Source organism: Cydia amplana, chromosome 24 (genome assembly GCF_948474715.1).
Source record: "Cydia amplana chromosome 24, ilCydAmpl1.1, whole genome shotgun sequence".
NCBI lineage: Eukaryota > Metazoa > Arthropoda > Insecta > Lepidoptera > Tortricidae > Cydia > Cydia amplana.
Genome location: NC_086092.1, coordinates 8,449,084 through 8,506,855, shown reverse-complemented (window position 1 = coordinate 8,506,855; position 57,772 = coordinate 8,449,084). Strand labels below are relative to the sequence as shown.

Genomic DNA, 57,772 nt, shown 5'->3' with positions numbered 1-57,772 from the left:
ACAGACATGAGGGGTCATCCATTAATTACGTCACACGTTTAGGGGGAGGGAGGGGGTCAAGAAAATGTGACATATTGTGACATGGGGGAGGGGGGGAGACAAACTTTGTGACGTCACTTTAACTTCATCAGTAACCGAAAATTGATGTAAATTATTTAGTTCGCTGTATATTTAAATAACAAGTTTTTAAAACGAAAATAGTTTTTAATCGTTTAATTTTCTTTCCTAAGCAGTTTTGGGTTATAAAATTACTAATATTTATATCGTCAGAAATATTTTGATAAAATATACTTGTTAACTCACATTATAGACGGGTCTAACGCGAATTATATTCAATTACCTTTATTTACCGACGTTTCGACACAGGTTTCACTGGTCCTGTGTGTGGTGGACCTGTGTCGAAACGTCGGTAAATAAAGGTAATTGAATATAATTCGCGTTAGACCCGTCTATAATGTGAGTTAATATGTATTCAAAACGCGAAAGTTTAAAATATACTTGGTCAAGCAGATCTTGTCAGTAGAAAAAGGCGCGAAATTCAAATTTTCTATGGGACGATATCCCTTCGCGCCTACATTTTTCAAATTTGCCGCCTTTTTCTACTGACAAGATCTGCTTGACCAAGTTAGTATATTAAAATAATACTTAGGTACTTACTTAATTCTATTTGGCGATTTCGTAGAAAAAATGTGACGTCACACTAGGGGTGGAGGGGTTTGCCAAATGTGACCAAGTGTGACAAGGGGGGGGGGAGTCAAAAAACATAGAAATTGGTGTGACGTAATTAATGGATGACCCCTGACGAATCTATAAGGGTTCCGTTTTTTTGCCATTTGACTACGGAACCCTAAAAAACACAACCGAATTGATAACCTCCTCCTTTTGAGATTTGAAAGTCGGTTAAAAAAGGTACCTTTATCCGGTTGAATGCCTAATAGTCCAGATTGCAGACAAGCTTGGCTAGTACTGGTAGATGCAGCAGCTGATGAAGTTTGTGCTGGAACCCAAAAAAATACATACCTACATTAAATTATCTAAAGAAATTTCACACGTTAAAATAAGTTTCAAAAAGAAATTACAATCATAGGTAGGTAGGTACATAATACATTAGTTAGTACCATCACTTATTTTTATTTGTCAGTCCTAGTAGGCGGAGGCGGTAAACCAAGTGTAAATATGTAGGTATGTACATTACTTTGAACTTATTCTTATCTGTTTTAGGCCCCCCCCACATCTAGCGTCCTTCGAGCGTCGGCGTCTGTCGGCGTCTGGTCAGCGCTATGGAAAATGACGTCGCTGCGCAGTTGCGTCGACGCTGCGTCGACGTTGCATCGAGCAGCGGCCATAGAATTGTAGAAGCCGACGCTCGAAAGACGCCAGATGTGGGGGGGCCCTTATACCGATCTATTTGACCTACTTATAGCTGATACTAATAACCTGCTTGAAGACATGCATATCGGCGTCCGCGTGAGAGCAAATCTCACTTATCTAGTAGGAGTAGTAGGTACCTAGTAAAGAGTCCTCAAGTAAACTATTACAAAGCAGTCAGAGCATGCGAAGACCATCAACTATGAGTTTCTCCAGACACGTCCTGCCTCGCACAGACAAACTGTGGAATGAACTGTCGCGTGTGGTATTTTCGGACCGTTACAACCTTCAAACTTTCAATAAAAGAGGCCTGCAATGAAATTACAACCCCTATGGTGTTGCGGGTATCCATGGACAACGGTAATCTCTTACCATCACGGTGACTCGTGTGCTCGTTTGCCTCCTATGTCATATAAAAACACATGTTCCAAATTTTATTAAAATACCCATAATCTTATAGTTTTGGAGTAAAATGACTGTGACATACGGACGAACAGACGGCCATGACGAAACTATGAGGGTTTCTTTTTTGCCATTTTGGCTACGGAACCCTAAAAATGTTCACAAATCGGAATATAGGTTTCGAATAGCAACGTGATCTTGAGATCTGTGTGAAAATACTTTTAAAACAAAACTAGCATATAATTACCATTTTCACTGGTATTAACAAAGTACAAAAAAATTCACTTCCACTTAACTTGTAGAGGAGATGTTCCTAGTTGACTACGGAATCCTAAAAAGGGTACAATACAATACCAAGTAACTAAAAAACCGGGCAAGTGCGAGTCGGATTCGCGCACGAAGGGTTCCGTACCATAATGCAAAAAAACGGCAAAAAAAAACGGTCACCCATCCAAGTACTGACCCCGCCCGACGCTGCTTTACTTCGGTCAAAAATCACGTTTGTTGTATGGGAGCCCCACTTAAATCTTTATTTTATTCTGTTTTTAGTATTTGTTGTTATAGCGGCAACAGAAATACACCATCTGTGAAAATTTCAACTGTCTAGCTATCACGGTTCGTGAGATACAGCCCGGTGACAGACGGACGGACGGACGGACGGACGGACAGCGAAGTCTTAGTAATATAGGATCCCGTTTTACCCTTTGGGTACGGAACCCTAAAAAGCGGCCAAGTGCGAGCCGGACTCGCGCATGAAGGGTTCCGTAACAGCAAGTAACATAATAAAATAGCGGTTCACGATCTATGACGATTAAACAAAAAACTACTTACTAGATCTCGTTCAAACCAATTTTCGGTGGAAGTTTGCATGGTAATGTACATCATATATTTGTTTTAGTTTTATCATTCTCTTTATTTTAGAAGTTACAGGGGGGGACCACTTTGGAAGTGTCTCTCGCGCATTCGCATTACATTAGAAACCTCAATATCATTTTTGAAGACCTATCCATAGATACCCCACACGTATGGGTTTGATGAAAATAAGTATGGGGGACCTCCAAAATTTATCGTTTTTTTTCTATTTTTGTGTAAAAATCTTAATGCGGTTCACATAATACATCTACTTACCAAGTTTCAACAGTATAGTTCTTATAGTTTCGGGAAAAAGTAGCTGTCACATACACGGACAGACAGACGGACAGACAGACGAACAGACAGACGGACAGCCAGACGGACAGACATGACGAATCCATAAGGGTTCCGTTTTTTGCCATTTGGCTACGGAACCCTAAAAAGATCTCTCCAAAACTCCATCACACCTTTACTTAAAAATGCCCAGTCGAGGAAATCAGCTATGTACTCTATTTTAATCTACGTCACTCAGTTTTATAGTAAGAAAACTATGAAACTTTCCATGCTTACTATAAAACTTTGCGAACGTTTTAATGATGACAGAATCTTTGGTGCAACCAAACCTAAATATGACTACCTAATTTTCTTGCCAGTTCGCAGACAATTCGCATATGTACTCAATAGGAAATAATAAACAAATAATTCAACAAGTAAATGAGGATGTTACTTAATATATAATACGCTTACCTTTATCCGGTTGAATGCCTAATAATCCAGATTGCAGACAAGCTTGGCTAGTACTGGTAGATGCAGCATCTGATGAAGTTTGTGCTGGAACCCAAAAAAATACATAACTACATTATCTAAAGACATTTCACATGTTATAAAAATAAAATAAAATTTGTTTATTGCAGACTTCTTCATAACGGTCCATACATGTTAGTACTTAATACTTACTATCTTAATAAGGAACTAAAATAAATTATTGTTATTAGAAATTATTCAACAAGTAACATCCTCATAATAATATGCTTACCTTTATCCGGTTGAATGCCTAATAGTCCAGATTGCAGACAAGCTTGGCTAGTACTGGTAGATGCAGCAGCTGATGAAGTTTGTGCTGGAACCAAAAAAAAAATACATAAATACATTATCTAAAGGCATTTCACATGATATAAAAATAAAATAAAATTTGTTTATTTCAGACTTCTTCATAACGGTCCATACATACGGTACTTAATACCTACTATCTTAATAAGGAACTAAAATAAATTATTGTTATTAGAAATAATTCAACAAGTAACATCCTCATAATAATATGCTTACCTTTATCCGGTTGAATGCCTAATAGTCCATATTGCAGACAAGCTTGGCTAGTACTGGTAGATGCAGCAGCTGATGAAGTTTGTGCTGGAACCCAAAAAAAATACATAACTACATTATCTAAAGACATTTCTCATGTTATAAAAATAATATAAAATTTGTTTATTGCAGACTTCTTCATAACGGTCCATACATGTTAGTACTTAATACTTACTATCTTAATAAGGAACTAAAATAAATTATTGTTATTAGAAATTATTCAACAAGTAACATCCTCATAATAATACGCTTACCTTTATCCGGTTGAATATTTTTATAAGTTATTAATTTTAATTTACAATATTATAATATATCTATTTGGCTGGAGCCAGGCATATACACTACTAATAATAACTACATACACCATTGAGTGTACCCTGGTCCGGTGCACGAGAAGCTGACTATCAAGCCTGTCAGCTATAACTGCCGGGAGACTGTTGCGGCTGTCCCGCAGGCGCCGCAGCACGTATAATAAGTTTAAAAAAGATATTACAAACATACCTGGTAGTGGTAAGTGAAAGGTACATATTACATTACCATCACTTATCACTTTTATTTGTCAGTTGTAGTCGGCTGTTAACCAAGTAGAGTATGTACCTATACTACTTCCATACTATAGCTGTAAAACTGTGGCCTTTTTCCAGTGATAGAAACATTTCTGTCACGTATATGGGACTCTTTTTATCACTAATATATATAAGTAGTCGCATATATGTGATAGAAATGAAATTTATTTGTTGCTGTGCTGGACCTATCCACTGTTTTAAAGGATAATTAATAAATATGTTAACTAATAAAAAGTTACCTCGTCTACTTGCTACATGTTGAGGGAATCCTCTTAATTGATGGTCTGTCAGTGGAGGTGCGGCAAGATTTAATTTTGGATATGCTCTTTTTTTTAGCTTATTTCCTGTCTTCCCAAAGTCTCTCCGGTCAAAGTGGTCACCACAAACATGACGTAGCTCATGCAACTTCTCTATGGGGACATGAATCAGATCTTCTTTTCCAACCAGTCTAAGCCAAGTTTTACACCTGTAAACCAATAATTTAAGTACTTTAGAAAGGTAGCTAAATATGAAAATGAATTACATCAAAGCTTTTGTAGTAGGTAAGTAATTAAACTTCATATAGGAACAGACTACGGTCTATGATGTCACCCTAGAAAGTCTAAACCAAAGTTCTATGGGCGAGCAGTACGTGCTTGCTCCTCCTATTTGAATCCCTTGCGGCATTACGGAGTGAAGGATTCGAACCGGCTTCTCAGTCGGCCTTCAGCTTACGCGGCTAACAAATCAAAATGTTTAATAAAGTAATTTGATTTATTCCCTAGTTGTATTTAGGAACTTGTTGACTTACCGCAGTTCATCCTTGGGAAATTTGGCAAAGAAGCCTCCTCTGAAAATTTCTCTCACGCCGCATATCTCACAATATCGGCTTTTTCCGACCATTTTCACACACACAACAATCCAATGTAGGATTTCAAATTTTTGCAAAATGGTCGACTGACACTCGTATGTACGCATTAATGTCAAGTTCCGGTTCCGGTCCGGTATGTTGTCGCCTTGCGAACTTTATCGCCACATATTTTTTGTCAATAAGGGAGTTTCCAGAGACTGTTAGATAGCTTAACATGACATTTAAATAGACAGGAGAGCTGCCCTTTTTGACATTGATGTTTTTAGGGTTCCGTACCCAAAGGGTAAAAACGGGACCCTATTACTAAGACTCCGCTGTCCGTCTGTCTGTTTTTTTTCCTAAGGTCTGGAGCCTTAAACCTCCCGAGTTCTTTTTACAGCTGGCTTCAAAGAGCAAGGTCTTCAAGGTAAGTATTTTTTTCTTCAGCCTTCTATTATATATCTGTGATAGAGCAAGCACAGGAGGGAGGGACCAAGGTGGGACGCACTCGGACTGTTGGTACAGTCGCCATCAGATATATCGGAGCGGCCAAGGTGTTCACAAAATTTGAACACGCACTCTAACGCCTTGAGAATAGAGGCGTGTTCAGATATTTGTGAGCACCGCGGCCGCTCCGATATATCTGATGGCGACTGTACAATTTTCTTATGGTATTAACCGTAAATACGCTCTACAATTCTACATCTAGTGTTGAGTCGCTCACTCGTGAGGCACCTCATTTGTACCACTCATTTTGTTAATTTGTCGCAGTACTTCGTACCGCAAAAATGTCTTACTTCACTCCTCTATTCATTTTACTCATTTACTCGCGCGCATCACAAACACCCCTTGCCACACTTCAAATTTCAAAAAACTCTTATCCGTTCAAATTCACTCGCGAGTCTCGCGACCCTCAAAACTCATACACTCCTCACAACTCGCGACAGAGTCCCTGGATCGCGCGAGGCGCTAGGTGCTCGCCTGCTCGTCGACACTCAAAACTCAAATGTCTCAAATGAAGAAACGAGTAATGATCCACACTGTCAACTGCCGAACTACAAACCTTATTGCAACGACAAAAGGTCCACTCACCGCCTCTCTGTGACATGACTTAAAAATCCTTTCAAAATGAAACAATGAATTAGAAATACCCAAAGAGGGAGTGAGACCGACACGCGACGTACTTCAATATCGCTTCGCGTCACCATCGAAAATACGTTAACAATTAAACACGAAAGACAACAAGCGTAAGCGCTGCAAGCTTTCATACATCTTAAAAAAATTGTCGCTGTTGGAATTAATGGAATAGTTGACGCTGAAAATATGCTAGTACCTCACCTCATTTGAAGTAAGACATTGTAACACCTCATTTTAGAAAATGAGGTACTCATACAAACTCATTTTAAATGGATGTCCTACCCATCACTATCTACATCTACGAGATCGCCGCTCCGGGCTCGTTTTCAACGTGTGCTAATAACACCCTAGTTAGTATCCTAACAACAGTTTTTCGTTCCACGTAATATACCTAATAAGGACGGTAACGGCCGTTACCAATTTTAGACCCAAATTTTAGACAAGTAGATAGTCCAAAAAAAATTGCTTTACCTACTGTTTACTATTAGGCATATGTTATCTATACCGTAACGGTTTTAAACAATTTAAACTAATACAAAACTCAAGCCTAATTAACCAATAAGGGTATGAAATCGACCCTCCCCACATGTTAATAGTTCCCAAAAACAAACATAACTTTACCGTTTCTGTATCCTTAAAATATATGAAAAGACTAGGAATTTTAAATTTTACCAACCGCATTTACAAAACAATTTTACAAATATAGTAGCAGTGGCGCTAGTGGTAATATAAAAAGTGACAGTTACTATGAAATTATGTTAGTTCCAAACCCGCCGTCCGCATTATAAAGTTGGTGAAACCATAAATTATAGAAGGTAGCGCCATGGCGCATACCGAAGCAATTTGGAAGCGCTAAAGTTGAAAGGTCGCATGCCACGGATTAAAATATGCGGAAATGCATACGGGAACTGTCAAGTAGAGTTTGTTAGGGGTCCATAGTCGTCTTAAAAAAACCTCTTCTTTGCTCTTAAGTGGAGTCCAGACGAGACAATTTTTCGCCAATCTGATGAAATTGTCCGATCGAATCAGGCCGTTCGGACGTAAACGCCAATTGGATTCCCCGATCAAATCAGCAGGTGCGGACACAAAAATGCCTATTTTCGTAGTTAGTATCTATGGAATGCAAATTGTTGATTAAATTTGTGTACGTGTGGACGCTAGATGAGATTGGCGCCAATAATTTTCCTGATCAAATCGGTTGATTTGCCCAGCTCGTCTGGACTCTACTTTAGGTATAATAATTTATACTGGGTCAACCAAATCTTGTCAGTAAATAGGAACAAAAAAAACTATACTCATCCTTTTCTTTTGGGTGCTAGTACTAGTGTTAGACAAAGATAGTATGATTCTCTCTGTTTATGTTTGAAATCAAACAGACCTTTGACACACATTAATAATAAAAAATCAAATCAAGCCTTCGTTGCTATAAAACATCAAATTGTGTCAAAATAATTATTTTCAAGAATGTTAATATCCAGTATCTAATACATTTAAACGAGCAATTCTTGTTTATTTATTTATTTGTTTATATATATATATATATATTTTTTTTTTTTTTTTCGGGGATCTCGAAAACGGCTCTAACGATTTCGATGAAATTTGCTATACGGGGGTTTTTGGGGGCGAAAAATCGATCTAGCTAAAGCTATGAAAATGGGTACCTTATTTTAGAACATCTGCTACGGAACCCTGATTTCAAACAACACGGAAACACTGGCAGCACTTTTTTTCACTGGCTGAATGGGCATCAATCAGGGACTAAAAAAACATAAGCGCCGTGCCATAGAGCAGTAATTATAACAAACTATTCCGGTTATTTGAAAAGGCGCGAAGTTTTTGCAATTTATATGCTTGCGTTCAAATTCCTTTAACTAATAAAAATAACTAATATTATTTGGCGTATACTCTTACACTTATTTTCCACCAGCTGACTGAACCGTTAACACAGTTAGCTAACCATTCGAGAATCATAACACAGCACAATAAGGTCTATAACGACTGTGTTATTCTTACAAATTCAAAACAAATAAAACAGGCGCCGCCAACTCATAATTGTGACAAAATATTTCGGTTATTCAAAAGGGCGCAGACATTTTTTGTGAAGATATTTATTGTTGACATCTAGTAGGACATTTGTTTAAGTTCGTTTTTTTGCTGGTAATTATAGGAATGATGAAATTGGGCCTGGGTTTGAGCTAGTTTTCAAATCTTCTGTGGTATTTAAATTTATTAGGTAAGTAGGTACGTATGCGTTTTCAAAATTTGGTCCTGTCCACAAACATCGAAACCTTAGTGGTATCCAGACGGGACTGATCAAATCAGTTGATTGCATTTATGTGTCCGCACCTGCTGATTCGATCGGAGAATTTCATCAGATTGGCGAAAAATTGTCTCATCTGGATACCACTTAAGTTACTTACTTAGGTAGAGTCGCACCAAGAAAAGTCTGCAGCAGATTTGATAGCCCACGCAGTGTAAGTGTTATTTATACGTCATAATTTCATAGAAGTTTGACGTTTAAAATGACACTTGCACTGCGTGGGCTATCAAAATCGCTGCAGACTTTTCACGGTCTGACTCTACCTATAGTGCGACATAAAATGAAACTAAAAAAATCCATACTAAATTGTTGCCATGTTTAGCATGTGTTTAGCATTTTACGTCAAAAATGCTTCAAAAATGTGACAGTTACGGAAGGGGCGCTCTCAATAATTTTCTACAAGTTCTTGTCAGACTATACCTCGCCTATCGCTCGAATATGCAAGCGACACCTATAGAGAGGCAGATAACGAAATTTCGATTTGCGTAAAGTATCATTTTGTATAATTTAAAAAACGGACACATACTCTGCCTCTCTCTGTACAACCGTTCCACGCGTGGCTCACTCCGCAATTTCGTCGCGTCGCTACAACTACCTACAAAGTACATGCGGTCGACGGGTCGACACCAATTTTGGCGTCTAGCCATAGCATAGATAAATATAAGTAAAGAAAAAGTGGTAACTCCATACATCAGTTTTCTTACAAAAACGCGAGTTATTGCGTAGTCGACATCTAACGTCAAGTAGCGGACATTATCAGTTCTGCTAGTTTAACAATAGATGGAGCGGCAAACGCTTGCGCCACTTAGGAGTCTGTCGTAGACGCGTTTTGTAGAGTGAATCTTCTGTACCTATTACCTAGTTCTATTATTTATAATGTGGTCATAGAGAAAAAATACATACCTAGATTGCTCACTCCATACATCAGTTTTAGTACGAAAGACTATTAGCATCTAGCATCGAGTAGCGGAACTATCAGTACTGCTACATCTATTGTCAAGTAGCAGTACTGATAGTTCCGCTACTCGACGCTAGATGTAGACACTGAAATTAATAGTCTAACTGATGTATGGAGTGAGCACTCTTGTCTTACTATATTTCTCTATACTGTGGTACAACCATGGTACAACTCACCCAGAGGTCATCCATGAGGCCGAGTCGTTTGGCCGCCATGCTGAACGTATCCCAGTCCTGGTAGGTTACACGGACGGTGGGCGCCGGCGCTGCGCCCGACACTACTGCCTCTACAGTGCTCTCAGGCAGGGAGTACACGTATTTTGTAAAGTTGCTGTCGTAATTTTCCTGTTAGGAATAAGTTTTGGTTATGAACGGGTTTTTGAGACACGCAGATTCGAGGTTACGATAGTAGAAATTATTTGGAGACTTTAGGGCTTAGGTACTTTATGAAAGTTATGATAGAGCCAAATTATTCGCTGTTCCACAGTTGATAGTAAAACAAGATTTAAATGATTAAAAAACTGCAAATAATCAGCTAGAAAACAGCCAAGTCCAATCCGAAAAGGAGTAAAATTTCAATTGTGCCTTTTTACATTTATTTATCCATTTAATGGATAAAGTGCCGATACATACAAAAATACAATGAGTAAGCTGTCCGAAATAAAAGCTTCTTTTTTAAGCCCTGTGCACTCTCTAGCGGCTATTAATTTATTTTGTTCCACGGGTCATCCGACATCCAATATCGGATCGAAGGATCGAACAATGTGAAACTACCTTTAGTAAATAACTGAGATCCCTTTTGGTGAATTCAACAAACTCGGAGTTGAGTACGATGTAGCGCAGATAGTTGTCGAAGAACAGGCCTTGACTGACGCCAGCCTGGAAACATAATTATTATAGCCAATTTCTTACTTAAGTACAAAACATAGAGGCCACTTTTGGGGGGTAAATGAAAAAGTTAAAAAATTAAGTTTTTCAAACTATTTCGTGTTATATATCGAATAAAAGAGCTCATTTTGAAATTTTCGAATGTATTTTTTTAGTAGTAAAGTAGGTAATTTAAGAAAAAAGGCAACAAATGACCATTCCCCCAATCTACTGGGTCTAAAATTTAAAAAAAAAATACACACAATACTTCTTTTACCTATAGAGTATAGATGACAGGAAAACCTATGAGAAATGTGCAGTCAAGCGTGAGTCGGACTTAAGGCCGTGCATTGAAAAATAACAGGATCTTAGAAACGTGGCAGTGGCTAGCCCCGGAAACAAACAGTAGTGATTTTCGGATATATGTTTCTTGACTATATGATAAGTGATTTCGTAGTAGTCGAAACACGAATGCTTAAAATTTTCTCGATAGAAAATAAATCCAAACTTACGTGTTCATTTTTCGGTTTTAGCTTCGTGCAACTAGAAAACACATCCATATCCAGAACAACCCACCTTACAGCAAAGGTTTTCATCTCGTCTTAACTTTCAAAGAACTAAATATTAACTTATTATCCTTTACCGATGGATTTATTATCGATTTTTGATTTTACGAATTCAACAGCAAACGCCCATTTTACGCAGTTCGGTTTCTCTTTCTGTCATGCGTCAAAGTCATAAATGCATCCTTTATGCCAGTAATGTTAGATGGCCGTCGTGCCTCAAAGAGGTAAGACCTATGTCACTTCGCGCAGCGCTCCGAATTACGTAAAATTTTAATATCCAATAAACGTTGAGTCGTAACTCCATTGAGTAGTAACGGAATCGGAGGTAAACCTATGATGGTGCCTTCTTACAGGCCTATACGTTACGCATGTGTGCGTGTTTGCTAGGCTACGTCATGCTACGTCGAAATCTATACTCTTTGTCAGTTACAACGGGTTAGGAAATTTCGACAGATATTGAAATGTATCGGTAGCTGTTTGGTGTTTAGCCATCAGAATCTAACCGTAACTTTTTGCTTTATTTTTGATTGAAAATAAAATATCTATAAGAATATATTTTTTGCTTTTTTTCTATTGTAATGATAAAAATAAATCTAGTATGTTTCATGCTCAAATAATTTAAAATAATTGAATAAATATTAAAAACTAATTGATATTATTCGTTTTAATTATTATATTATTAAGTTTGTTTGAATAAAATATTTTATTTCAATAATACGAAAAGTTATTATATTTAAGTACCACTAAAAAAGGTCCTTACTTAAAAAAACTCACTTGCACGGGCCGGGGTTCGAACCCGTGACCTCCGGTTTGAAAGTCGCACGCCACTACAATTTCACATAAGTAATTTACAATGACATGATACCGTGGAAAAAGTGAATATTACAATGTACTGTGTTACTATCATTTTATTTTATAGTTTATTTTGGCTTGACAAGGAGTAATGAGAAAAACGTGCAGAGCGAGAGGATTAAATCTCTCTGTCCCTTTCTTAAAGTAGCCAATCCTAATTATGACATCTGTTTTGATATTAATTCTTTGAACATAATTTGTCGATGTTCTTTTTTATATCATCGAGAAAGATTTTTATTAAAAAAATGTGTTGAATTTATGTTTTATTTATGTTTTTTTGGCATAAATTTCATTACTTTTGACACATTTTGATTGTGATGACAAACGATTTGATGTGATGTGTGAAACGAACCATGTGATCAACGTTGTGTCTAATAAAACTTCATTTAGTCGAAAAAAATAGTTGTCTACTACCGGGTGGAAAAAAATTATGGGCCCTGGAGGGAAAGTGCCTTAAAACCTTAAGTTTGCTCATTTTACTTAAATGAAACATTATTGTTTTTTAAAGAAACAACTGCATTCAAAGATTTTTGAAGTGAAAACTTCTTTAGCGGCGCTAGGCACTTTTTAAGGTGGGGAAAAAATGATAAACTCGAGACAGCGTAAGGCGATCATGTGACCGTAAGGTTTAGATGGCATTTAAATCAATAAAGAAAAACTCAATGACATTACATGAAAAAGGTTATAATCTTGTACGGGCTGAAATACGAGGATCTCACAGTATTATAACTTTATATCACTCAAATATAATTCAATAAAGCTACATCTTGATGAAATCGCTAATAAAAGTGAACTCTAGTACTGGTGAATAAAACTCAAAATATCATGACCAAATATATTTAGATGCGAGGTCTGCAAGGTAACTTTACAATTTCTATTCGAATTTTAAACAATTAACGCTATAAATTTGAATTTCGAATTTTAAACAAGCTCACTGACCAGCAATTTCGGAACCAAAAGTTTTCAATAGAAAGGAGGATGGGTCAATTATACATAGTGCTGCAGACATTTTGGACTAGTCATTGAGTTTTCACTTCTGTCGGCACTCCCGGAATGCAACACGTTGTTTTTTTAGGGTTCCGTAGCCAAATGGCAAAAAACGGAACCCTTATAGATTCGTCATGTCTGTCTGTCTGTCTGTCTGTCTGTCTGTCCGTCTGTCTGTCCGTCCGTATGTCACAGCCACTTTTCTCCGAAACTATAAGAACTATACTGTTGAAACTTGGTAAGTAGATGTATTCTGTGAACCGCATTAAGATTTTCACACAAAAATAGAAAAAAAAAACAATAAATTTTTGGGGTTCCCCATACTTCGAACTGAAACTCAAAAATTTTTTTTTCATCAAACCCATACGTGTGTGGTATCTATAGATAGGTCTTCAAAAATGATATTGAGGTTTCTAATATCATTTTTTTCTAATCTGAATAGTTTGCGCGAGAGACACTTCCAAAGTGGTAAAATGTATGTCCCCCCCCTGTAACTTCTAAAATAAGAGAATGATAAAACTAAAAAAAATATATGATGTACATTACCATGTAAACTTCCACCGAAAATTGGTTTGAACGAGATCTAGTAAGTAGTTTTTTTTTTATACGTCATAAATCGCCTAAATACGGAACCCTTCATGGGCGAGTCCGACTCGCACTTGGCCGCTTTTTTTAAATTCGCTTAGTCGCGCCCGGGAATCGAACCTACTTTTTCCACACTGTATAAAAGAACACAAATGCTTTTCTTCTGGTAACTTAAATGTTCTATCTATCTTGGTGATATGTCAATGCAATCAAATAATCTGAAAAAATAATAATAAACCAATTTATGAATTCCGTTCCTTCAGAAAAATGCGAAATGTACGTACAATTTTTAGGGATATCGTACTTTTCCCAGAGACAAATTTAGTTGGCTAAGAGACATTTTCACTGATTTGGGGTCTGTACTAATAATCTAACATAATATGATAAGGACTTAATCGTTTTAAGCTCAAGAGTGAGTTTTCCTAAAGCTTTTTCTAAAAATTATGTCTTTATTAACGTTAGGAGTGCATTGCAGCATGTCAAATGTATGCCAAAATGTCAAGGGAGAGAACAATAAATTAAGTTTCAATTCCACTTCCACTCATCAGCAAAGTGATATAAGTATATCAGCAGTTTAAAGTTATTTAAGATTACAAAATTAGCGCATCAAAAAAATCAAAGTGCATAGAAAAAAAGTCTCCTGAGTCATAATAAAATTGATGTCTCTTGGGTCATCAGAAAAGTCACCAGGGAGAACGATGACCCAAATCACATTTAAAAGAAAATGTAAATTTTGTGTACTACCTACGAACATTTTTCAAAAAACTATGTTTTTATAACATATTAGACCCAGGATAGATCTAATACCTCTTTTCGTACCCCGGATAAAATGGTCGGCGACTAAAAAAGTAACTGAAACGTTACGTTATTAGGTTCACGATGCCGCGTTGTACCCTTGCCTTCGTTGCGATATGTTTGGTAAGTCAGGAGACTTAAAAAATGAGCCATGATTTTGGGACATATTAACAAATATTATTTTGAATATATATTAATTTTAGCGGACTTTAATAATTTACCAGTTAAATTAGATGTAAATACCTTTTTAGTTAATCGTTAATATGATATATTAGTAGCAGTAAAACATTTTATTGTACAAAAAGACACATAAAACATGAAAAAACACACATCCTTCGTATATGGTAGAATATATTTTTCACACTTATAAGTAAAAACCAAAACCGATACGCGATTGGAATACGCTCTTTTTGTATGGGATACAAAAAAAATTCTCCTGGGTCACCAAGAAAAATCGACATATTAAAATAATTCAGTTTGTTTTTAAGTTCTAGTCAGATTGACTTTTTGGTTATTTGAGATAAATTACAATAACGCTTAGATTTGAGAAACATGATTTTCTATTTTGTTGCGATCGACCCGGGTAATAAAAATACGGCGAATTTGAACTTTTGTTTGTTGTCGTTGTAAAATGTATTAAAAAATAATGTAGGCACCCCTGACAATTGAAATTCAAAATTGAAATCATGAAGGGTTCCGTATTTAGGGGATTTATGACGTATTAAAAAAAACTACTTACTAGATCTTGTTCAAACCAATTTTCGGTGGAAGTTTGCATGGTAATGTACATCATATATATTTTTTTTAGTTTTATCATTCTCTTATTTTAGAAGTTACAGGGGGGGGGGGACACACATTTTACCACTTTGGAAGTGTCTCTCGCGCAAACTATTCAGTTTAGAAAAAAATGATGTTAGAAACCTCAATATCATTTTTGAAGACCTATCCATAGATACCCCACACGTATGGGTTTAATGAAAAAAATTTTTTTGAGTTTCAGTTCTAAGTAAGGGGAACCCCCAAAAAAAATTTTTTTTTTCTATTTTTGTGTGAAAATCTTAAAGCGGTTCACAGAATACATCTACTTACCAAGTTTCAACAGTATAGTTCTTATAGTTTCGGAAAAAAGTGGCTGTGACATACGGACGGACAGACGGACAGACAGACAGACAGACATGTCGAATCTATAAGGGTTCCGTTTTTTGCCATTTGGCTACGGAACTCTAAAAATGAGTGTTTCAAAAAGGCACCCTGTATTCCTTACATACCTAAATAATCTCTTATTCAATAAAACATATAATTACTAAACACTGTGATTTATTTCAAATAAATGCAAATCGATCGGATAAAAGATATTAATACCTACCTATACAACAATGAATACGAGTACAGTCAGCTGCAATAATATGTTACACACCGAAGGCCGTTTTGCGGTAGATCATGTTAGATCTTATTTGTAGAGCCATAAGAGCGTGTCACATATTTTTGCGGCCGTCGAAGAGTAACATATTATTGCAGGTGACTGTACCTATGAAAAATTCGAGGGTTAAAAATCATTTCAACCAAAGCATTTATAATAATAACGACTATGGACGCCTGCAACCCCAGGGGTATTGTAACTCCATAACAATAAGGTTGAAATTTGCATTTAGTGACCGCAAAGTCAGGTGAGCGTAATCAAGTAAATCTGTTTTCATCATATTTTATCAAAAATAATCTATTTTCTGTTCTTGTGCTATTTTCTTATTATCACTCTTAACTTATATGCTATATACGCTGCTGCTTCTATGCTGTTAACATCTTCCAAAACAACAATAAATATGCAGGTATATGAATTAATTATTTTATTGTTTGCTATTATGAACAAATAACAACGCCATCTGTTTCAATTTTTTCCGAATTCAAGTTTCTGGCCGACCGCAGCGACCGCGTATAATGGTAGTTAACTTCTGTAACGTTAGATGGTGCTAAAAGGTCACACAAACTTCACGTGCGGCGCGAAGCGTTTCCATGTGTGCGTGTTAGCGGGGAGGGAAGAACTAGCGGGCGTGGTTTACGAAGCGCCAGACGCGGCTGCAGTAGGCCCTTAATGTACGGAACCCCTAGAACGCGCACTCGCACTTGGCCGGTTTTTCAACTTCGAAGTCAATTTGGATTTGTCTTTTTAACTTACACTATGTCTCCATACCAAATCTAAATGCTTGCAGCGTTAAAGCGTGAAGTGGTAAGAGTGGTAGAGCCCCCTCCACACTCGTTCGCGGCTGCATGCCGCGATTCGCGCACGAGTGTGTAGGGGGCTTAACAGATAGACAGAGTTACACTCTCATTTATGAATTGACTCATTCATAATTTACATATGAACTTTGTTTTATAAGATGTGGTATAAGGATGTAGAAATAAACCAGTTAAAAGGTCAAAACCTTGCCAAATGTATAAGTCCTGGATATCTCCGGGCGGATGCAGGCGCGGCCCCGCGTGATCACGGGGTCGCGGAGCCAGGCGTCGAAGAACCTGGAGAACACGTCATCGTCATCATTTGACGGACTTCTAGCTTAGTCGGTTGTGACCCTGCCTACGAATCCTGGTAAGGGTTCTGGTGCGCCAGAACTCTCAATTCCTTACTACTTGTGTTTATCACAGGTATTGAGGTTTGAGCTATGGATTTAATAGCTGCTCTACACGATGGGCCATCATACTGGGCCAGCGTGTAGAGAGGGTAGTGGGTCGGATGGCTTATGGCGCTGCGGGATGGCGATGTAATACGTTAGTTTGATTTGGTAGCTGCAGTTAGTTGTATTTTATAATTGTTGATGTATCGTTATTATTTTTTTGCTTCTATGTAAATTCAACGTTGACGTTTAAAAGTGCCCTTGTGGCCTATTTGCTGAATAAATGTTGAAGTTTGAAGTTTGATGGGATGGCCACGGTGTCGGTTTTCCGTCCGTACATCAAAGGTAGTGGGCCAGCGATGGTGCGTACGCTTCTACACGTGGCCCATTCCATAGTGTGTGCTCTCGACCATCGCATGGCCATCTCGCTGGCCCAGCGCTGGGCTGTCGTGTAGAGGAGCCATAAATATTTTTCTGTATTACCACCATCCGCTTACCTTTGTTCCATGGACCGCGAGAATATGGCTAGATAATTGGCTAGGCTATGCTGAATATGTATCTATAGTCTATGTTATGTAATGGCCGTTTATATATCTCCTGACATGGCGCAGTCGGTAGGATACCAACCTATCTCTATCCGATATGATTTCCAATCTTGAAGTATATAAGTTACCCTTTAGGCCATTTAGGTTCGAACTCGGCCCAGGAGTCCGCCCGCAGCATCCAGCCCAGACCAGGGAAGAAGTCTGTGCGGTGAAGGAGTTCTGGTCTTGAGAGGTCCACCAGCTGTTTTTTGCCGTTATCGTTCCAAGCTGAGACGCACCTGAGAACAATGATATTAAACATAACCAGACTACGATAGAGAATTCGGGAACAAACTTTAATGAGAGTTTCTATATTGATACATTAAACGATGTTTACTTTTCCTAGGTAGGTACTTACTACGAATCATGCCCAGCTTCTTTTGTATATTTCCGAGTCTAATATGTTAAAATAATAAATATTAGAGTAAGGTCACGTCTAAAAATATCGATACAGACAAAGCAGCAGGTAGTGGTACCTTAATATATGGGCAATTAGGTCGTGTATACATATTTATGGCACTTTGATCTTATCGATATTTTTCCGCCACTTGCGTATTTGTACTCTCGACTGCTTTTTCACTACAGACTTCAAAATATTCTGAAACCACTGAAACGTCCGACGGTTTTCTACCGTTTAATAACTGCTGTTAGACTTATATATTTACCATATGCTCGAGTCCTTGAGTAAGAGGGGATATGTGCCCTGGAAGTACTCGTAGAAATCTGGCGAAATGACCAGATCATCTGCAAAGAAAGATATGCGTCATTGCGTTGCCAATCCAACTGATTGGTACGTTCGAGGGGTATTTACGAAAGGTCAGGTTGACGGACTACGGTAATATAAATTTATAAATGACCTTGACCTTTAGAACCCTTGACTTATATGACCTTGACGATAGTTAATACAACGTTGTGAGTATTAAGAGGAGTTTGTTATAATAGCCATTATATAAATTGCGGTATGACCTTAATTTATAGATAGCTGTGACTTATGACCTTTACTGACCTTCAACGATAATCACAGCCTCGTGTCTCAAAGTCTTGAACACATGGTTCAGGGCGAACCTTAAATGCCGCGCTATCTTGTAGTAGCCCTTATACTTGATGTTGGTACGTTCGAGGGGTATCTCCGACAGGTCGGGCTGGCGTACTACGGTGATGGAAGGGTCGGCGTCGGTGAAGGATTTGATCACTTGGTATGTGGCGTTGTGGCCACAGTCCTGGAAGTATACAAAAATATTACATGGCTCTACACGATGGGCCAGCGCCGGCCACTCCAAGGGACGCAGCCTGAAGGTACTGTTACACATGCTCTAAAATAGCATGCTAAAAAGCGTGCTATTGAGTATGCTCAATACGAGCATGCTTATATGCAGTTTACATTTGCTAGCAATACGCATGCTAGTTTTAAGTATGCTCCTGAATAAGCATACTCAAAGCAAACACTCCAAATACACATGCTATTTTATAGCGTGCTCTCTCGGTCTCTGTCAGTTCAAACAAAGCTATGGACAATCAAACAGCTATCCGTATGGAGCTGAATAAGATCATCCTTTTGCTGGCGATGCAATGCATCCAGAAACTTATATCAGCTCGGCAAAAAAAGAAAAGAAAGAGAAAGATTTGGGTCCGTGATTGGATATCTAGAAGACAGGACTTTGGTGCAAGTGCTCAATTGCTTACAGAAATGCGAGAAGAAGATGCTGCGGGTTATGGTTCGGTATGGTACACAGACCTTAAATTCTTAATCTTAGTTTTAATGATTTTCAAAGTCAAGGACGCATCCTCCATGTTCGTTAATATGTCTTGGTACGCATTATTTCGAAAAACATTATTTTTATACTGCGGTATGCGGGGATTCCACAAGCACTCGTTATTTCGATACAAATTTACAAATTTGAGCGTTTTTTCGTCGCCCCAGCGAGACATTTTGGCGTTAAAATTGTTCATGCGCACCTGTTGCAAACGACTGATCGATACTAGCATGCTCAATAAGGAAACCTGTTCACACGCGCTAAAAGCACGCCCCCCCCTCCACCCGCGCTGCAGGTAGCATGCCCAAAAATCGCACGACCGTTGATTTTTGAGCAAACTCAAAACGAGCATGCTCATTATTAGCAATGTTTCGACACACATGCTACTAAGTAGCAATTGCTCAATAGTGGCATGCTTTCGTGCTAGAAATCAGCATGTGTAACAGTAGCTTTACGGCAGAAATAGCAATATCATTTGCTCCCTCTAACGCATAAATGCGTCCCTTGGAGTGGCCGGCGCTGTCCCATCGTGTAGATGAGCCAACAGATTATACGTCCCTCAGGGATTCTTAATTAACCATTAGCGATCCTTGCGTCTTTACGAGTAGGTTTATAAAAGAATTGAGAGGTGTGAACAATAGTACAGAGAAACAGGGGATACCTATGAAGGATTTTCATTTTGCAGTTGATTATTTTTCTGGTTTGAAAAGCTCCTCATTCTAGGCGAAATAAATCCGAAATCAAAGCATGTCCTGAAATCAAGAACGTGGTAAATTTTCACACCTGACTGACTATTATCGGGAATGTGTCTTTGCTGGGTCTGAACTTGATGAGGTTGTCCAGACACCGCTTGACGGTGATGCGGTCACACGCTATCACGAGCACCGGTAGTACTGTGTCTGGAATCACAATAGAAACATATATTTTATTATTTATAAACATACTAGCGACCCACCTCGGCTTCGCAGTTCGCACGGGTTAACAAATTATACATAAACCTTCCTCTTGAATCACTCTTATATATTAAAAAAACGCATTATAATCCGTTGCGTAGTTTTAAAGATCTAAGCATACATAGGGACAGACAGACAGCGGGTCGCTAATAGTTATAATATAAATGTTAATGTACCTTTAGACTCGGCCTTCCCAACGTCCGAATCTCGCAGATAATTCACTACGCCTTCCTTGGGTGGAGCCGGTGGATCCCCCTCTACTTTCTTCCCAATCCGCTCCACCACCAACTCCTCCAATTTGTTGATCCTATTGTCTATGTGCTCTCTTTTGACTCTTTCTCTCACTATAGGTCCCTCGTTCCCGTTAAAAAAGGACATAACTGATATAATAAATAAGGAAACTGGACCTAATACGAGGAATTTCTTTGAATAAAGTCGCATTTTGAAGAAAATTACTAAAAAACACCACTTCCTAACAATTATTTAAACGGCGATAGCGATTCATAGTTCACAATAGGTAAATTTACATTTCGAAAAATTTGGGGTCATTTGTTACGCTTATGATTATTTATAATGATGATTTAGCTATTTTAGCATTTGGCTAAAAGTATAATATTTGCTAAAGAGTGTGGCGCATATTTAGATAGCTTAACATGACATTTAAATAGACAGGAGAGCTGCCCTTTTTGACATTGATGTTTTTAGGGTTCCGTACCCAAAGGGTAAAAACGGGACCCTATTACTAAGACTCCGCTGTCCGTCTGTCTGTTTTTTTTCCTAAGGTCTGGAGCCTTAAACCTCCCGAGTTCTTTTTACAGCTGGCTTCAAAGAGCAAGGTCTTCAAGGTAAGTATTTTTTTCTTCAGCCTTCTATTATATATCTGTGATAGAGCAAGCACAGGAGGGAGGGACCAAGGTGGGACGCACTCGGACTGTTGGTACAGTCGCCATCAGATATATCGGAGCGGCCAAGGTGTTCACAAAATTTGAACACGCACTCTAACGCCTTGAGAATAGAGGCGTGTTCAGATATTTGTGAGCACCGCGGCCGCTCCGATATATCTGATGGCGACTGTACAATTTTCTTATGGTATTAACCGTAAATACGCTCTACAATTCTACATCTAGTGTTGAGTCGCTCACTCGTGAGGCACCTCATTTGTACCACTCATTTTGTTAATTTGTCGCAGTACTTCGTACCGCAAAAATGTCTTACTTCACTCCTCTATTCATTTTACTCATTTACTCGCGCGCATCACAAACACCCCTTGCCACACTTCAAATTTCAAAAAACTCTTATCCGTTCAAATTCACTCGCGAGTCTCGCGACCCTCAAAACTCATACACTCCTCACAACTCGCGACAGAGTCCCTGGATCGCGCGAGGCGCTAGGTGCTCGCCTGCTCGTCGACACTCAAAACTCAAATGTCTCAAATGAAGAAACGAGTAATGATCCACACTGTCAACTGCCGAACTACAAACCTTATTGCAACGACAAAAGGTCCACTCACCGCCTCTCTGTGACATGACTTAAAAATCCTTTCAAAATGAAACAATGAATTAGAAATACCCAAAGAGGGAGTGAGACCGACACGCGACGTACTTCAATATCGCTTCGCGTCACCATCGAAAATACGTTAACAATTAAACACGAAAGACAACAAGCGTAAGCGCTGCAAGCTTTCATACATCTTAAAAAAATTGTCGCTGTTGGAATTAATGGAATAGTTGACGCTGAAAATATGCTAGTACCTCACCTCATTTGAAGTAAGACATTGTAACACCTCATTTTAGAAAATGAGGTACTCATACAAACTCATTTTAAATGGATGTCCTACCCATCACTATCTACATCTACGAGATCGCCGCTCCGGGCTCGTTTTCAACGTGTGCTAATAACACCCTAGTTAGTATCCTAACAACAGTTTTTCGTTCCACGTAATATACCTAATAAGGACGGTAACGGCCGTTACCAATTTTAGACCCAAATTTTAGACAAGTAGATAGTCCAAAAAAAATTGCTTTACCTACTGTTTACTATTAGGCATATGTTATCTATACCGTAACGGTTTTAAACAATTTAAACTAATACAAAACTCAAGCCTAATTAACCAATAAGGGTATGAAATCGACCCTCCCCACATGTTAATAGTTCCCAAAAACAAACATAACTTTACCGTTTCTGTATCCTTAAAATATATGAAAAGACTAGGAATTTTAAATTTTACCAACCGCATTTACAAAACAATTTTACAAATATAGTAGCAGTGGCGCTAGTGGTAATATAAAAAGTGACAGTTACTATGAAATTATGTTAGTTCCAAACCCGCCGTCCGCATTATAAAGTTGGTGAAACCATAAATTATAGAAGGTAGCGCCATGGCGCATACCGAAGCAATTTGGAAGCGCTAAAGTTGAAAGGTCGCATGCCACGGATTAAAATATGCGGAAATGCATACGGGAACTGTCAAGTAGAGTTTGTTAGGGGTCCATAGTCGTCTTAAAAAAACCTCTTCTTTGCTCTTAAGTGGAGTCCAGACGAGACAATTTTTCGCCAATCTGATGAAATTGTCCGATCGAATCAGGCCGTTCGGACGTAAACGCCAATTGGATTCCCCGATCAAATCAGCAGGTGCGGACACAAAAATGCCTATTTTCGTAGTTAGTATCTATGGAATGCAAATTGTTGATTAAATTTGTGTACGTGTGGACGCTAGATGAGATTGGCGCCAATAATTTTCCTGATCAAATCGGTTGATTTGCCCAGCTCGTCTGGACTCTACTTTAGGTATAATAATTTATACTGGGTCAACCAAATCTTGTCAGTAAATAGGAACAAAAAAAACTATACTCATCCTTTTCTTTTGGGTGCTAGTACTAGTGTTAGACAAAGATAGTATGATTCTCTCTGTTTATGTTTGAAATCAAACAGACCTTTGACACACATTAATAATAAAAAATCAAATCAAGCCTTCGTTGCTATAAAACATCAAATTGTGTCAAAATAATTATTTTCAAGAATGTTAATATCCAGTATCTAATACATTTAAACGAGCAATTCTTGTTTATTTATTTATTTGTTTATATATATATATATATATATTTTTTTTTTTTTTTTCGGGGATCTCGAAAACGGCTCTAACGATTTCGATGAAATTTGCTATACGGGGGTTTTTGGGGGCGAAAAATCGATCTAGCTAAAGCTATGAAAATGGGTACCTTATTTTAGAACATCTGCTACGGAACCCTGATTTCAAACAACACGGAAACACTGGCAGCACTTTTTTTCACTGGCTGAATGGGCATCAATCAGGGACTAAAAAAACATAAGCGCCGTGCCATAGAGCAGTAATTATAACAAACTATTCCGGTTATTTGAAAAGGCGCGAAGTTTTTGCAATTTATATGCTTGCGTTCAAATTCCTTTAACTAATAAAAATAACTAATATTATTTGGCGTATACTCTTACACTTATTTTCCACCAGCTGACTGAACCGTTAACACAGTTAGCTAACCATTCGAGAATCATAACACAGCACAATAAGGTCTATAACGACTGTGTTATTCTTACAAATTCAAAACAAATAAAACAGGCGCCGCCAACTCATAATTGTGACAAAATATTTCGGTTATTCAAAAGGGCGCAGACATTTTTTGTGAAGATATTTATTGTTGACATCTAGTAGGACATTTGTTTAAGTTCGTTTTTTTGCTGGTAATTATAGGAATGATGAAATTGGGCCTGGGTTTGAGCTAGTTTTCAAATCTTCTGTGGTATTTAAATTTATTAGGTAAGTAGGTACGTATGCGTTTTCAAAATTTGGTCCTGTCCACAAACATCGAAACCTTAGTGGTATCCAGACGGGACTGATCAAATCAGTTGATTGCATTTATGTGTCCGCACCTGCTGATTCGATCGGAGAATTTCATCAGATTGGCGAAAAATTGTCTCATCTGGATACCACTTAAGTTACTTACTTAGGTAGAGTCGCACCAAGAAAAGTCTGCAGCAGATTTGATAGCCCACGCAGTGTAAGTGTTATTTATACGTCATAATTTCATAGAAGTTTGACGTTTAAAATGACACTTGCACTGCGTGGGCTATCAAAATCGCTGCAGACTTTTCACGGTCTGACTCTACCTATAGTGCGACATAAAATGAAACTAAAAAAATCCATACTAAATTGTTGCCATGTTTAGCATGTGTTTAGCATTTTACGTCAAAAATGCTTCAAAAATGTGACAGTTACGGAAGGGGCGCTCTCAATAATTTTCTACAAGTTCTTGTCAGACTATACCTCGCCTATCGCTCGAATATGCAAGCGACACCTATAGAGAGGCAGATAACGAAATTTCGATCTTATGCTCGCGGTAGATGAATCTGGGTGCACGGTAGTGCCCGCGCCAAGTCGGGCAAAACAAAGGAAAATTGGTGCTCCAAGCCATTCAGAGCAGTTCTAGTTTTATTTCAAAAGAACCTGTGTAAGTACTGGTAACTGTCAACCACTCACCTGTCGGGTGACAGATGTCTCCCAAGAGCGCTCAGGTAAGTAGAGTTGCCACTCCCCAACAATTTGCCACAACCTGCACTGCGTTGAGCAGTGAGCTTGACTGTTTGCACAGGTAAAACAAGCGGCGATGGGATCATCTCATTCATACCTACACAGATTTATTTTATTTATTTCTTGATATAGCGGTAATTGAAAAACACACATTGGTTATACGGTTCTTGATATATCAAGAACATCATACAGTTCGCTGACAGACAAGACAGACAGTGCAGCGTCAGCGTAAATTATAATTTTTAGGGTGAGAATACCCTAAAAATGGTAAGAATCCTTAAATATTAAATATTACTTATCTATTTAGGATTCACCTTTTACAGATCAACTTAAAAATACTTGAAAAAGAACATAAAGGCCCCAGTATTGTGTACTTTATCGCCGGCCACTCCAAGGGACGCATTTATGCGTTAGAGGGAGCAAGTGATATTGCTATCTCATTCCACCGCATGGCTGCGTCCCTTGGAGTGGCCGGCGATGGCCCATTATGTACTGGGGCCTTAATAAAGCATAGAGAGAGAGAGAGTAGGTAGAATCCTAAGACGACTAATATTACCTACCATAAAACAGGTATAGGTAATACGAAGTATGGGTATGTATACCAAACTATACATAACATTATTATTATTAGGTACCAATGGAATACTAACTTCTTAGGAGAACCACACCAACACCCAACAAGAACCGGAAACACAAATTAGACCATAAATCTACATTTGACTCTAATTAAGTGCATATATAACCGACACAATCGTATCAGGTACAGGCTTCTACCAAGTCAAAGCCAACACTCGCAATCAAATAATTATCTACACATTAATAACACACGTCAAAACCCCTCCGACGCGTCCAATTACACAAACTAACTAAATAATTATCACAATTAATGATCACGCGCATAATTCACTCCCTAAATAAATCGTCTTCGATGTTACAAAGCGCTCGCGCAGCGGCCACGCCCCCTCGCTCTGATTGGTCAATCTCTAATTATATCTTCATGCGCGCTCCAAGAGCTATTTGCATCGTTTAAGACGCTTCAACGGAATATCAACTCTACCTACTGTTATGAAGGTAGGAAGTTGTTTGGGAGGTTTTAAGTGAAGCATACAGAATTGTCAACCCGAAAGACGCCCATTAGCTGAAGCTTTTCATCTTCATTCCAATCAAACTATTCCGACAAGTCAAATCGTGTTAAAAACGCATTCAAATTTGAATTCTATAGTTTGAAGACAAGGTTGGTTTTTGTTTGTTAATCAAGTTGAAACGCAAATATGTTTTTCAGAAGAGGCAGTTAAGATTCTTGGCTTGGACCAATTTGACAAAAACGTGTCGTTAGTTTGGGAGTAGTTTAAATTATTATCGCGTGTGAGACACTCGAGACGGACTTCAAAGTTCCAAAACGGTGTGGGGTTCTTTTATGTGAAGACGTGTGAGGGTATTCGGAAATTTCGGTCCTGAAAAAAATACGTTAAGTTCCAATGGTGAAACGTGTGTAATATTTAGTAGATATTAATTATTAATAAAATTAACATAAGACTTTTCAAGGTCAAAGAAAAAAGTGCATTTCCTAAATAAAAACAAATTCTTAGATGCTATATTTAAGAACAAATTACCTAACAGAAGTGGTTTAATAAAGTGTATTTTGAAACAAAGAAATACAGTAAAAACAAAAGTAACCCCTAGATCTAGAAGTAGGTACCAAGAAGATGGACAACACAGAAGCAATGGATGTCGAAAACGCAACAGAAAAGAACGAGAGAAAACTTGCTTTCTCAATAGAAAACCTCCTTTCTGATAAATTTAAAGAAACTAAAGATGTCACAAATAATGAACCTGGTGCAAGTGGTGATAATGATAAAGCTGTGTTCGATTATCCGAAGTATAATGATGATATCGATGATAATGATAATGAGTCAGATGATGATAAAAGTGACGTTGATGTGGAGAGCTCGACGGATGCGCAGGAGTTGGATAAAGTTGCTGATTATCAACAATCAAGTGAGTAGCATTTATTTTAGCATTTATTGCCTCTTTCAGTAGTTTTTATATTCCTTGTTTTATTTTAGATATTTTTAGGGTTGTTAGTTTTAATTTAGTATTATTCATAAATATATTTAGTTCATAAGTTATTTATTTGTCTTTTTACTGTCTTTATCAATGAAATAAATGTTTACTTTTACGGGGTAAAAATAACAATAATAAGCCTATCAAAAGACCGGGATTATAGGCCCGTGAAATCTAAGGAGATACAAATAATAATTTCAGCCCAATATATTATACGTCCCACTGCTGGGCACAGGCCTCCTCTCATGCGCGAGAGGGCATAACAAAGTAAACAAAGATAAACAAAGTAAATCCCAAAAATAAAAAAATCCTCTACGACGTAGCAAATTAACTAAAAAATTCACCTATAACCTCATGAGGCCCGCGGCGACGTCATTTTTAGTGTATGTATACCGCACAACACAAACTTTGTTCGCGGTAGGTAGGTACACTTATTTTAGACAAAGTTTAACTTTATCACTGTAGGCATACCTTTAGATGTAAAGAGTCTATTAAACTCTATGTATTACTTATATTTATTACATTACACGGCTCCTCAGCCTGGTCAGCATAGATTAATAAAAAGTTATTAAAGATACCTAAAAACTATTTTTTTGGCGTCGCGGTTTTGGATAAAAGCGGCCAAGTGCGAGTCGGACTCGCCCATGAAGGGTTCCGTATTTAGGCGATTTAAGACGTATAAAAAAAAACTACTTACTAGATCTCGTTCAAACCAATTTTCGGTGGAAGTTTACATGGTAATGTACATCATATATTTTTTTTAGTTTTATCATTCTCTTATTTTAGAAGTTACAGGGGGGGGGACACACATTTTACCACTTTGGAAGTGTCTCTCGCGCAAACTATTCAGTTTAGAAAAAAAATGATATTAGAAACCTCAATATCATTTTTGAAGACCTATCCATAGATACCCCACACGTATGGGTTTGATGAAAAAAAAAATTTTGAGTTTCAGTTCGAAGTATGGGGAACCCCAAAAATTTATTGTTTTTTTTTCTATTTTTGTGTGAAAATCTTAATGCGGTTCACAGAATACATCTACTTACCAAGTTTCAACAGTATAGTTCTTATAGTTTCGGAGAAAAGTGGCTGTGACATACGGACGGACAGACAGACGGACAGACGGACAGACAGACAGACAGACATGACGAATCTATAAGGGTTCCGTTTTTTGCCATTTGGCTACGGAACCCTAAAAAATGGATCTTTTACTATTTTTATTGCCGTTCTTAACGCCTTATAAAACTAACTAAAAACTAAAAAGTGTGCAGAAAATGATACATTTCTGCTCTAATGCCCTGTACGTTCTAAGTAGGTATTTTTCTTTTTTTTTACAATAAGCAATTTTTTTTAAATGGATTTCTTGTATAGTTTCCATTCTGACATTTAATTCCTCACAGTGCCGGATTAACCCATAAGCAAAATAAGCACGTGCTTAGGGCACCACGTCTAGGGGGGCACCAAAAACGTAGGCAAAAAACGCACAGGCTGCATTAGCATTGCAGTCTTAGTGAAGTATGTACCTATGTAAGTACCTACAATATGAAACTTTTTGTACGTGTAGAAGTACCCATGCATCTAATAACGAAGGGTCGTAGGAGTAAGAGAGTGAGAGCACGTAAGAACGTTTTCAACGTAGGCTTTTGATTTGACCATACACTACGGGGGCCTCCTCAAGCTCATGGCCAAAAAATCTTGCCGTCGGCTTGCGGCCAGCCGATTTTTTCGACATAGGTTACCGATTTTATAGCGAATTTTGCTCTCTTGCGCGCCAGATTTGTCGGCCAGGCCAAGTGGCTGCATAGCCGCGATCCTGCGACCTACTTAATTGTCAGTGTTATAAAGATAAGGGGCCCCGTAAAAGCCGAAAACTAAAAGCATCCTATCAAGTCGCGCTTTCGAGTGAAACCAAAGAGCGAGCAGTAGGAGAGTCGTGATTAAATAGATTAAAGATTCGTTTTCAAGCTACTCTTTTGCAGTTCGGCGTTAGGTACCTATTATGCGAGGCCTTCTCCCTCACGTCAAAGTCGATCTTTTGAGGGACGGATCGGACGCTCCGGACGTCCAGCCTTATGCGGAGCTTCGGCCTTCGGCCTCGTCCAGTAAAAATGTACAATTGTCTATCGAATTGCGTTTTTTCTATCGAAAAATTTTCGCGCTCGCTACGCTTGCGTTTTCAATATTATCTTAAAAGTTAAGCCAACTTTGAAAAAGATGACATTCGGATGGCGACCGCAGCAGCATTACTTGTGCAAAGTTACTGCTGCAGCACTGTAAATTTCCGTGATAAAATTATGTGACGGATTGAAAATGAACGTGACTCAATTTACCAACAAAATTCAATATAATCTTGATGACCCTAGGGAGAGGAGGCACCATGGTCTAGAAATGCTTAGGGCACCAAAACATCTTAATAAATAACGATATTTTTACCTAAATTGTTAATTAAAAGTACCTATACCTACCCTCAAGAAATACTACTGCAGTTTATACTTAGCCGTGTTTTTTTATTTTAACTTTCCTCGTATTCGTTATGAAAAATGGAGTGTAGGTGAAACTGATAGTGAAGGCACTATTTCAGTCTCTCACAGAATATCATGAAAATTGCTTGAGAAATGGACAACTGACATACATACAGTATACTAAAGTTTTTTAGCCCACTGAAGACCTGACGCTTCGCTCGTATTTCGCCCTCGCTGGGTCAGTAAATAGAAACTCCGTCAAAACTTCTACACTAGGAAATATGACTGGATGTGTCTATCAGTTTTTCAGTCTGGAGATGTAAGATGATTATTTGATGGACTTGGCGGGACACTACCGTGCCCCCAGATAAGCTAGGTTGTTTTCATATACAGCGTTTCGTTGTATAGGTAGCGATCTTTGTATTTTATTATCACTAAATAGATAATTCCCATCCAAAAAATGCCTTTCGTCGATTTGGAACTGCTGATGAAGACCACGAAAATTGCGGGGATCTTTCTCTTTTACTCCAATGAAGGTGTAATTAGAGAGACAGACAGATGCCCGCAATTTGCGAACTTCGATTTTCGCGGTTATAGCCCAGAGCTATCTTATCTTTGTTTGTTAAGGTTCTTTTTAAGCAATTTTGTGCTCTTAAGGGCTTGAAGTAAAGTGGTACCTACTGTTCGTAATGTGAAAATTTTAATTTTATTTTGTATTTATATTTAAGAAGTTTCGTAACTGAGTTTTGCCTTAATGTGTTGTGCGGATCAAAAATGAAATCTAATTAAATGCTACGAACTAATTTCTATTAAGAAACACCGCTCCTATTAAATGAATTGGTTATGGATAAATACTGATAAATATGATCCAAAATCCCTCGAAAAACTAGAGTCTGTGCGGAAAGAGAAGAGTCGTGGGATTTGAGGGCGCGCCAGTGCTATTTTATGGTTTTTGCTATGCTGACAACACTGGTCACGTGATTATAGTACGACACTAAAGGTCAAGATACTTGAATCCCTTTGTTCTGGTTTTTTGCCACGGCTTACTAAACGGAGCCTGGTGGTGGTGTCGGCTCGTCAACTCAATCCTCTGATTTAGCGCAGGCACTAGTTTTCTTCTACTCTCTTCTTAATTTGTTTAAAACAAACTCTTGTTTTTATATCTCAGATACTAAAGTGACAGTGCGATTGAAAAAACTACTAATACTAGTTAAGAATCTGCCCAATACAACTGTCATTTTAGTACCAAACAATATAGAGTCTCATTTATAATAATAGTAAATTCATTTATTACAGGACCATCAGGGATCATTTTTGTTAGTACTTACGACTATGCCTTATAAAAATTTATGTACTGCCTAATCTGTGCATAGTCGGGTCAGCACAGTTCATAATGTATGAGAGCTCTACATGAATTCTCACACTAGAGATTTTTTGAGATGTGATAACCTATGTTGCAAATACTATATTTTAAAAAAAATCTCCACAAAATATGTCACATGGTTTTAATAAATCCAAACTATTATTAAAATAGAAAAAATATATCAAAACATGAATCCGACACTCGATATTTTTTAATATGCAGTTCTCAAACATATACTCATTATGTATTTATATTTTCTCCCAGCTTGACACCAAAACCAGCTCCCAATAATTTTCTTTATTAAAAATATTTTTTTATATAAAAATAACAACTATGTGTACATAACAATTACATGTTAATTAAGCTCTGTATATTTACTATATCCTACAAAAAAATCTCTCACGTAAATTAATCCATTTAATTACTATTAACCATTTTTGTTTTGAAAATGTTTTCGTTGCTTCGAGAAAATGGACAGTGGGTTTGTTTTTCACTTTCTCAAATCTCTTTCTCATATTAGTGTAACAACAAAAAATCTCCCACGTATATGTAATATTGTATGGAATAAAACCATTATTAAATCATCCAAGCTATTTAAATTACCCTAAATGGCGGGTACTGATTCACTGTAGAGATGATCGAAACAAATTATACTCTTAACCACAATAGTAAACTTTTCTCTCAGTGTGGGATATTCTCGGTCATGAAAAACTTACAAAGTTATTGTTTTTTTCATTAAAAAATTTAATTAATATTATTGTCGGGAGACATTCTGACCGTGTAGTCGTGTAAGCTTCATAGCCCATTCTTCAAAAAATCTCTAGTGTGAAATTACTGTTTAGGTAGTATAAAATATAAAATAAAAAAAATGTTATTTCTCAAAAACGGGAACAGATATCAAGTTGTTAATTCGCAGCCGGGTAGTCAATATGATATATAATTCACCCGTGTAGAAACATTTGACTGTGAAATTAATGTAACTTTAACTTTATATTGACTCCACTATGCAGGCCAACAGTTATTTTAATACAAAACCGTAGATCGGGTAGAAATTGGGCAATAGAACTGTAATTTTACTATCTGGGATATAAAAATAGTGCATTTAAGTAGGCCTTATTGGGATATGTCCGGTTCTCTCATCTCACGATATTTAATTTCGCCGAAAAGTCACTGCTAAATATGAAATATAATTTCGTAACTTACCTACAGAACATAGTAAACGAACTTACAAATAAAGAAATATTTTATTAGAAAAAGTTTTATTCTTTGTAATCGAAGTCTGAATTAAAATATTCAACGTCACTTATGTTTGAGCTAGCTTGAGAACAACCAGGGAGACTCATAGAACTATCTTCATCTGAATTGGATGTGCTTGAATCCAGCACGTAGATTACAAACAAATTCATGCATATCACCCACATAGCGGTATTTTATTCGAGATACCGTAGGTACTTTTACTCAATCCTGAAAAAAAATTACATATAAATATGCATAAAATGGCAAGTATCAACACTATTCGTCAGTTATTTTAAAGATCATGAATGACCTGCATATTTATGAAAATGAATACATTTTGAATGAATATACTTACCGATTATGTACCGGAGACAAGTTACTTAGGGCCCCTAAGTTAGGGGGCTTATTAAATAGGTAATTATTTAATATTAAACAGAACATCAATACCCCTCAATAGTGGAACGTGGTCCGCGACTTTTTGTAAGTCGATATAGTCTACTTTTAGCCGTTTTCTTCCCGCTGACAAAACTGAACAATGTTAAATATAATTTTCCTTGTGGTTTTATGTACGGTTTTAATAGTGTTTTGATAATATTTTATACATAAAACTTGCGGTTTTTGTTAATAAAAATATACAATGACAGAAGTTTGTTTACTTTTTACAAGACAGGTGCCAAAGGTTTGATTGCCATATTGAAGTTGTGGATACCGTTAAATACTTGGGCCTTTGGCTTGACCGAGGCCTGCGATGGGGGAAACACATAAATGAAATCAAAATTAAAGTTACTAAATTTATAAATATATTTAAAGTTTTGGCGGGAGCGGGGTGGGGAGTGCACCAAGTCCACTTAAGACGACTGTACATTGCAATGATAAGAAGTAGGCTCGATTATGCTAGTTTTTTATACGGGAATAGCGCTAAAACTAATTTAGCTAGGTTAGACACACTTCAAAACACTTGCTTACGAATAATTGGAGGGTTTATAAAAAGTACACCTATCCATGTCATGGAATCAGAACTGACCGTACCTCCGTTAGCAATTCGGAGACAGTATCTTGCAGGGAAAATGTTGTTAAAATCTAAATCTCAAAGTACAAATTCCCTACCTGGTCTTCTGTCGGATTTAAAAAACTCTTTTGATAACCTTTACTGGCGTAACAAAACAAAACCGTTAATTGGACTTGTATTTAATGAGTTTAAGGACACCCCGGTATACTGTAGTAACCAGCTAGAAATGTTTTCACTCGATACCTGGGTTACTAATATAGATTTAAGTACTCATCTAGTATTAAATGTGGAGAAAATCGATAAAGCTAAACGTAAGTACGACGGATCTCAGTTACGAAGTATATGCAATTCAATGCTTACAGACACCTATCATGACTATTATAAGATATTTACAGATGGATCTAAAACAGATATTGGTAGTGGGGCAGCATTCCTAGATTGGCAAACCGGTGAAGTAATTAAACTACACATTATGGACAATATTTCGATAATGGCTATTGAAATGATTGCAATTGCAGAGTCACTTTCATATATTGACAGCATCAATAGTCACAATATGTTTGTAATTTTAACGGATTCTAAATGCACACTTCAACATTTGAACCGTTGTACTTACGTCTTTAGGGGCATTCCAGTGGCTTACACTATAATTCGTCTAGTACTTAAACTATGCGCTGCCAAAAAGAAAGTTATTTTTCAGTGGATCCCGTCCCACTGTGGTGTTGTGGGGAACGAGGTGGTGGATCGGTTGGCTAGGGAAGCAGCCGAAATGGGTGTTAAATGCCATAATACCCCTTGGTTCTCCGATGTTCTGTACAAGGTCAAAAATATGTGCTTTGACATGTGGTCTGAATATTTTGATGAAAGATCTCGCACAAAGGGTATATGGTATAAAACGATCCAACCCACACTTCCTCGTGCTCCATGGTTCTCTTTCTGTAGGATGAACAGGCAAGATTTAATTGTTGCTCTTAGATTGCGATCTGGCCACATTCCTTTAAATAGTTTCGCGTTTATGATGCGTAAAGTTGACTCGCCTAAATGTAACTTATGCGGAGTAGTTGAAGATGTGTTTCATATTTTAATGGAATGTCGCCGAGGTGCTGCACAGCGTCGTTTGCTCAATGTCAGGTGCTATGACCTCGGCAGAGTCAATAGCATCCTGGCATGTCCAGCCTCCGAAGAGGCTGGGCTTCTTTATAATATGGTCAAGGCCATCTTACAAATTAGAAATAGTGAAAGTTAGATTGTTGTAGTTTTTTTAGAGAGCCACTATGAGGGTGGCATTTGTAAAAACCCTCTATAAATAAATAAAGATTAAAAAAAAAAATCAAACCTTTGACACCTGTCTTGTAAAAAGTAAACAAACTTCTGTCATTGTATATTTTTATTAACAAAAACCGCAAGTATTATATATAAAATATTTTCAAAACACGATAAAACCGTACATAAAACCACAATGAAAATTATATTTAACATTATTCGGTTTTGTCAGCGGGAAGAAAATGGTTAAAAGCCGACTATCGACTTACAAAAAGTCGCGGAACGTGTTTCCGCTATTCACGGGTATTTATTTATGATGTATTTAATATTAAATAATTGTCTCCGGTACATAATCGGTAAGTATATTCATTCAAAATATATTCATTTTTATAAATATGCAGGTCATTCATGATCTTTAAAATAACTGACAAATAGTCTTGATACTTGCCATTTTATGCATATTTATATGTAATTTTTTTTTTCAGGATTGAGTAAAAGTACCTACGGTATCTCGAATAAAAGACTGCTATGTAGATGATATCAATTGCCCAATTTCTACCCGATCTACCCGGTTTTGTATTAAAATAACTGTTGGATTTCACAGATTAGGCAGTACATAAATGAGACTCTTGTTTGGTACCTACTAAAATGACAGTTGTATTGGGCAGATTCTTAACTAGTTTTAGCAGTTTTGTCAATCGTACTGTCACTTTTTAATATCTGAGACATAAAAACAAGAGTGTGTTTTAAAAAGAAAATTAGTGCCTGCGCTAAATCAGAGGATTGAGTTGACGAGCCAACACCACCACCAGGCTCGGTGTAGTAAGCCGTGGCAAAAACCCGGAGCAAAAGGGATTCAAGTATCATGACCTTTAGTGTCGTACTATAATCACGTGACCAGTGTTGTCAGCATAGCAAAAAGCATAAAATAGCACTGGCGCGCCCTCAAATCCCACGACTCTTCTCTTTCGCACAGACTCTACCTTTTTATCGCACTTGCATTGCATACTCGAGCCATAGAGAAGCAGATAAAAAGATTGAAGAAGAAAGAAAGGCTGATTTTGATTACAGTGCAAGTATTATTTTATTTTAAACGTAACGTTCAACACCGACATTGGCAAATTCACCCTGGGCCAAAGTGCAGGCAGTAAGCCAGAAAAAAAAACGTTATGAGGTTATGACGTATTACATAACAAGATAAGTGCAAATTGCAATGCGTATGCTGCTATCAAAATTGTTGCAGACTTTTCTTGGTCTAACTCTAAATACCTACGTTACATACGTAGTTTTAAATTTACCTCCGACGTTTCGAGTACGGCGTTGTCCCGTGGTCTTGGAGAAGAAAACTTCGGAGGTAAAACTTAAATACGCGATTAAGTCCCGTTGTACAATTTAATAAGATAAAAAGACGTTTCAATTATATTCTTGGGATCAGTTGTCAAGCGGACCCCAGGCTCCCATGAGCCGTGGCAAATGCCGGGATAAAGCGAGGAAGAAGGAAAAAGAAGTTTCTATATTACTTTTTTGGCTATATAAGTCCCTGTGTACTTGTATAAGTACAAATTAAATTCGAGTTTTGAACTCATATAGTCATAAAAGAAAGTTCCAAATTCAAAAGCGCCAAAATTGCCCTGGGTCTTATCGCGATTAGAAAGGGATTGAGATAGCTGTCAATCCATATTGATTTTGACGTAAGTGTATGGAAATCTGTTATTTCTAATCCCTTTCTGATCGCGGCATGATAATACGAGGATAGGTTAGATTGGTTAGAATGTTTGATAGACGGACTGATAGGCACACTCACAAAGTGATCTTTTTTCTCTTTTTGAAGTAGTCATGGAATACGGAACTCAAGAAATAGACAGTAATTCTCAAATTACACATTTTTAAACGATGTAATTTTACACTTTAATATGGTAATAAAAAACCTACGGCACTTCGCGCCTTCGCGGACCATTTGCCGTCGCGGTACGCGAACGCGGTGCGGTGACTAAACGGCGACGTCTTTAATTTATTTGAAAACTTACACCAAAGAGGCATTCTTAATTTCATATAATGTTTTTTTAAGTACTTAATTTGATTTAACTTAAAAATTTACCTAAAACCATTCTGTGCTAAAACGCACTACCTAATAAATACAAACTCAATGCGAGTCGAACTCGCGCCTCGAGGGTTCAACCGTCAGTCAAAATACTCAAAATTGCATCGGTACATAGGTGATAGAGATACGTACTACTAGTACTACTACTAAGCAGTGTTGCCAACTTGGCATAATTGATGCCAGATCTGGCATATTTTCACTCTCTTTGGCATCAAAATTTTCCATTTAGCATCTGGCATATTTTTTAGCATAATTAGTGAATTGTGTCCCTAAGCCAAGTATGAAACCTACTTGGCAGTGTAATCCATGGCACAACCGTCAAAGGAAATTTTATACAACATACGAGGAATTATAAGCGGTAACAGCTAGACTACCGCGGTAATAGACGAGAGTACTGATATTTAAAGAAATGTTGAGGCGAAAGGTTGAATTCCCATAAGAAAATTGAATCTCGCGCCTTTTCTACTTACAAAGTGGGTGTGCCAACCAGAGTGTATCTATATTTTTGTTGTGCCTATTTTGCTTTAGCCACATCACATTAAATTTGACAGCACGAAGGCTTGTTTTAAATTGTTTCCAAATTTTCCAATATAGGTATGCCATTCTTGTCACAATTAAATCGAAAAAATCGGGCTATGCCTTCTCTGTCTCTGCATCAACAGCTACAAAGTGTGGAGAGCCACTATTATAAACGTCACGTTTCAAAGAAATTTGGCATTAGCTAACCAAGTTGGTGGAAAGTTAGATTGGTCTGACTCTAAAATTTTTCAGAAACAGCATTGTTTGATTTATGTGGAAGACCCTCATTTTTACTTACATACTTATATAATGTTTAGATTTTTTTTAGCATATTTCAAAATTATTTAGCATATTTCTGGCATAATCTAGACATAAGTCTGGCATTTTTTTTAAATTCCGGGTTGGCAACACTGCTACTAAGTTTTTTTTTTACATTTAGTCCGACTAAGCTACTTGCTTGCTTGGTACTTTATTTATTAGTAACCAAAAAGTTAAATCGGAAAAATGATACCTATATGGAATATCAGCCAGCCTATTATGGATAGCTTTATCCATCTTTATCGACGTGATAAAATAACTGTCACTGTTTAACACCGTGGGAAAGAAAGTGACGGACACCGTTTTATCACGCTGTCACGTAGATAAGAACGACCATCATATCCGTACTGGAAGTGTGCGACGAAATTGTATCGGACGACTTTTCAGCTAATACAAATTTTACAAATACAAATTTCTTTATTGTCAGATAATAAATGATCCATTATTTTGGATAATGTTTTAAAAATCTTATACATATATGAGTGATGGCTAATGAATTGCAAAGCGTCCATCGCGTTCATATAGAACTCGATTCCCCCCAGCTTGACATGAATAACGAAATTTGACGATATCCTAAAACATTATTTAAACGATTTAAACGTCGAACTCTGACAGTTGTACACATAGAATTAGATGAGCGGATTCTAGGTCTGTGGTTGTACAACATTTTAAAGACACTGGCCACTACCGCTTTCATGTTTCTAACCATAGACAATTTTTCTTTTACCACCGTAATTACGGGGGGAGTTAACGAGACGCGAGATTTATCTGCGTGGAACGGATTTAGAAAATGAGACATCAACGTATATGTGTGTGCGTGGACGATTCAAACGGCTAATTTGAGTTTGGAACGATATATGTGGAGTTTGGATTGCTAATTAATAAAATAAAAATAAAAAATACATTTCATAAGCGATAAAAAAGCCGCAACCGAATGGACCTCCACCATCTTGAGATAGGGAAAACATTTGGGATACTATTAACACATACAAAATCAGCATTTATTTATTACCATCGGTGATAGCTGTGTATGTACATCGTAGGTGTACAACTACATCTTAGACAGAGTGCATTTGAAGAGGAAGTTTTTTGAATTTGAATAAAAAATACAATAAAAATAAATAAATAATACATTAGTATAAAAATTTACAATATTTTTGGTCTTAGATTTAAGATTGCAGTCACAGACTAAATAATAAGCTCAAACTGATCACGCATTTGAAAAAAATCAGCTGCAAACACAGATGGACTTTTTCACTCCAAATACTCCATATGCGTGTGAGATTTTTTTTTTGTCAATAGCTGGAAAAAGACGTAATCCAGTCACACTACTGACCGAAAAAAACTGTTAAAGTCGCCTTTATTCTTTCCAGCTCATAAATAAATTAAATGTCCGCGTTTTTTTTCTTCAAATTGCTAGTTAGCACGAGTTATTGCCGTTCGGAACTGTTTATATTTTCGGAAAGTTTACTCATACTCATACTCATAATCTTTATTGCATATCACATTGTATCTTAACCTATTGCATAGAATCGTGTACAACATGACACCCTGTAGGGCACAGCAAACAGTTTATTCAAGAGGAGATCGAGTTTTTTGTACAAGATGTTATTTATTTATACTTAAATGTTATTTATTGTATAGGGGTACTTTTTTAATTGCAATTATTGGTCGTGAAAAAATTCATTTAATGTATAATAAGCTTTTTTAATGAGGTGATCTTTTAGTTTTTTAAAAAATTCATTGTCGGACTTAGTGTTATTTATTTCGTTACTAATTTTATTAAATATTTTTATTGCCATTGAGTTTGGACTTTTTGAATGTAGTTTTAGTTTTGAGGGTATTACCTGCACCAGCTTATTTTGAAACCTGCTGGCGTAACGTCGGGGTATATCTGAATGTTTGGTATAAAATTGAGGGTATTTTTTTACAAACTTACAGGTTTCCAAAATGTATATTGATGTTAAGGTAAGTATTTTTAGATCGATGAAGTGTGTCTTAGTACTTTCCGGTATATTTATGTTTGCCAAAATTCGTACACATTTTTTTTGTAATATAAATAGGCTTTCCACGTCTGTGCTATTCCCCCATAGAATTACACCATAGGTAAGCCAAGCATGGGCATAGGAGTAGTAAGCTGTTAAGGCGGTGTTGAGGTCGCATGCTTTTTTTAATTCGCGTAAGGCATACGTGAACTGGGACAATTTCGTTTTTATTTTTGCTACATGCGCTTTCCAATTAACATTGCAGTCAACTTCGAACCCTAGAAGAGGAGCGGTATCTACACATTCTAATTGTATATTATTGAAGGTGAAATCAATATTAAGGGGGGTTTTTTGATAAGGCCTAAACTGTAAGATTTTTGTTTTTGTGAAATTTACTTCTAAGTTGTGGTCCGATAACCAGTCAACTACGTTTGTTAATAAAGTGGTTAAGTCTTGTGTTATGTTATGGTCGTCTGTACACGATGTGAGGATGGAGATATCGTCGGCAAATAAAGTACACGCCTGCTGTATAGTTTTTGGAAGGTCGTTGATGTATATTAAAAAAAGTAGACATCCTATTGAGCTTCCTTGAGGTATGGAATGTTTTATATATTTTAAATCCGAATGGGTGTAATTTATTTCGCCATTATTTTCATCGTAGTTTTGTATTTCTATGCATTGCTGACGATTTTCAAGGTACGATCTGAACCAATTATGCGGAATACCTCTAACACTTATCCCATATAGTTTCTGTAATAGGATATTATACTGGACACGGTCGTACGCTTTCGTCATATCGAGCAGAATTCCGATCGCGTATCGTTTATTATTTATAACGTCAATAGCATGCTGCATAAACTTGTACATAGCTAAAACTGTTGAACGATTTTTTCTAAAACCGTTTTGACTATCATTAAAGATTAAGTTTTTTTCGCAGTAATCATATAATCGTTTACTCATAGCGGTTTCGAATATTTTTGACGATGAGGGTAATAGCGCGATTGGTCTGTAGTTATTAAATTCTGCAGTGCTACCTTTTTTATGAATTGGTTTAATTTTGGCCGTTTTTAAGAGATCTGGGAATACTCCAAGTGAAAAAGACTGATTTATAAGGAGAAAAAATGGAATCGCGAGTTCATCAGCGCATTGTTTTAGCAATATAGGAGGTATTTCGTCTATTCCACAGCTGTGTTTACTTTTTAGATTTTTTAAAATAGATCGAACTTCATTTATATCTACTGGTCGAAGGTAGAAACTGTTTACGGGAGATTCCATGACCGGTCGGCCGGGCGGTGCGGGGGCCGGCGGTTCTATGCGCCCCACCGCTGCAAAAAACTCATTGAATGCATTCGCTATCTGTTTAGGACAAGACGTAAGATTATTGTGGATTTTAATTTGTAAGTTACGTACCGGTTTGTTCGCGGATTTATTTGTGCGTTCTTTTATGATCTTCCACATTGATTTAGTTATATTATCAGAGTTTTGCATTTCTTTAATGTAGGTGAGGGTGGGGAGGGTCGATCCCTAGGGGACACTTGGTAAACTTCATTTTTAATCAAACCAAACGAGATACAATTTTTTGCGCTGGTAACACTCATTCATTCGTTCCTAACTTCACGTTCTGTCATGGCACTGTATCGGAAAAGTCAGTGGTTCAAAAATGGCGGACGGTGAAAGATTTTCTGCGTACTATATTCAATTTTCGGTAAGCTTTAACTGGATTTATTTTATAATATGAGATGGAAATGATGTTAGTGAGTGTGGTTATTTTATTTGTTGTTTATTGAAGTGATGATTAACTTAGATTACATTGATATACGCGAACACAGGTTTCGAGTACGGCACGTATTATAATCTTACTATGTATGGGGAGACTTTGTATTTTTCTTCAGGGGAGATATGATTCCGGGATCATGTCACCCCCAAAGCGATCAAGTATACATTGTAATAAATTTACTTACAAAATGATTCAGAGAGCTATCATAAATATTTTATTTTCTTTAGTAAATCATGCCGCGAAAGTACGACCAGAGAAACACTGATTTAAACTTTCAAGGTTTTTGACTCATTATTGTTTATTAAAACGGAATTTAATGGCGTATAATTCAGTTTTTAATTATACAACCGACTCCGAAAACGGAATTATCCCCGTGGCCTTTGAAAAGACTGACTAAAGTTGACATCAACATTTTAAGAACTACCCGTACTTGGTCTTTTTTATCAAGTTAAACGTTTTACACACAGGGGATGTTACTCGGTCGACAAAAAACACTTATAACGATATTTGGTTTTCAACCGGCGATATTTGTTTTTATGGATGAAATGCTATTTCAATGGATTTCCGACCTTATACTATAGAACCGACGGTCCATAGAAAGGATTTTAGGATTATGCAGCTCAAACACCGTCCTCGAAACGTGAGCAGTAAATTTCTAAACTTATTTATTATAGTAAACAATAACGACCAGTGATGGGTAAAAAAATTAAAATTGCTGTAGGTATCTGACGCTAAAAATACCTTCATAAGAACTTTAAAAAAATTAGCTTGTTACAAGAAATTTTATGTTAATAACTTAGATTTTTGTTTTTTTTTTTTGGTACAAAAATTGATTCCCTATTCTATGTTGTTTTATGGATAATACGATTACATTGTTTTTTAAAAGTATAAGATTATGGATTAATATGTGTTTGATATCTTCATATATTAATTTTCTGTAGATAAAGTGAATAAATTAATGTACATACTACCCTCGAAATATGACATTGCCATTTAAAATCTTTTTACCAAAAGTCCCCAAATCTGGAAGACTTGATCCCTTCGGCTTAGACATCTGATTACCGGAAATACAACTTCAAAGCATGGAAGATGCAATATATATATGTTTGCTGTGTATTTTACAAATTATAGATGCATTGCTAATAGCGATCCGAGTTATATAATCAATGAGAATCTGGTATGGGGAGACATGGTAAAAATATGTTTACCATGTGTCCCAAGAACCAGGGTCACTTGATCCCCCTAGGATCAAGACTCCCGACCAGGGGTAAACAAGTCTCCCTTACATAGGGGACACATGGTAAATGTCAACAGTATGGGTTTTCATTAAATAATGATCTAATTTATTGCACAAATCTGTTCTAATTCAAACTATTAATGAAGAGATAAATTCTGAGTCGTATGGTCTATAAAGGTTTTAAATACTACAAATAGTTAAGAAAATGTATGCTAAAAACAAAAGGGGTGATCAACCCTCCCCAGTTTCCCCTATTGGAGCTTTTTAGATTTTATTATAGCGTTTTTTAGTGTTTTTTCATATTGTTTGTAATGCTTTATGATGACTGGATGATTGCATTGAGATGTCAACAATCGTAACAGTCTTTTATTTTTGCAGGAAACCCTTATACCTTTCGATAACCATTTTTTCTTTTTTGTATATAATTTTAATTGTTGCACCGGAATGCTAATATCAAGAATGTGTTTAAGTTTGTTTATGAACATATTATAATTATAATTAACGTCGTCGCAACTTTTTAACAACTCTAGCCAATTTATCTTTTTCAAGTGTTCTTTAAACTTATCTATGTTTTGTTTACTAAAAATCCGTTTACTTGTTTTATCTTAAAATGTTTAAATGTTTATTAGGTTTCATGAACATGTTCTCACAGACGTTTGAATTGCTAACTATCTTGCTAATAATTCGCGCTTCAGCTTTGATCGTCTTGATTGACGGAATTTTAAACACTCTATTTTTTTAATACATTTTTAAAACAAGATAAGTTTATTGTCCGCGAACGTCGTAAATATCTTATATACACAAATATTTCATTCACCGCTATAAATAACGTCTTAATTTATCTTTGAATTGTTAAAACAATCGCACAAAACCCGTCAGTTGACACTTGACGATAAATTGATGTTAATTGGCTTACCCCTGCCCGAGAAATCTCAGGAACGCTCCTCCACCACATCAAACCCGCAAATGTCTATTTCTAAACGCTAATTAATCTACACACAACATTATTGCTCTTGGCATAATAGATCGATTCCAAAGTCTTAAACGAAACGGAACGCAATTAAAAAACATATAAGTCACCGGATATTCCGTTTTTACAACTTTTTAAAACGTTTTTAAAGTCAAACGACGCTCATTAAATCATATTGAAGCTGAAATACAACCCGTTTTAACATATGTTCTTTGAAATTTCTTTAACGATCGCGAGATCTAATAAATCGTCTCCACATTCATTCTGACCGTCTACAACAAAAGCAAATCACTTGTTAAATTAGAAATCACACAATCTTCAACCTTGTCACACAGGCATAGAGTACAGCGTCGTGTTTTTCGTCTTCATCATGACGTTGGCACGATGTGTATTTTGGCGGGATAATTAGGATGCGTTCACGTTAAACGGCGGCGCTCGATCCAAGATGGCGCTGTCGGTAGTCGAATGACATAGTGATTTATTGCCTCTAATTACTCAAGGAGAGGTGTTTATTGAAAATAACTGCGCGGCGACGACACGCCGTGTCCGTCCTGTCTGCCCGGAGTTAGTAATTGGTCGGGACAATAATAACGTTGTAATGATCTCTCAAACGGTTCCTAATTATAAGGAAAAAGAAAAGAGAATGCTGAAGAGAAAAGGTTTCAGCTGTAAATAAACGGAGAAAGAACTTCACTTGGCAATTAAAATCTTTAGAAACTAATAACCTACACATAACTGCTTTGTGTCAGCTGTATTCTTACATAATCGATATGTCTATAAAACTACTCTTTTGTCGTCACTCAGCCACCCTTCGTCAGCAACTTTAATTTAAGACAGCAATGGTAGCTTTCCTACAAAAATAAGCACCAAATTACCAATTCATGACTAGTACTTTTCAGAACCATCATTGGTGACGAGTTCCTAACGTACCTACATACCAAGAAATGTCTAAATTTACATTTAGTTACCTGCTTTAAAAAGAATCTGTGATTAATGAGCCCAGGTATTTATTGGCAACAATTTTCTGTAAAGTGCTAACTCGTTGACATTGGCACGGAATAGACATTTGGTTGGTTGGCTTGAAGTCAAAAGGCTAGTCCAAAACATTCAAGGAGTACCAGAGCAGAAGGAGTGAATAAGTTCTTCCTTTCTGACTGTGAACTGAGCGACTACGTATACAAATAAGAGAGTTCTTGCCATATGACGGTCTTTCCGACAAAAAAACATGCCCGTACACATAAACAGTAACTGAGAATACCGGGATATACATAAAACGAGGATCAATAGAACTATAATTTGTTCGCAGGCTCCTCCAGAGGCAAGCGCGCGCGCACCGCATTCAGCGCGCAGCAGATCAAGAGTCTAGAGGCAGAGTTCGAGAAGAACCGCTACCTGTCCGTCGCTGCCCGCGGACGGCTGGCGCGGCAGTTACGGCTGACAGAGACGCAGGTATTTGAATCATCCGATCTCTCCTTCTTCATCGAGTATTTGTCCACTTTTGCATACGACTACCCAATTTCCCCCAAGGCAGCCCGATTTGTTGCTTCTCTCTTTAATGTCTTCCTCTCATCTGGTTGGTCTGATGTCCGGTCTTAGAATGAGGCCTCCACGCTTTCTCCACCTCCTACCAACTCACCATCCAACAAAGTAACAGAGGGCCTACCGCGAACCACGTTCGACGTGTTGCCTCTCTGTCACACTTGTAAATTCGTACGTAAGTGTGACAGGGAGGCAACACGTCGAACGTGGTTCGCGGTAGCCCCTCAGATTGTAGCGGCCCGCGGTCGGCTGGCAAGTTTTGCGAAATGAATTCCCAGCAAGCTTGAAATCATTTTAATACCTTCATTTGGTCCTAAATGCATGTAACCCGAGTTTCGCATTCCCAAAAGCTCCCGAAAGTACCTCTATTTTCGTTTTTTTAAGATTTTCATTATTCTGTTACTAAATTAATGATTTTCCTTACAGATCAAAATCTGGTTCCAAAACCGACGCACAAAATGGAAACGCAAGTACACCAACGACGTAGAACTATTGGCGCAGCAATACTACAGCAGCCTCGGCATCGTGGCTCCCCGACCAATGTTCGTAGGAGACAGATTATGGATCTTCAACTACCCAAACAGAATCCCACCAACACAACAGCAACAGTGGATGAAATCTATTAACAACATCACGCAACCACAGATACAGAGAAGCTTACCTTTTAAACCGGAAGTGCCGTTCGCCATGCCACCGTATCCGAACGAACGCTTCTTTCCTGAACGCAGCCTTTTGACAGCACCTGTCAAAATTCCCGCGCAACCTCGCCTTTTGCCGCGCGAAGTTTATAGCAACATGGCGACTGCCCAAAGAAATATGGACGTTTATAAGAATAATATTTTAAGTCATAGTCCTACTCAGGAGAATGTTGATCATTTGAGGAGGTTAGAGGAGAATTTTAGCATCTAAATATAGAAATTTGAAGCAAGGTCAGCCAAGGCAATTGCTATTACCTACTTAGAAGTTAGAACTTAGAGCAAAAGCAACTAGAGTCTGTTCGGAAAGAGAAAAGTCGTGGAATGTATTGGACCCCAAATGACCCCATACTTTCTACGACTCTTCTCTTTCCGCACAGACTAGACTCCACTCTAAAAGCTTGTACTTTTGTACCTACTGAGTCTTGTTGTAGCGAGTCTAGAACTATATAATATAGAGCCACAATCATGGCATAGGTACTCACTAGTCAAAGAGTTCACTCAACGTATAAGTCAATATAAGTGGTTCTAGCTCTAGACTTATTACTTCTTGACGTATTTGCGGTATTTGTAAAGTATTTGAGAGCAATTGCAAACTATTTGCCCCATAGTTTGCAATTGCTCTGGCGGTACTTATTATATTTACCAAAGAGTTACTTAATTTTAATAAATGCTGTTTTTTCGCGATAGTTTATATGTACATATTATTAATATTGTAACCATAGAATAACAGACGCTATTTCGCGCGAAAACCAGCGTCACTTTGCAATTAATTTTAGGTCCGAAGTGTAGGTACTTATTTATCTTTGTAAATAAATAAATTCGTTATGCACGAGTCGTCTCTTTTATTTTTACCACAACCGAATGGAAGGCTCCCTTAGCTTTTTGAAATCAGAGGGCAACTTTTGAGTTTTACCTCTAGCTAGAGATAATAATTATGTAATTTAATTTGAATTTTGATGTCTCTCACGTTTTTGATTGACGTCTTTTTTCAATAACTAAAATGGCCAAAAAATGTGGAACGCTTCACGATTTTGCGTGTCATCCTTGCGCAGGGGCCATGCTAATCTTCTCTGTATCGTTCCAATTTTAGTATATGTACTGCCGAAGCAAGTACACTAGCTGTACACTTGAATTTGTATATATACTAACGACACTTCAAAACTTCGTTGGTGTGATCTACGTTTTTTAATTATTCTACCATGTATATTGCAATAAAGTTCAGTGTAATTACTTGAAATAGTTAAAAAAAGAATTAACTTATTAAATATAATATGACACTATTGACTCTACGATTATTTAGACTCTAAAATGAACAAAAACAGAGAAATTTCAATTATCAGTCCCACTAGCGCCATCTAGTAGTTACGCAAGTAACTTCATCGACAACGTATGACGTCACTCACCCCATGTGACCCCATTATTCCCCCTCGAAGTGTTCTAGTTACCAGTTCTTGGTAATAGATGGCAGTACTTTCAGCTACTTTCTACTTTCTCTATACTTCGTTTTTTTAGGATTAGAAATTTGGTAAACAATCTTGATGTGTATTTTAATTGACCATAGAAATATAGGTAGAATAGAGCGCGACAATTACAAGTCTGTGCTCGAGCGTGTCAGATTAAGATATGGATTATATCTTACTAGGAAGATTTATACTTTTAAAAATCTACGAAATATTTATAATAATACGGTCACTGCTGGCAACACAACAACTCAATTTTAAGTTTTGACTAATTTAATTTCTAGTCGTCAAAAACAAATCAAATGATTTCCATTATATTGTACAACATTCCATTTTAATAACACCGGAATTACACCCCAAATAAAAACGCATCCAAAGTTTAAATACATAATTTATTACTATGGTACATGTGTTCAGAATGATTGCCGATCAACTTTAGAGCCATAATGTACAATTAAATAACAAAACCAGTTCATTGTTAACCAAAACGCGTTATATTTTCACCTTAATACAAAAAATAGATCAAACCACGCTTGCACGGCTTGTTCAATACTTTTGAAGCAATTTACTAGTCCTCAACACTTTAATATCTAAATAAAAACGTAAAAAAAATGACAATGTATACAAGTAACACTTTATAGCTTTTTACACTTTTTTTAATCTGTGACAGTTGCTTTCCATCCACTGACACTGAACCGAATTTAAAAAAAAAACGCAAAAAAGTAAACCAACATGCGTCATCCCTTATTGTCTATAACTGGCAACATTTTTTAAAAATCGATATAAAATATTTTTTTTACACAGATACAATAATTATTGCACTTGGGAAGTTCGTCTTTTATTTTTTTAAATTAGGAACGTAGCAACTGTCTGCAGAGCGTTTCGTTTCACGCGTTGGTCTGTACTGTCTGTATACTCGGGATGCACTGATGTCCGGATTGTAACGATTACTGAGTGCTAGGCGCTTCGCTTAGCTTTTAAGTCCTTATTGACACTTCACTTTGATGCTTCTTGAAGCTGATTGGTGTTATCTGGAACAGAGCATAGTAATTACATTGGTTAATTTGTGAATAAAAACAATTTCAACTTCAACTTCAACTTCAACATTTAATCAGCAAATAGGCCACAAGGGCACTTTTACACGTCAACATTGAATTTACATACAAGCAAAATAATAATAATTATACATCAACAATTATTAAATACAACTACAACTACCAAATCAAACTAACGTAATACAATTACTTAGAGATGTATAAGGTCTCTTAATGTCGAATTACATAAAAAAACTATAATAATAATATTAAAATAAAAACAAAACAGATACATGAAAAAAAAAATCTAAACTTATTTAGAGGTGTAAATGTCCTCTAAGTGTCAGAACTAAAAAATAACATAGTTTATCAAATTATCCTTAGAGATGTATAGGGTCTCCAAGAGTCACAATCCTGTATGATTAACACATTACGAGAAAAAAAAAAACATACGAGAACCGAATGAGGCGTCTCACTGCAATTAAATTAAAAAATAAAGTTACTGAATATATTCGTGTTAGCTTAAACAGACCCGTCTCCACAAACAGCACCCGTTCACGAGTACGACGCGTATCTCAGCCATCGCCTCCCTCAACCTTCATTCGGGAAAGTGGCGACCCGATCAACGACGCCACCGTAAGCAAAGACTTTTAAGCGAGCATGACATGTTCAAGCTACCGGCTAATAATTACATTTTAGCACAAAAATTCTTTATTCGGTATAGTGCGACATAAAATAGTAGAAATTAAATAAAATGGAATTAAAAAAATCCATATTAAATTGACACCATGTTTAAGCATTTTACGTCAAGAATGTGACAGTTACGTAGGAAATGGCGCCCTCATTTATTTTCTACAATTTCTTGTCGGACTATAATCCGTTACTAATCAGAACACGATACCGAATGTACCCTTAAACGGACCCAACTATTTTTGTTACACCTTGTATGTAAATCCCTAGTTTTTGTCAGAAAGTTGTAGATATAGTGATTACTCATTTATTAATGTTAGGATCAGCCATCAGATATATCGGAGCGGCCAAGGTGCTCAAAAATATTTGAACACGCACTCTAACGCCTCAGTGTAAGGCCTGAGTGGACGCTCGCTCGGCGCGGCGTGCAGCGTGGCTGTGGGCTCACTTGTGATGTGAGCAGCGTGCACTAAGGCCGCTCCTATACGTGCGCATTTGTTGAACATGCACGCCGCACGCCCCGCCCCGCTGCACGCACAACTAGAGCGTCCATTCAGGCCATAGAGCGCTGAACGCTATATAATGTCATGTTCAATGCCTATTACTAGGTATAGGCATAGAGAAAAAATACATAGAATGCTCACTCCATACATCAGTTTTAGTACCAAAAAGACTATTAGCATCTAGCGTCGAGTAGCGGAACTATCAGTACTGCTACTTGACAATAGATGTAGCCACCGACCGGAAAGTCTTATGCTGTTGAGATAAGACTTTCCGGTCGGTGCTACATCTATTGTCAAGTAGCAGTACTGATAGTTCCGCTACTCGATGCTAGATGTAGACACTGAAATTAATAGTCTGAACTGATGTATGGAGTGAGCACTCTATGTATTTTTTTCTCTATGACTCAGGCCTTACACTTAACAATAGAGGCGTACAGATATTTGTAGGCACGTTGTCCGCTCAGATATATCAGTGTACCTGGCTAGCTGTCGTCCTGCAGCTCGTGGAAGCGGTTGCCGAGCGCGAGCGGTTGGCGCAGGCTGGCGGCGCGCTGCCCCCCTCCCCCCCCCGCCGCGGTGCTCCAGCCCCCCTCGCGCCGCAGCCCCGCCGTCGCCGCCGCCGCGCCCAGCACAGGGAACGAGTCGTCACTGGAAACACAGACGTACAGGGTGGCCAAATAAGAGGTATAGTATACACTTTATTTTTGAAATTTTATTCTATAAAACATAAAAAATATTAAGTATTCCTTGTTAAATATAATGTGTAGGGTCAGCAATTACACATGGAAAATAATGTCAGACAAATGTCCACCTCTAGCAGCATGGCAGATGCGAACACTTGTCATCGCGTTTTTCATCACTTTTTCACACATTTCTGGCGTTATCTCGGCGACAGTGTTTCGAATATTTTGTTTTAATTGCTGAAGGTTCGTTGGCCTATTAGCATAGACGCGTCCCTTTAGATAGCCCCACAGAAAAAAGTCAGGAGCTGTTAAATCAGGCGATCTTGGGGGCCAGTCAATGTCACCGTTTCTCGAAATTAATCGACCGGGAAACGTTATTTTTAATGTTTCTATTGTTTTTAATGATTAAAACACGTTGTTCCGTCGTAAAACGCTCCATAATAAATTTGCCGTATCTACACAAACTAATTTTCATGCAATAACTGTCATATTTACCGCCAAAATAAAATGGCGGCAAAAAAAAGTTGTATACCTCTAAGTTGGCCACCCTGTACAATCAATAAATGCTTTCTCAAAAATGTTATCATAAGATACAATATCTGGGAGACCGCCGGAAATATATAAAGATTCAAAAATTGACGTTTTCCCAGAGATAAGACCTAGCTAGATCGATTTTTCGCTCCCAAAAACCAGGCTCCCCTGCCATTACAAAAAATACTTTGATTTGGTTAACATTTTACTATGTACCATATCTATGGCAGATCGGTAAGGTTGCCATACGTCCTTTATATACGGGACTGTCGCCGTATTTAAGTATCGCGTCTCTGTGGTGGCTATACAGGGTGGCCCGTTTAGATCGGTCAGTATGGAAAAGTCTGAAACTATAAGACATACGAAGATCTGTTCTTAGGAACCATGTCATCGATTTTTATGACAAGAAAAACTGCCTTCATACATTAAAAAAAACTGTACTCAGCTCGGGAATTGAACCTGGACGTTTTGAAAAATAAAATTAAAACTATTTCTATCGATTATGTAGGTCTTAAACAGTATTTCACTATAAAACATAATTTCTAAAATGAATAAAATGTATTGTTTTCATATTCTTTCATTTATTTTAGTAAGTGTTCGAAATGACCACCGCCTTTTTCAATACAATATTCAAAACGTTTTTTTTAAATGTATGAATGCAGTTTTTCTTATTATTAAAATCGATGACATGACTAAGAACAGATCTTCGTATGTCTTATAGTTTCAGACTTTCCCATACTGACCGATTTACCCTGTATATTAGGTGTGGTAGCTACAGACACCGCAATGTGCCGGTGTGCTAGTGGTGTGTTACCTGTGTATGTCGGGCGCGTGTTTGTTGGCGGGTCTCACCTCCCCCGGCCTGTCTCTATGGTGGCTCGGTGTGGTAGCTACAGCCACCACAATGTGCCGGTGTGCTAGTGGTGTGTTACCTGTGTATGTCGGGCGCGTGTTTGTTGGCATGCCTCACCTCCTCCGGCCTGTCTCTATGGTGGCTCGGTGTGGTAGCTACAGCCACCACAATGTGCCGGTGTGCTAGTGGTGTGCTACCTGTGTATGTCGGGCGCGTGTTTGTTGGCATGCCTCACCTCCTCCGGCCTGTCTCTATGGTGGCTCGGTGTGGTAGCTACAGCCACCACAATGTGCCGGTGTGCTAGTGGTGTGTTACCTGTGTATGTCGGGCGCGTGTTTGTTGGCGGGTCTCACCTCCCCCGGCCTGTCTCTATGGTGGCTCGGTGTGGTAGCTACAGCCACCACAATGTGCCGGTGTGCTAGTGGTGTGTTACCTGTGTATGTCGGGCGCGTGTTTGTTGGCGGGTCTCACCTCCCCCGGCCTGTCTCTATGGTGGCTCGGTGTGGTAGCTACAGCCACCACAATGTGCCGGTGTGCTAGTGGTGTGTTACCTGTGTATGTCGGGCGCGTGTTTGTTGGCATGCCTCACCTCCTCCGGCCTGTCTCTATGGTGGCTCGGTGTGGTAGCTACAGCCACCACAATGTGCCGGTGTGCTAGTGGTGTGTTACCTGTGTATGTCGGGCGCGTGTTTGTTGGCATGCCTCACCTCCTCCGGCCTGTCTCTATGGTGGCTCGGTGTGGTAGCTACAGCCACCACAATGTGCCGGTGTGCTAGTGGTGTGTTACCTGTGTATGTCGGGCGCGTGTTTGTTGGCATGCCTCACCTCCTCCGGCCTGTCTCTATGGTGGCTCGGTGTGGTAGCTACAGCCACCACAATGTGCCGGTGTGCTAGTGGTGTGTTACCTGTGTATGTCGGGCGCGTGTTTGTTGGCATGCCTCACCTCCTCCGGCCTGTCTCTATGGTGGCTCGGTGTGGTAGCTACAGCCACCACAATGTGCCGGTGTGCTAGTGGTGTGTTACCTGTGTATGTCGGGCGCGTGTTTGTTGGCATGCCTCACCTCCTCCGGCCTGTCTCTATGGTGGCTCGGTGTGGTAGCTACAGCCACCACAATGTGCCGGTGTGCTAGTGGTGTGTTACCTGTGTATGTCGGGCGCGTGTTTGTTGGCGTGCCGCCGCAGGGGCTCCTGGCGCGGCGCCTGGCGCGCGACGGGCGGCACGTAGGCCGTCGACGCGGGCTTCACCTCCTTGGGCTTCTCGGGCTCCGGGGGCGGCGCTGCCTGCTCTTGCTGTTGCTGGAATATTTCAAAAAAGTTAAGGGGTGAAATTATAGTTGGTCAAACCAATTTGTCAGTAAACAAGAACAAAAAAACTATACACATCCTTTTCTTTTGGGTCCTAGTACTAGTGTAAGACAAAGATAGTATGATTCTCTCTGTCTATGTTTGAATTGAGACAGTCCTTTGACAAACTATATATCTACAGTTTTATATATAACATTTAAGAAAAAGGAAAGTTCAGATGACTAAATAAATGTTAGTGTTTCCCCAAAACCTAGCCAGCCCAGAAGTAGATCAATAAACTATATTCGTGGTGCGGTATGAAATGAATCTAAAATAGATGATACAAATTAAAATCTTATATTGATAAGAATAAAAAATATCTGGGAAACCAAGCTTTGCTCGGAAAACATATAAAACCTCAAAAATGCGCGTTTCCCCAGAGATAAAACCTAGCTAGATCGATTTTCCGTCCCGAAAACCCCCATATACCAAATTTCATCGATATCGTTAGAGCCGTTTCTGAGGTATCGTCTTGGGTCGTCCCATTCGTTTTTCGTCAAGTTCTGAAATTAGTCCTATTCTGCTTTCGTCACGCATTCTACATTGAAAGCCACCGACGATTGTGACGAATGTAGTATGAGTGACGAAAGCAGAATAGTACTAATTTAAGAACTTGACGAAAAACGAATGGGACGGCCCAAGACGATACCGTTTCCGAGATCCCCGAAATATAAATAAAATAAATAAAATAAAAAGATATTTATTTACCGACACAAAAAAAAACACAACGAATTGCAAGTACATTGAAAAAAACAGGTAGAATTTACAAATATTTGTGCAGTAAAATGGATGAGACTCAGCGAGACCGCTGATATATATATAAATAAATAAATAAACAAGAATTGCTCGTTTAAAGGTATAAGATGAGTCGGGTAAAAAGTTGGTCTAAATATCTTACTGGCTTATTCCACGGTCCCTTGGTCTTGCCACCTTCAGGAGCGGACTCCTCCGAGGCAGTCTGGGCCTCCGGGGCCGGCCCGCCCTGCAGCACCTGGATCTTCAGCCCGGTGTAGTCCTTCACCGGCTCCTCATACTCCTTCCATTCCTCCTCCTCCTGGAAATGAAAAACAATTCATCAGTTGCTGGTTTGTGGTCTACTCGGCTATGACAAGTATTAGTAGTATACTATAATCAGTGTAAAAAGCATACAGTGGACTGAACTTGACGTGTACTCTCCTCACTCTACTGCTACTAATAATGGCGAATGTATGCAGCTCGGGTGCGCGCAGTACACTCCTCGACCCTCGCACCCCCGACGATAGCCCCTTCGACGAATTACTATTGTTTTATAGACTGTGCTATAATGTTGAAGGTCCTGGGTGTGAACCCAGGTGTTGCGATCTTTTTGAATGAGCTAATGAGTGGATTGTGAGAATGGATTGTTCATAAGTTGGCTGGAGCTGGTTACACGGAGCAGGTGAGGGGGTTAGATAAATAGTATGAGCAACGCTAACTGGAGCCGACGCGTGCGACCAATTTTATCATTTATACCTACAATCAGTGTTGGCCGAAACGTTAATGCAATTGAAAATGTTGGCCATTAACCACAATAAATTGAACCTTAAACTGTAACGGACGATTACAGTTTACGGTTCAATTTATAATGGTTAATGGCCAACATTTTCAATTGCATTAACATTTCGGCCAACACTGCCTACAATCATAGATATATATCTGTTTTCTTACCAAAACGCGAGTTATTTCGTAGTCGACATCTAGCGTCAAGTAGTGGAACTATCAGTACACGCTAGTGGACGCCCTGAGAGTAATTAAAAACGCGTTCACCCGCAACTTCATTGGCGTAGTCATTAGGTATACCCCATTAACTGTCCCACGATTGTCTATCAATATCTTAGTAATGGAGCTGGCTGTTTGCTACATATAGATTTCTAAGGACCCATTTATTACTAAAGTGTCATTCTGTGGAACTTGCTAACTATGTAAACAAAAGTCACTAAGTAAATTCATATTTTTTGACAGTTTCAATATGGCGGTTTGTTTACATCGTTAGCAAGTTCCATAGAATGACACTTTAATACTTAATATAATACAGTACTGTACATAAGAACAGCATTATGTTAGACATTGTGAGAACAGCAGACTTCTGCCAAATAAGATAAAGTAGACAAATGATTAGATTTTTGATATTATATCTACCAATACTTACTTCAACAGGCTGAAAGATCAATTAACTATGATTATTGATTTTGAACTTGTAATTTACTTTTACTTTACTTTTACTTTACTTTTACTTACTTTTTTTTACCAAAACAATAACACATTCACTGTCAAGAACATGCCAGTTGTGTTCATTTTGCAATGGCACTGAAAGTGTTGAACCTAAACAAACCATTTTGTCTACAATACTCCAATACTATAAGGTCTATAAGTTTATTACCAGACTAGTGACCCACCCCGGCTTCGCACGGGTTACACAAATAGCAAATTATACACCAAAACCTTGCTCAAAAATCACTCTGTTGATAGGTGAAAACTGCATGAAAATCCGTTCAGCAGTTTTCAAGTGTATCACGAACATACATATAACATACACACAAACAGACGTGGCGGGGAACTTAGATTTATAAGGTGTAGCAATGTCTTATAGGGTCAACCCTTAATCTGCCACATTTCTGCCCATGACTAAGTCAGCATAGAATGATGATTTTTTTGATAATAACTATCCCACGGATTCAAACTATCAAGTTTCACCTAAATGAATTCTGTGGTTTAAGAATGAAGATGTAACATACAGACAGACAGACTTAATTTCATATATATACAAGGAATATAGTAGAAATATATAGTAGGAATATATGTTTACTAATAATAGCAATTGCAGGAAAGACTTGGGAGAATAATGCTACCGACAAAGAGAAATGGAAAAAGATGGAGGAGGCTTTTACCCTTAAGGGATCACACATCGTGTAAACATAACAAAAGAACAGTCAATTTTTAAAACAGATGTGCGAGAAATGAAGCTATAATAATAATAATAATAATAATATGTTTACTGCTCACTTTAATCTAACACAGGGATAACATATAAAATAAAAAAGGTTAGGCTCCAATGTATTGGTTAATTTATCCAGGATGTAACAGGATAAAAAGATGACAGTTGTTTACCAAACAACAAGGAAAAACAATATTAATTTCAAACATTTAAATCCACGAGTTTACACTGAAATCAAGTCACTAGATACATAAGTACCTTTACATGTAGTAATACATTAAATAAAGTAAATACCTTTTCTTCACCAATGTCCGCTGAGCTAAGCTGTATGTACAATTGAATGAGTAAAGGGAAAGTATACATTAATTGAACTCATGAATGAATAATTGTCAAGTTTAACCTCTTGCCCTAGAAATTTTCACATAACCAATGTAACCTACTTAAAAGGGGTTAACAGTTTCAATTCAATACAAAAACAAATAAGCAAAGGGAATAACATAAATTACGAAATATGTAACTAGAAAGCATTAGTGCTAGTTATACTAATGACGATGCAGTATTTCAGTCAGTCAGTCAGTCAAAAATATCTTTATTCATGTAGGCCTAGCAACAAGCACTTATTTTTGCCACATTAACAAAATAATGACAGTTTCACGCCTCGAATTAGCAGAAAACTGGAGATAGTAACAGGTTATTTCCAGTTTGACGTGACTGAAGGATATTAAGTGAAGAAATTAAGGCAGGGCTCCATGAATAATGAGCTGTGTAATCGTAAATTTTGACAACTGACAGAGGTCCCAAACTTGACTTGAATTTACGTGGTTATTTAGACATTACTCACCCCAACTCGGCCACCCTCCTCGCCCTCCTGCGCTGGCCGCTCTTTCTTAGGCCTAACTTCTGATGCTTTCTGTTTGCCATCGTCTAATTTTTTCGCCATCTCTTCGGCGGTTGCAAATTTTTTGACAGACTTTTTTTTGCGGTCTTTTTTCGCAAAGAAATCGTCTAAATCAGCCATGACTTACTATGTTTAACACTTGTAAGGTAACAACAGTGAACGATTAATTACAGTAATATTAGAATGGAACAATAGGGGTAATTTCTGCCCCCAAACGTGAAAATGATTTTTGTGGCAAGCGTGGCCGACTGTTTCTTTTTTTTAAATAGCAGTTTAAAAAGTTGCCAGCGCTCGAAAATAATGTCCTACTATATAGTAGTTTTTTTATCTTGTAGATGGACACATTAATCGTGCTACAAAAAAAATATGAAAAACTGCATTGCATTAAAAAATTGATGCTGTAATTTAGAAACTTTATAAAGTTTTGAATAACCAAAAAGTTTTTTTTTATAAATACAGGTCTATTCGAAAAGAAAAATAATTATATGAGATGCAAACAATTCGCTTTCTTTAGGTCCCATTAATACCAAGATCGATAGTCATTTAACTTTTAACGAACTATTCGTAAGTTAGTGCCCTTACCGTAGTTAACTTACCGAGACCTTAGTCTTAGTCTTATTAAACCTAAGATTATAATTTTATGATACCTACTAAATTATCATACAGTGGCTGAAAATGTGATGCTAAATTAAGATCATGTTACCTAAGCGCAAGAATTTAAAAACATTTTTCTTCCTTATTATTTGTTCCTAAGTGACTATTATATACATTATGTCTTTCCCATCACGGAACAATGGTATTCCAGACCTTTGGGAGTAGTGCGCGGAGCCGAATCCAACACGTAGATGCCCTTTTGACACTTTAATGAAATGTAAGGGGTTCACAAAAGTTTGTTAATTAACTGCCTATTTGATCATGAACTTTTAGAAATGGTAATTTAGTTTAGACATACTATTTTCCTTTTAATAAATATGACCTTAGTCGTTTATTACCACAAAACATACGCGAAACAAAGGTTAAAACAATCGGCACATAATAGGTATTTTGTGTAAATCTTTACACTAAATATTTTACAAAGGAGCCTCGCCAAATGTAATCTAACTGAATTCTAACTTTATTACCCATTAAACCTTAGGCATCCAAAGAATTACCTATAAAACCCAGACTTAATAACAAAGCTAACTGACCATTTCTAAAAGCCACCCAGACTTCAACTATATAGTACTATAACACTAACTTTCAGACACCGACGTATTACTATATTCCACGCCGCCACAGCGGACGTTGGCAAAGAAGGCTTATCATTGCTACAAAGTAGTCGTATCGAATCGAACCAATACCCGATTATCTTTTTATCTTATCGCATTTACCTGGAC

At 37.6% G+C, this 57,772-nt stretch overlaps 3 protein-coding genes and 1 non-coding gene across 5 annotated transcripts; 1 reads left to right on the top strand and 3 right to left on the bottom strand.

The window, feature by feature from the left end:
* Nucleotides 1–9,928: 9,928 nt before the first annotated feature.
* Nucleotides 9,929–20,723, bottom strand: LOC134659080 (alpha-1,3-mannosyl-glycoprotein 2-beta-N-acetylglucosaminyltransferase-like). The gene is made up of 8 exons (XM_063514686.1): nucleotides 20,522–20,723; nucleotides 20,176–20,291; nucleotides 18,645–18,858; nucleotides 18,304–18,382; nucleotides 17,728–17,877; nucleotides 16,866–16,956; nucleotides 10,568–10,672; nucleotides 9,929–10,138 (listed from the first exon to the last, which is right to left on the bottom strand). The coding sequence occupies exons 1-8, from the start codon at nucleotides 20,721–20,723 to the stop codon at nucleotides 9,929–9,931; spliced, it is 1,167 nt and encodes a 388-aa protein (XP_063370756.1).
* Nucleotides 20,724–26,612: 5,889 nt separating this feature from the next.
* On the top strand, nucleotides 26,613–45,666 carry LOC134659213 (homeobox protein ceh-19). Its single transcript, XM_063514841.1, has 3 exons — nucleotides 26,613–26,904; nucleotides 44,517–44,659; nucleotides 45,176–45,666. The coding sequence occupies exons 1-3, from the start codon at nucleotides 26,613–26,615 to the stop codon at nucleotides 45,656–45,658; spliced, it is 918 nt and encodes a 305-aa protein (XP_063370911.1). The 3' UTR covers nucleotides 45,659–45,666.
* Nucleotides 45,667–46,454: 788 nt separating this feature from the next.
* On the bottom strand, nucleotides 46,455–46,561 carry LOC134659374 (U6 spliceosomal RNA). Its single transcript, XR_010097807.1, has one exon. It is a non-coding gene; the product is annotated as a U6 spliceosomal RNA (small nuclear RNA).
* A 721-nt stretch (nucleotides 46,562–47,282) lies between these two features.
* Nucleotides 47,283–56,675, bottom strand: LOC134659342 (protein CDV3 homolog). Of its 2 annotated transcripts, XM_063515004.1 has the most exons (6): nucleotides 56,340–56,675; nucleotides 55,793–55,822; nucleotides 53,444–53,599; nucleotides 52,343–52,497; nucleotides 49,613–49,782; nucleotides 47,283–47,938 (listed from the first exon to the last, which is right to left on the bottom strand). In XM_063515004.1, the coding sequence occupies exons 1-5, from the start codon at nucleotides 56,514–56,516 to the stop codon at nucleotides 49,617–49,619; spliced, it is 684 nt and encodes a 227-aa protein (XP_063371074.1). In that variant the 5' UTR covers nucleotides 56,517–56,675; the 3' UTR covers nucleotides 47,283–47,938; nucleotides 49,613–49,616. The 2 variants fall into 2 exon arrangements, with proteins under 2 accessions (XP_063371074.1, XP_063371076.1); XM_063515006.1 differs by lacking the exon at nucleotides 55,793–55,822 and having other exon boundaries at nucleotides 56,340–56,674.
* Between the last annotated feature and the right edge of the window lie 1,097 nt (nucleotides 56,676–57,772).

Excerpts from the sequence above, each read along its gene's own strand:
- LOC134659342 (XM_063515004.1), bottom strand. The coding sequence starts at position 56,516 with ATGGCTGATTTAGACGATTTCTTTGCGAAAAAAGACCGCAAAAAAAAG. Across the intron at positions 55,823-56,339 it reads AGGAGGGTGGCCGAGTTGGG|CTTAGCTCAGCGGACATTGG; the intron begins GTGAGTAATGTC and ends TTGTACATACAG. Across the intron at positions 49,783-52,342 it reads CACGCGCCCGACATACACAG|TGACGACTCGTTCCCTGTGC; the intron begins GTAACACACCAC and ends CTGTGTTTCCAG.
- LOC134659213 (XM_063514841.1), top strand. The coding sequence starts at position 26,613 with ATGGACAACACAGAAGCAATGGATGTCGAAAACGCAACAGAAAAGAAC. Across the intron at positions 26,905-44,516 it reads TGCTGATTATCAACAATCAA|GCTCCTCCAGAGGCAAGCGC; the intron begins GTGAGTAGCATT and ends ATTTGTTCGCAG. Across the intron at positions 44,660-45,175 it reads TACGGCTGACAGAGACGCAG|ATCAAAATCTGGTTCCAAAA; the intron begins GTATTTGAATCA and ends TTTTCCTTACAG.
- LOC134659080 (XM_063514686.1), bottom strand. The coding sequence starts at position 20,723 with ATGTCCTTTTTTAACGGGAACGAGGGACCTATAGTGAGAGAAAGAGTC. Across the intron at positions 18,383-18,644 it reads GGCTGTGATTATCGTTGAAG|ATGATCTGGTCATTTCGCCA; the intron begins GTCAGTAAAGGT and ends CTTTCTTTGCAG. Across the intron at positions 10,139-10,567 it reads ATCTCAGTTATTTACTAAAG|GAAAATTACGACAGCAACTT; the intron begins GTAGTTTCACAT and ends TATTCCTAACAG.